General features: G+C 31.1%; 1 protein-coding gene across 1 annotated transcript; it reads right to left on the bottom strand.

Annotated features, from left to right (window-relative positions):
• Nucleotides 1–16,646: 16,646 nt before the first annotated feature.
• On the bottom strand, nucleotides 16,647–44,703 carry LOC122403467 (the record flags this gene model as incomplete). Its single annotated transcript, XM_043406995.1, has 2 exons — nucleotides 43,606–44,703; nucleotides 16,647–17,021 (listed from the first exon to the last, which is right to left on the bottom strand). Coding segments are annotated over exons 1-2 (704 nt in total), but the record flags the coding sequence as incomplete, so codon positions are not given.
• Nucleotides 44,704–72,089: the final 27,386 nt, after the last annotated feature.

Below are 72,089 nucleotides of genomic sequence, written 5' to 3'. Positions count from 1 at the left end.
AAAATCGCTCTAATTGCTAGCAAGAGTAAACAATAGACAATTTCAAATAAAATTTAATCAAGTAGATATGAAATTTAGCATGATTTCTAAAATGTCTCAAAATTATTCGTTTATCACATAATTTGATGAAAATTAGATTTGAAAAATTTTCTACACGTACTCACATAACTGAAAAAGATTAAAACTAGTAGTTGAATGATTCTATTTCGTATAATTTCTCTAAAAATAAATGGAAAAATTGTTTACTGTCTCGTGGACTGTTGATAACTCTCGTGAGTTCGGTTTGCTTTGCAGCTCTGCTTATTGCTAGCAAGAGTAAACAATAGACAATTTCAAATAAAATTTAATCAATTAGATATGAAATTTAGCATGATTTCTAAAATGTCACAAAAATATGCGTTTACGTCATAATTTGATGAAAATTAAGAAAAACTTTTTACACGTACTCACGCAACTGAAAAAGATTAACACTTTACCGACCGGTAGCGGTTGATTAATCGGCTATCGGTCGGTAAGCGTTGGTCGGTAAAAAAGTTGATTAATACGCTATCGGTCGGTAAGTGTTGGCCGGTAAAAAAGTCGATTAATAGGCTATCGGTCGGTAATGTGTTAAAACAAGTAGTTGAATGATTCTATTTCGTGTAATTTCTCTAAAAATGAATGGAAAAAATCGTTTACTGTCTCGTGGACTGTTGATAACTCTCATGGGTTAGGTTTGGGGGTGTTGAAGGGACCATTCAGCCGTGAGTTTTTGGGAACAGGTGCTAGTCGAACGTTCATTCCGTGTAAATGCAAGAGACGACCGCGTTACAGCAGGTATCGCGCTTTATTAGAGCAACTTTAATCATAGAGCGTAACGAAGCTCTGTTATTAGATCGAGGCTAACACGCGAGTTCGAGGAAATTGTCAAGCTCGCCGGATTAAACCGACAGTTTGGTCAGTGATGTGCAACGTTGCTTAGAAATTGAGAACAGAGAACCGTTCACGCAAGCTTTGCCGCGTTGGAGGTTGAATAGGCAGATTAATTAATTTTCCGTTCATCTCGTGATTAAGACGAAGATGCCTGCGAGAAACATCCGATCGAGTAATGAACTTGACTCGATTTTCCAAGCTCTCATAAATCACTATTTTGGAACATCGTTTGTCGAATCCAATTCTTCCATAAGCATTCAACACTTTCGATTTTTGGATGAATTTTAAAAAGGAACACTTTTTAGACATTTCAAGCTTTGAAACTTTAAGTCGAGAAAATTCGAATTGTTGTAATAAAAAATAAATCGAGAAACGTTCTTGGGTTCTTTTTTTCGTTAATCGAGAATGTAATCTTTGTTTTGTAAAGAGGGTACTTAACACGTTCTGCCAAAGTAAGATTTTGATTCTAGACCATTGTAACTAATGTCTGGTACTTAACCTAAAATTTGTTTCAGTACTTATATTTCTAACCTTGTTAAAATTCACAAATTCTATCAAAAATTTATTTCCCTCAGCACTTATGTTTCTAACCTTGTTAAAATTCACAAATTCTAGGCAAATTTATTTCCCTCAATGCCTTAACTTGAGAATTAATATTTTAATATTATATAATAATTTTCACCTATATATGGGTGACGTGGCAGTTAAAGTGTTAAGTCTTGATATTAAATTATAGTGTATGACTAGCGTAGTGGCGGAAGCTAGCGTAGTTTCGGTAGACCAACGTGAGGGCGCTGCGAGCAGACGAGAAATAAAGCAGCTTTTTAGATATTTCAAGCTTTGAAACTTTAACTCGAGAAAATTCGAATTGTTGTAATAAAAAATAAATCGATTAAGGTTCTTGGATTCTGTTTTCGTTAATCGAGAATATAATCTTTGTTTTGTAAACAGGGTTCTTAACACGTTCATTGCCAGACCAAAATCGTATAATATTCTGGAAAAATAAAATTTTGATTCTATAGACCATTGTAAGATACGTAACCTAAAATTTGTTTCAGTATTTATATTTCTAACGTTGTTAAAATTCACAAATTCTAGCCAAATTTATTTCCCTCAATGCCTTAACTTGAGAATTAATTTTTCTAATATCATTATTTTCTCTCAACACTTTCTAAAGTGTTAATTCTTAATATTAAATAGTGTATGACTAGCGTAGTAGCGGAAGCTAGCGTAGTTTCGGTAGATCGAGGTGAGGGCGCTGCGAGCAGACGAGAAATAAAGCAGTTTTAAGGTTAACCACGTGGTACTTAATTTTTCACCGATCTCCTTCATCCCCTACTACAAAATATTAAACATTATCTAATATTAAACGAAGGAAGAACATAGTCTTAAACGTAGGATTGGTGGATCGTTCCTATTTATTTTTTTTTTATTAGCTTTCTACTCTAGAAATTTAAAGAAAGGCAATTGTTTGTAATAGGGTGTTTTATTTAGATTTGATTAAATAAATTAATGTAAAGTCTTACATTCAACCTCTAGGATTTCTTCAACTTTCATTTATTTTATTTAAATTTAATTGAAAACTAAAATTCCATTAAATAAATTAATGTAAATCTTTATTCATTTCTAAGAGAATGTAATCTATCGATGGAGGAAACCTTTGTATCATATAATGTAAACGGTAGTGTGAATTATGTCATGGAGTAAAAAAAATGTATATTTTTCATAAAGAAACATTATACATTATTGACAAAATATGTATTCGATGTTCAATGATGAAAAAAATCAAAATTTGAGAACATCGAGAATTATTATCATGGAGTAATCTACATTAGAAATTGAAACTGCATTAAAATAAAAAAAAAAGACATTTCTTTCTGAATATTTTAGACCAGAATAATTTATAATATTTTAAACTTCGTGTATTTAATTACCCATATTTTTAAAGAAATGTATATTTTTCATAAAGAAACATTACACATTATTGACAAAATATGTATTCGATGTTCAATGATGAAAAAAATCAAAATTTGAGAACATCGAGAAAATCGAGTTATTTGAGAAACTATTTTAAAAAATGTATTGAATAAAATAAAAAATGATTTCATTTAAGAGTCAAATAACGAAGCAAAGTAAAGAATACTTCAAATAGCATCCAAGCACATAAGAATAATATATTGCTTTAACAATACTCAGACCTAAAACTGTATAAATAACAGAAATGACAAGATCCCAGCGAGCCAAGGAATGCACGTTACAAAATTTTTTATTACAGTTGAAATATTCTAACTTTCGTACAAAGGTAAAAAAGACCGCCATTTTATAAGGAAGCAGACATTCTCGAAAGCAAAGCAAAATTAAATTAACATTTTACTTGTAAAACAATATCACATGTTTCCCCACAATCGTTCACATGAAACTATTTCATGTTACATTTTTATTTTAATGAAACTATTCATTCAAAATTGTTTCATCTACTTTGGGACTTTCAAGGTCAACTTTTTTTTTATTTTAATGAAATTATTAATTCAAAGTGGTTTCATCTACTTCAGAATTTTTAAGATTAACTCTTTTTTTTATTTCTTGCAATATTTTTATTTTAATGAAATTATTAATTCAAAATGGTTTCATCTACTTTGAGACTTTCAAGGTCAACTTTTTGTTTTTATTTTAATGAAATTAATAATTCAAAGTGGTTTCATCTACTTTAGGACTTTCAAGGTCAACTATCTCTTTTTATTTCTTCCTATATTTTTATTTTAATGAAACTATATTAATTCAAAGTGGTTTCATCTACTTTGGGACTCTCAAGGTCAACTTTTATTTTTTATTTTAATCAAATTATTAATTCAAAGTGGTTTCATCTACTTTAGGACTTTCAAGGTCAACTTTCTTTTTTTATTTCTTGCTATATTTTTATTTTAATGGAATTATCAATCCAAAATGGTTTCATCTTTTTTAGAATCTTCAGAATTTCTTTTATTGCATTTTTTTTACAATACTATGACATTGCACGATTGGAAAGCCTAAAATAAAGAATAATTTCATTTGAGAGTCAATTAACGAAAAGTCACTTGACTATAATAAAACTAATAACTATAATAAACTAACTAGTAAACTAGTAAACTACTAACTAATAAACTAATTGCTTCGAATAGCATCCAAACAAATAAGAATAATATATTATTTTAACAATGATCTCAATTGTCTAATTTTGTATCGTTTGTAGACCACCATGATAGCAAAAAAAAAAATGGAAATTTAAAAATATCTACGCAAGGGGATGAATTTTCTCAGAAACTAGAAAAGTAGTTTTATTTAGACTTTTGGTAACTTTTGTATTTTTATGGAAGATACACAAATACTTTGCCTTTAATTTTTCATCGTTTTTAGAACACCATAACCTCAAAAAAATATTGAAATTTATGAATATGTACGCAAAGGGGTGAATTTTCTCAGGTACTAGAAAAGTAGTTTTATTTAGACATTTGGCAATTTTTGTAATTTCTTGGAAGATACACAAATATTTTGCCTTCAATTTTTCATCATTTCTGGACCACCATGATCACCCAAAAAATTGAGATTTAGTAAAATATCTATGCAAGGGGATGAATTTTCTCAGAAACTAGAAAAGTAGTTTTATTTAGACTTTTGGCAACTTTTGTAATTTCTTGGAAGGTACACAAATATTTTACCTTTAATTTTTCATCGTTTTCAGAACACTATAACCTCAAAAAAATATTGAAATTTATGAATATGTACGCAAAGGGGTGAATTTTCTCAAGAACTAAAGAAGTAGTTTTATTTAGACTTTTGGCAACTTTTGTAATTTCTTGGAAGATACACAAATATTTTGTCTTCAATTTTTCATCGTTTTTAGAACACCATAACCTCAAAAAAATATTGAAATTTATGAATATGTACGCAAGGGGATGAATTTTCTCAGGAACTAGAAAACTGTGGCTTTATTTAGAAAAGTGGTTTAATTAAAAAAATTTTTTTATAAGTCACTTGACTATAACAAACTAATTGCTTCGAAAAGCATCCAACCAAATAAAAACAATACAAAATTTTAACAATGCTCCAACCCTCTATAAATAAATGACTATGAGCGACCCAAGAAACGAACGTTAAAGAATTGTTTATTTCTGTTGAAATATTCGAAATTCGTGGACGTGGAACTTTTTGACAAATGGCTGAATTAAGTTGTCGCGGAAGATGCACCTTGAATTCTCTATTCTTGAAGACGCGATTACTATGCTGGCCGGGCATTGCCGTGTGTGCCTACGACGAATCGTTATTGCCCGGCCTCGACATTAAAAAGCGGCCACCTTACGATCGCGATGAATCGATCGTTGGTTCGAGGACTTTCTGGGGACATTCCATTACTTGTCGCCCAGCGGTTTCCATCGCTGACGCGTGAGTGGAAACTACGATCGCGAGCTACGCAATTGGTAAACGGAAATGTCATAATGTGGTCCAACTTTTGTCACCGCTGAAAGCATACCATAGCGTACGAAGGTGTGCTACTAGCCTTAATTTGCTGGCGGCGGCAAAACTAACCAGAGACTGTTTACTGAACGACGCTCTTTTCCACGAATTTCACACTTTATTTAGCGACAACTATTAAGGCCACGACACTTTAAATTGCTCTATCGCCGAACACACAGGGCGAGTCTTCCGACACGATTATGTGGAATAAAAAGTAATTAAAAATGGTTTCGTCTACTTTAGGACGTTCAAGATCAACTTTTTCTTTATTTCTTGCTATATCTCTCTATTTTAATGGAATTACTGATTCGAAATGGTTTCATCGTTTTTTGGAATTTTGAGGATCTTCCGACGCGATTATGTGGAATAAAAAGTAATTAAAAATGGTTTCGTCTACTTTAGGACGTTCAAGATCAACTTTTTTTCTTTATTTCTTGCTATGTCTCTCTATTTTAATGGAATTACTGATTCGAAATGGTTTCATCGTTTTTTGGAATTTTGAGGATCTTCCGACGCGATTATGTGGAATAAAAAGTAATTAAAAATGGTTTCGTCTACTTTAGGACGTTCAAGATCAACTTTTTCTTTATTTCTTGCTATATCTCTCTACTTTAATGGAATTACTGATTCGAAATGGTTTCATCGTTTTTTGGAATTTTGAGGATCTTCCGACACGATTATGTGGAATAAAAAGTAATTAAAAATGGTTTCGTCTACTTTAGGACGTTCAAGATCAACTTTTTTCTTTATTTCTTGCTATGTCTCTCTATTTTAGTGGAATTACTGATTCGAAATGGTTTCATCGTTTTTTGGAATTTTGAGGATCTTCCGACGCGATTATGTGGAATAAAAAGAAATTAAAAATGGTTTCGTCTACTTTAGGACGTTCAAGATCAACTTTTTTCTTTATTTCTTGCTATGTCTCTCTATTTTAATGGAATTACTGATTCGAAATGGTTTCATCGTTTTTTGGAATTTTGAGGATCTTCCGACACGATCATGTGGAATAAAAAGTAATTAAAAATGGTTTCGTCTACTTTAGGACGTTCAAGATCAACTTTTTTTCTTTATTTCTTGCTATGTCTCTCTATTTTAGTGGAATTACTGATTCGAAATGGTTTCACCGTTTTTTGGAATTTTGAGGATCAACTATGTTTATATGTTGCACGAAAAAATACAACATCGTTTAATATAGTTATGATATATTGATATAATGATATAATTACTATAGTTACTAGATTTCTGCTCGAAAAATGTTGTAAGTATTCATTTGGAACGAAGACATTTTGAAAATGGCCACACTGATATATTTTTATTTGATACATAATGATTATAAATTAAACGTTTTGTTTAATCCTTAAAAATCGTAAAAATTTGTTTTCTTCGTCCTCCAAAATTGTTGCCCAGAAAATATTACAATTTGATATATAGGGTTTTTGGCCACCTCTGGGAAAAATTTTAATAGGACATTCTGGAAGCCAAAATAAGACGAAAAACAAGAATACCAATTTGTTGATTGAGGCTTCGTTAAAAAGTTATTAACATTTCAAGTTTACTAACAGCTGTTCGCAGATTGCCGTTTCACATGCAGGACTTTAAACGTTAATAACTTTTTAACAAAGCCTCAATCAACAAATTAGTATTCTTGACTATCGTCCTATTTTGGTTTCTAGATTCTCACATTAAAATTTTTCCTAAGAATAATTAAAACGAAACAAGTTTATATTAAAAAATAAAAATTGTTTATCGCTACGAAAATAAAAAAAACTTTGAACAAAATTGTTCTGTATCATTATTATAAAGTTGTTTACGATTACGAAAATAAAAAAAACTTCGAACAAAATTGTTCTGTATCATTTTTATGTGACAGGATTCTCTATACTACTTCGAGTAGAGAAACTTTTAATAATTATCGATGCAAAATCGAGCAAAAACAATACCATATAGTTCTTACGAAAGAAGGATGAAGTACATAAAACAGTGATTTGAAACTTCGACATCGTTTTCACGTGATTTGTCAATCCCAATAAAATGGTTGACGAATGAATATCTCTGTATTATGTCTTATCTCTGAGTACTACGAGTTTGCTACGATACCAGCGACTTTTATATTCAGTTTTCTTCATATTTTTACCCGAGGGTTTGTCCCTTTCCATCCATCAGTTTATCCCATGGATCAATCTTTAACTTCCCCATGAAAATGGTCGTTCGTATGGCCCAACGTTTATCTCCGTCAAAACAAACTTTTATTGTCGAAACTCGATAATAAAACAAATGTAAGGATATCAGAAAAATTAGGCTAACATTATGCAAACGTTTCAGACGAAGTAAATGCCCTCGAGAAATCAGGAGCAAACAATTTCTACTAAAAGAAATACGAAATGAGGAATGGGAAATTAAGATTTGCTTCTTTTTGGGCAAAGTAATGAATTGTTTCGAAGTGTTTAATTTAATTTGAAAATACATTTTCTCTTATATCGTAAAATGCTTGATTTACAGCTTCGAACTTTCCATTCCATTTTCTAAAAAATTTTCGTGCCTGATTTTTTAATATTCGTTCAATGTGGAATATTTTTAATATCTTTTTATTGGGTCATTCCATACGTTCGTGTCGAGTTTTCTACTGCAATTTCAAGTAATATTTTAAATAATATAATGGAATTTTATAAAAATACTAAACCTCTTCTCAAGAAAACTTGCTTGATTTTTTTAAAAAAGTTCAATGTTTTTCGTTAAAACGTTAACATTTTCAAATTGTTTACCAACTGATGAACCTTCTTATAAGATTTGGTTTTATTGTGTGTTAACAAATAATATTCATGCAACCAGGCTCTAGCATGATCAAGAAAATTTTGTTCCATTAGTGGATTCCAAACTTCGAACTTTGACATAATATCTATTTCTTTCAAATTTTTATGAATTGATGATATTATATTTGAAATTTCATAAGTCCCCTCAACTGACAAATTTTCTTTGTTTTATATAAAATTACAAATTTTATCTTCGTCAATTTCTTAATATATTAGAGACAAGACATTGTTGATGTACTATTATTTCTTATACAGATGTAAGGAAGGCATCCTTAGTCTGTTTGAATGTGGCGCGTGAGTAGTATGTCGCGATCTCCGTACGTGGCGCTAGAGTGACGAGTCGAGGGAGATGTGCCACGAGGGTAAATGCGACATTTATTTGAAAGAGTGATTAGTGTACAAGAAGGGTGTGAATAAGAACATTGAATGTTGTTTTATAATGTATTATTTATCGGTAGGTTGGTGGTGTAAAATAAGTAGAAGTGTTTCTCTGTAAAAACAAAGACTTTTATTAAATTCAACGCAATGCAATACGACTACTTAATGAATTGACAATCAATTCTACCTGTAAAAACAAAGAAACAACATTCAATGTTCTTATTCACACCCTTCTTGTATACTAATCACTCTTTCAAATAAATGTCGCATTTACCCTCGAGGTACATCTCCCTCGACTCGTCACTCTAGCGCCACGTATGGAGATCGCGACATACTACTCACGCGCCACATTCAAACAGACTAAGGATGCCTTCCTTACAAACATATAATGAAATTTTATGAAAAATAGTAAACCTCTTCTCGTTCAACAACTCCTTCCCCTTCTTTTGACAAAGCCATTGTATCGTAGCTCCAAAACTTGCTGGATATTTTATTCAAATTTAGTTTAACGCTTTTCATTAAAACGTCGACATTTTCAAATTGTTCATCCACTAATAAGCCTGGAGATTGTTATATATTATATCTTATATGATTCGGTTTTATTATATGCTAACAGAAATATTTACGCAATCAGGCTCTACCACGATTAAGAGAATTTTGTTCCATAAGCTAGTGTGGATTCCAAACTTCGAACTTTGACACAATATCTATTTGTTTCAAATTTCTATGAATTGTTGATGTTACTATGTTTGAAAAGTTCAGAAATCACCTCAACTGACAAATTTTCTTTGTTTTTTATTCGATTACAAATTTTATCCTCATCAATTTCAGAATATTGAACGGCACGAACTTATAGGACGACCTAATATATATAGCAACCGAGGAGTCGGTCGAGCGCTTGTGAGAGCGCGAGCCCTCTAGTGGCGTGCATGGGAGGCGACGCCACACGCCCTACCAAGGTGATGACGTTGAGGATTGGCTTGACCAATCCTCCCACCAGTTAGTTTTCGTCACCTTGGTAGGAAGAGTCGAGGTTAGGTTAAGGGTAGTAGTATTTTATTCAAATTTAGTTTAACGCTTTTCATTAAAACGTTGACATTTTCAAATTGTTCATCCACTAATAAGCCTGGAGATTGTTATATATTATATCTTATATGATTCGGTTTTATCATATGCTAACAGAAATATTTACGCAATCAGGCTCTACCACGATTAAGAGAATTTTGTTCCATAAGCTAGTGTGGATTCCAAACTTCGAACTTTGACACAATATCTATTTGTTTCAAATTTCTATGAATTGTTGATGTTACTATGTTTGAAATTTCAGAAATCACCTAAACTGACAAATTTTCTTTGTTTTTTATTCGATTACAAATTTTATCCTCATCAATTTCAGAATATTGAACGGCACGAACTTATAGGACGACCTAATATATATAGCAACCGAGGAGTCGGTCGAGCGCTTGTGAGAGCGCGAGCCCTCTAGTGGCGTGCATGGGAGGCGACGCCACACGCCCTACCAAGGTGATGACGTTGAGGATTGGCTTGACCAATCCTCCCACCAGTTAGTTTTCGTCACCTTGGTAGGAAGAGTCGAGGTTAGGTTAAGGGTAGTAGTATTTTATTCAAATTTAGTTTAACGCTTTTCATTAAAACGTTGACATTTTCAAATTGTTCATCCACTAATAAGCCTGGAGATTGTTATATATTATATCTTATATGATTCGGTTTTATTATATGCTAACAGAAATATTTACGCAATCAGGCTCTACCACGATTAAGAGAATTTTGTTCCATAAGCTAGTGTGGATTCCAAACTTCGAACTTTGACACAATATCTATTTGTTTCAAATTTCTATGAATTGTTGATGTTACTGTGTTTGAAATTTCAGAAATCACCTAAACTGACAAATTTTCTTTGTTTTTTATTCGATTACAAATTTTATCCTCATCAATTTCAGAATATTGAACGGCACGAACTTATTGGACGACCTAATATATTAGAATCGAAAAATGAATATTAATTCATACTAAAAAATTTAGTAAAGAACTTGTTTATGCACGATAAAACAAAGACAAGGGATACAAGTAGAGAATACGTTTTGTAAAAATATTAAAAATAACGATATTGAAACACGTTGTACGAAGATATATTATGACGAGAATTTTACGTTGTCTGCCATTTTGTTGTCACTTTTCGTTCATCGTTTAGTATTCTATTCTACAGTTGGGAGTCGTTATTATATATATATTAGAATCGAAAAATGAATATTAATCCATACTAAAAAGTTTAGTAAAGAACTTGTTTATGCATAAGCACGATAAAACAAAGACAAGGAGCACAAGTAGAGAATACGTTTTGTAAAAATATTAAAAATAACGATATTGAAACACGTTGTACGAAGATATATTATGACGAGAATTTTACGTTGTCTGCCATTTTGTTGTCACTTTTCGTTCATCGTTTAGTATTCTATTCTACAGTTGGGAGTCGTTTAATACTCCGGTGACGTTTCGAGCCACTCCCGAAACGGAAGCCAAACTAATAATTCGAACCGGCGAAACACACGTGACGATGACAAATAAATACCATCACATGACGCGGAGGAATAAATTTCAATTAGGAAATGATGGAGTTCCATTTACAAATTCAGTCTGAGAAGTAATGTGTGCGTAAGAGCACATGATTTTAATCACGTGTTCAGTTAAGTCTAACTGTAGTCACGCGCAACAGCATAATAATTAACCTTTTAGCTCGCTTGGGTTAACAGTGTCGTTCAACCAAGTAGAGACATTCTGCCTCAATGTCTTACACTTGTAAATTATAACTCATAATGGTACATATAAATTGTATCGTACTCATCGATAATATCGACACGTTCGTGTTGATTTTCAGTCGCATTATTAATAGCGTTCACCGAATATAGAGTAACAGAACCACATCGAAAGTGTATTCCACTGCAGAAATCTAGATATCTCTATTACTAACTGATCAACGAAATATTAAAAGCCATGAAATATAGCTTGAAAGAAAGGAAATTTTTATAGTTGATTATAGATATTTATAATTGAAATAATTTTGTTATTTGTCGTTACACCTAGTCTTTCTTACTTGAATATATTGTTACAAATTTATACATTTTATTCTTGCAAAATAATTTTGAGATTTGTCGTTAGAACTAATCTTTTTTACTTGAATGTGATATTATAATATTAATATGATATTTTATCCTTGCAAAATAATTTTGTGATTTGTCATTAGAACTAATCTTTTTTACTTGAATATATTGTTATCAATTTATACATTTTATCCTTGCAAAATAATTATGTGATTTGTCATTAGAACTAATCTTTTTTACTTGAACATAATGTTATAAAATTAGACATTTTATCCTTGAATAATGATATTAGAACTAATCTTTTTTACTTGAATACAATGTTACAAAATACATTTTATCCTTGCAAAATAATTCTGTGATTTCTCATTAGAACTAATCTTTTTTACTTGAATATATTGTTATAAATTTATACACTTTATCCTTGCACAATAATTTTGTGATTTGTGATTTGTCATTAGAACTAATCTTTTTTACTTGAATGTGATATTATAATATTAATATGATATTTTATCCTTGCAAAATAATTTTGTGATTTGTCATTAGAACTAATCATTTTTACTTGAATATATTGTTATAAATTTATACATTTTATCCTTGCATAATAATTTTCTAATTTATCGCTAGAACTAATCTTTTTTACACGAATATAATGTTATCAATTTATACATTTTATCCTTGCAAAATAATTATGTGATTTGTCGTTAGAACTAATCTTTTTTACTTGAACATAATGTTATAAAATTAGACATTTTATCCTTGAATAATGATATTAGAACTAATCTTTTTTACTTGAATACAATGTTACAAAATACATTTTATCCTTGCAAAATAATTCTGTGATTTCTCATTAGAACTAATCTTTTTTGCTTGAATATATTGTTATAAATTTATACACTTTATCCTTGCACAATAATTTTGTGATTTGTGATTTGTCATTAGAACTAATCTTTTTTACTTGAATGTGATATTATAATATTAATATGATATTTTATCCTTGCAAAATAATTTTGTGATTTGTCATTAGAACTAATCTTTTTTACCTGAATATAATGTTATAAATTTATACATTTTATCCTTGCAAAACAATTTTCTAATTTGTCATTAGAACTAATCTTCTTTACTTAAATATAATGCCATAAAATACATTTTATCCTTTGCAAAATAATTCTGTGATTTGTCATTAGAACTAATCTTGTTTACTTGGATACAATGTCATAGATTTATACATTCTATTTTTGCATGTTTTTCTTTAATCTCTTGGAAAAAGAACGCGGCAATACAGTAATCTATCATGTAACACTTGTAACGTCAGATACGAGAAAGATTTTTTTCAGATTATAGTATTTGTTCATTGAAAGATAAATAACTACTGTCGTCGTATGAACAAGTCCATTGATAAATTAAACATCCATCGAGAGGTTTTGTTTTACGTTTCGCGGTATTTTTGTAGTATCAAATAGTATGAAAATGTTCATGAATATTTTTGGACGCTATAAAAGACTTTTTGCAGAGCAATTCGTCAACTCTACCGCTAAATTTTGGAAAACTAAGTACCAAGATGGCTGAAAAAATCGACGTTGTGGACGTTTGGAGTAATTAGAGCCATTTTGGAGCTATTGTACTCGAAATAGAGTCTCAAACGGGCAAAAAACGTGATGAAAACCTTCTTGAAAAATGATAGTTTGCATTTTCAAGTTATTTATCAAATTTAGCGATCTTGGATAAATTTTACATTAGTAGAATATTTATTTATTGATAAATTTTGCATCAAACTGGAAAAAATATTTGTAAATATTTATAAATTTTACATTAGTAGAATGTTTATTTATTGATAAATTTTGCATCAAACTGGAAAAAATATTTTTTAACATGGTCAAACGCAATATATAGTTCGAAACAGGAAAGATGTGATTTAGACCAATTTCATAATGATTGTGACATTTCATAGTAAAATTTCTACTTTAAAGTTACTTAGAACTCGTTTAAAAAAAAAGAATGTTTCTTTGATAATTCAAAGTGAAAAAAGCATAATTTATATGTAAATTTTCTAATTTCATATAAGTTGGAAAAAAATATTTTTTGACATGGTCAAACGTCATATAGTATATTTCAAAACAGGAAAGATATCATTTGGGCCAGTTTCATAATAACTGATATTTAATCGCAGGATTTATACTTTAGATACTAAAACTGTTTTTGTAAAGAAAATGATGATTCTCTGATAATTAAAAATGAAAAAAGCACCATTAATTTGCAAGTTCTCGAAGAATGAACGGTACATCTATAGAGCAATTTTCAGGATTTACTATGAATATAATGAAAAATCCATCATTTGTTTGCAAGTTCTCACAGAAAATGAACGATGCATCTATCGAGCAATTTTCACGTTCTACAATCGCGAGTTTTTCATTTAAGAAAGGGATGAAACAGTAGATGACAAAAGAACTCAGATTGGATATGACGAATGACAATTCAAAATGAAAAATCCACCATTAATTTGCAAGTTTTCACAGAATGCATCTATCGAGCAATTTTCACGTTCTACAATCGCGAGTGTTTCATTTAACACTAGAAAGACTGAAACGTAGTATATACCTATATTGCCCAAAAGCAGTCAAAATGACTGCATCGTGAAAGAATAAATAATGTGTAAAGAAATTTGTTTAAAATTAATTTTTAATATTATGGTATAATATTATGAATTTAGGGCGCAGAAATAAAATAAACAACTTGTTAGAACAAGTATCACTGCATAAAGATTCGAATAACAAGTACTACTTTAGCTTATTGAGAAACCGTAATTTATCAATAGGTCTGGGTTAGGTCTGGATTAGATCTGAGTTAGGTCTGGGTTAGGTCTGGATTAGATCTGGATTAGATCTGGGTCAGGTCTGGATTAGATCTGGGTTAGGTCTGGGTTAGGTCTGGATTAGATCTCATTTACACTGTTGTTGTATTTTGTAATTTCCAAGTGTATGATTTGGTTTGGACCCGAAAAAATGTCGAATGGGACTTGACGAACAATGCTTTTAAGTGTTTTATTTGAAATTTACCTGTTAAAATAAGTATTTTATTTACACTGTTGTTGTATTTTGTAATTTCCAAGTGTATGATATCTGTTTGGTTTGGACTTTTAAGAATGTCGAGTGAGACTTGACGAAGGTGCTCCTGAGATCAAAATTGATGTCGAATCACATTCGACATAGGAGTGCAAAGGGTTAAGATAATTTGGATTATTAACTAATCCAGACCTAACCCAGACCTAACCCAGACCTAAACCAGACCTAACCCAGATCTAATTCAGATCTAATCCAGACCTAACCCAGATCTAATTCAGATCTAATCCAGACCTAACCCAGAGCTATCTCAGATCTAATCCAGACCTAACCCAGACCTAACCCAGATCTAGGGTCTGGGTTAGGTCTGGGTTAGGTCTGGGTTATGTCTTGGTTAGGTCTGGGTTAGGTCTGGATTAGATCTGAATTAGATCTGAGTTAGGTCTGGGTTAGGTCTGGATTAGATCTAAGTTAGGTCTGGGTTAGGTCTGGATTAGATCTGAGTTAGGTCTGGGTTAGGTCTGGATTAGATGTGGATTAGATCTGGGTTAGGTCTGGATTAGATCTGGGTTAAGTCTGGATTAGATCTGGGTTAGGTCTGGGTTAGGTCTGGGTTAGGTCTCATTTACACTGTTGTTGTATTTTGTAATTTCCAAGTGTATGATTTGGTTTGGACTCGAAAAAATGTCGAATGGGACTTGACGAACAATGCTTTTAAGTGTTTTATTTGAAATTTACCTGTTAAAATAAGTGTTTTATTTACACTGTTGTTGTATTTTGTAATTTCCAAGTGTATGATATCTGTTTGGTTTGGACTTTTAAGAATGTCGAGTGAGACTTGACGAAGGTGCTCCTGAGATCAAAATTGATGTCGAATCGCACGCGACATAGGAGTGCAAAGGGTTAAGATAATTTGGATTATTAACTAATCCAGACCTAACCCAGACCTAACCCAGACCTAAACCAGACCTAACCCAGATCTAATTCAGATCTAATCCAGACCTAACCCAGATCTAATTCAGATCTAATCCAGACCTAACCCAGAGCTATCTCAGATCTAATCCAGACCTAACCCAGACCTAACCCAGATCTAGGGTCTGGGTTAGGTCTGGGTTAGGTCTGGGTTATGTCTTGGTTAGGTCTGGGTTAGGTCTGGATTAGATCTGAATTAGATCTGAGTTAGGTCTGGGTTAGGTCTGGATTAGATCTAAGTTAGGTCTGGGTTAGGTCTGGATTAGATCTGAGTTAGGTCTGGGTTAGGTCTGGATTAGATCTCGATTAGATCTGGGTTAGGTCTGGGTTAGGTCTGGATTAGATCTGGGTTAGGTCTGGGTTAGGTCTGGGTTAGGTAAGCCCAAATCGACAATTTATCATGTACTTGTATGTTATCATGTGTTGGTAATCGAAAAAAAATGAAAACTGTTGTTGAGTCATTTGATTATTTAAAATTCCCCAAGCAGTCAAAATGACTGCTTTTTTGGGCAATATAGGTATAACACATATATACATACCGGAAATGAAGGAGGGGAGAGGTAACTACAATTATTAATAAACGCATTTATATGTTGTACAAAAAGTCACAAAATTCTAAGAAATTGTGTCATTATATACATAATTGTTTTTCTAATTGAAATTAAAAAGCAGTCAAAATGACTTCCTTGGGCAATCTAGTGTTAAGAAGGGGATGAAACAGTAGATGACAAGATGACAAAAGAACTCAGATTGGATACGACGAGTGACAATTCAAAATGAAAAATCCACCATTCATTTGCAAGTTTTCACAGAATGAACGGTACATCTATAGAGCAATTTTCACGTTCTACAATCGCGAGATTTTCATTTAAGATTTAGATGAAAGAGTAGATGAGAAAAGAACTCACCGCAGATTGGATATGACGACGGTGTAGTTGCCCTCAATGCTGACCAGTCCAACGTTCTGAAGTATAATGCCGGTGATGAGCATGCCGATCAGGGCAGGAAGGGTGGTTAAGGAGAAGAGCCATCCCCCGAAATGTGCCACTATTGACAGAGCAGCTAGACCGAAGAGCTGGCCACCAGGGGCTGCGTCGTCGCCGATCACCGAATAGACGATACCCCAGAGCAACAGCCCTAACAGGAAGAGACACAACAGTCTGGCGAATTTTCTGTAGCTGGGGCAAAATGGCTGCGGACAGGCTCTTTTCCAGCCGGGTGGCTCCCACGATGGCGTGTCGTCGCGACCGTGGCATCGCGAGCAAAATACGTACAACCACGACCTGAAAGGGACATTAAGGAAAAGTAGTGTTACAGCTGTCGTTCCTTTTGACCTGTTGCTCGCGTTCTTTCCACCTCGTTTCACCCGTAGTGAGACAGAAGCTTTTGGCAAAAAAATTGGAAGAACTTTCTGCGAGTCTTTTCACCAAAACGAAATTTCAATCAAGCATTCTTAACACTAGATTTACGGAAGTCGTCAATTTGACGGATGTCTGATTCCATATTTAAAATTGAAGAACGCGTAAATATTATTTTTTAACAACTTGTGTTGAATTTGATCGATGCAATGGCACGAATACATATTCTAATTAAAAGAAAAATCGTATTGTAAGGTAATCGTGAACATGAAAGGTATCAATAAATATACGTGCGATCAATGCCCGTAAATCTAGTGTTAAATATATTCAAGTTAGTTGTTATTTTAGAATTTTTTGAGTCATTGTTTACGAATTTGAGGATCACAAAACCACCACTTAAATTTCCATAAAACACCCTTTTGTTGAACATTTTCACCGAAATAAAATTTTCATTTTTAACTTGAAATTTTTAAATTTTATTCCAATATCAACATTTGTCAAATCTTTGTACAAATCCAACGTGTTTATTAAACCTTCATTGCACTATATTTTCCCCCAAATATAATATATTCAAATCATACTTTTTATTCTAGGATTTTAGAGTCGTTGCCATTAATACTTTGACTGCCAATTTAGAACGATAAAATTGTTTACGAGACCAAAACTTTGATTTTAGACAATTGTAAACTACATAACTTAAAACTTATCGTAGTACTTATTTTCATAAACTTCAGTAAAATTTATGAAGCCTATTAAAATTTATTTTCTTTAACATTTAAATTTGAGAATTAATTGTTTTAGTTAAACTGTTAAAAGTTCTGTGACCTATATATGGGTCACGTGGCAGTCAAAGTGTTAAATTTCCATCAAAAAATTAGAAGAATCCTCTTTTGTCGAACATTTTCACCAAAATAAAATTTCAATCGAGCATTCTTAAATATATTCAAGTTACTTGTTATTTTAGAAATTGTTTACGAGACCAAAACTTTGATTTTAGACAATTGTAAACAGCATAACTTAAAACTTATTATAGTACTTATTTTCATAACTTCGAGTAAAATTTATGATGCCTATTAAAATTTATTTTCTATAACATTTAAATTTGAGAATTAATTGTTGTGATTCTACTGTTAAAAGTTCTGTGACCCATATATGGGCCACGTGGCAGTCAAAGTGTTAAATAAAAATATATCAATGTGCTCATTTTCAAAGTGTCTTCGTTCCAAATGAATACTTACAATATTTTTCGATCAAAAATCTAATTATAGCAAAGTACGATTTTAAACGATGTATTTTTTCGTGCAACGTATAAACATAGTTGATCCTGAAGATTCCAAAAAACGATGAAACCATTTCAATGTATTCAAGTTACTTGTAATTTTAGAATTTTTGCGTCATTGTTTACGAATTTGAGGATCACAAAACACCCACTGTCATTAAATTTCCATCAAAAAATTACAAGAACCCTCTTTTGTCGAACATTTGCACCAAAATAAAATTTGAATTCAGTATTCCAATATCAATATTTGTCAAATCTTTGTAAAAATCCAACGTGTTTATTAACCTTTCATTGCACTATATTTTTCCACAAATATAATCAAGTTACTTGTTAGTTTAGAATTTTTGAGTCGTTGTTTACGAATTTTAGCACAAAACACCCATTGTTATTAAATTTCCATAAAAAAAGTACAAGAACCCTCTTTTGTCGAACATTTTCACCAAAATAAAATTTGAATCGAGCATTCTTAAATATATTCAGGTTACTTGTTATTTTAGAAATTGTTTACGAGACCAAAACTTTGATTTTAGACAATTGTAAGCTACATAACTTAAAACTTATCGTAGTACTTATTTTCATAACTTCAGAAATATTTATGAAGCCTATTAAAATTTATTTTCTTTAACATTTCAACTTGAGAATTAATTGTTGTGATTCTACTGTTAAAAGTTCTGTGACCCATATGTGGGTCACGTGGCAGTCAAAGTGTTAAATTTCCATCAAAAAATTAGAAAAATCCTCTTTTGTCGAACATTTTCACCAAAATAAAATTTGAATTAAATATTCCAATATCAATATTTGTCAAATCTTTGTACAAATTCAACGTATTTATTAACCTTTCATTGCACTATATTTTCCTTCAATTTTATTCAAGTTACTTGTAATTTTAGAATTTTGGAGTCATTGTTTACGAATTTGAGAATCACAAAACCCCCAGTGCCATTAAATTTCCATCAAAAAATTACAAAAACCCTCTTTTGTCGAACATTTTCAGAAAAATGAAATTTGAATTAAGAATTTCAATATCAATATTTGTCATATCTTTGTACAAGTTCAATGTATTTATTAATCCTTCATTGCACTATATTTTCCCTCAAATATATTCAAGTTACTTGTTATTTTAGAATTTTTGAGTCATTGTTTACGAATTTGAGGATCACAAAAACCCCACTGTCATTAAATTTCCATAAAAAAATTATAAGAAACCTCTTTTGTCGAACATTTTCACCAAAATAAAATTTGAATTAAGTATTCCAATATCAATATTTGCCAAATCTTTGTAAAAATCCAACGTATTTATTAACCTTTCATTGCACTATATTTTTCCACAAATATAATCAAGTTACTTGTAATTTTAGAATTTTTGAGTCATTGTTTATGAATTTGAGGATCACAAAACCCCCACTGTCATTAAAATTTATTTTCTTTAACATTTCAACTTGAGAATTAATTGTTTTAGTTAAATTGTTAAAAGTTCTGTGACCTATATATGGGTCACGTGGCAGTCAAAGTGTTAAATTTCCATAAAAAAAGTATAAGAACCCTCTTTTGTCGAACATTTGCACCAAAATAAAATTTGAATTAAGTATTCCAATATCAATATTTGTCAAATCTTTGTAAAAATCCAACGTATTTATTAACCTTTCATTGCACTATATTTTTCCACAAATATAATCAAGTTACTTGTAATTTTAGAATTTTTGAGTCATTGTTTATGAATTTGAGGATCACAAAACCCCCACTGTCATTAAAATTTATTTTCTTTAACATTTCAACTTGAGAATTAATTGTTTTAGTTAAATTGTTAAAAGTTCTGTGACCTATATATGGGTCACGTGGCAGTCAAAGTGTTAAATTTCCATAAAAAAAGTATAAGAACCCTCTTTTGTCGAACATTTTCACCAAAATAAAATTTGAATTCAGTATTCCAATATCAATATTTGTCAAATCTTTGTAAAAATCCAACATGTTTATTAATCTTTCATTGCACTATATTTTCCCTCAAATATATTCAAGATACTTGTAATTTTAGAATTTTTGAGTCATTGTTTATGAATTTGAGGATCACAAAACCCCCACTGTCATTAAAATTTATTTTCTTTAACATTTCAACTTGAGAATTAATTGTTTTAGTTAAATTGTTAAAAGTTCTGTGACCTATATATGGGTCACGTGGCAGTCAAAGTGTTAAATTTCCATAAAAAAAGTATAAGAACCCTCTTTTGTCGAACATTTGCACCAAAATAAAATTTGAATTAAGTATTCCAATATCAATATTTGTCAAATCTTTGTAAAAATCCAACGTATTTATTAACCTTTCATTGCACTATATTTTTCCACAAATATAATCAAGTTACTTGTAATTTTAGAATTTTTGAGTCATTGTTTATGAATTTGAGGATCACAAAACCCCCACTGTCATTAAAATTTATTTTCTTTAACATTTCAACTTGAGAATTAATTGTTTTAGTTAAATTGTTAAAAGTTCTGTGACCTATATATGGGTCACGTGGCAGTCAAAGTGTTAAATTTCCATAAAAAAAGTATAAGAACCCTCTTTTGTCGAACATTTTCACCAAAATAAAATTTGAATTCAGTATTCCAATATCAATATTTGTCAAATCTTTGTAAAAATCCAACATGTTTATTAATCTTTCATTGCACTATATTTTCCCTCAAATATATTCAAGATACTTGTAATTTTAGAATTTTTGAGTCATTGTTTATGAATTTGAGGATCACAAAACCCCCACTGTCATTAAAATTTATTTTCTTTAACATTTCAACTTGAGAATTAATTGTTTTAGTTAAATTGTTAAAAGTTCTGTGACCTATATATGGGTCACGTGGCAGTCAAAGTGTTAAATTTCCATAAAAAAAGTACAAGAACCCTCTTTTGTCGAACATTTTCACCAAAATAAAATTTGAATTAAATATTCCAATATCAATATTTGCCAAATCTTTGTACAACTCCAATGTATTTATTAATCTTTCATTGCACTATATTTTCCCTCAAATAAATTCAAGTCATACTTTTTACCCTAGAATTTTAGAGTCGTTGCTTACGAATTTGAGAATCAAAAGAAAATTTGATCCCACTGCCATTAAAATTTTCATTTATACAGTGTTTTTGACTTTTCTCAAATACCCCTCGACAAACTCTAATTTTCCAGTTTAATAAATTTACACCACTTCGATTGGTAAACTCTTTTCCTATTTTGCTCAGCAACCAAACTCGAATCAACACGATCTCAAAGAAAAACCGCGTTTCCATTAAAAATTAATTTTAACACATTACCGACCGATAGCCTATTAATCGACTTTTTTACCGACCAACGCTTACCGACCGATAGCGTATTAATCAACTTTTTTACCGACCGATAGCCGATTAATCAACCGCTACCGGTCGGTAAAGTGTTAAAACAGGTATAATTTTCATCAAGGACTGCTCTTACTCGTAGATGCTCTAATTTTTCAGTTTAATGAATTTCCACCACCTTTCAGAAAGTGTTTCACGCTTAATTTGAATGGTTTCGAACAACCATCAAGTATTTCACTCGTTCAATCCTCGAAAATATTAATATAAGCGTTCCGTGAGAAGCAAAGACAAAAAAGTAAGGCGTGCAAAGAAGGCAAGGTGCAGCTGAAGTGTTTCCAAACCAAACCGCGAATACTTGCTGAAGCACGTTGCAAGAAAAATTTTCTTTCCAGTGTTTTTTCCCCCCGGTTTTCAAGATCACCGATTCGTTTTACGTGTGTAAGAACATATATTTTTTTTGTACGTTACACTTGACACTAATATGCACTCAGCAGTTAAAACGTGACCCGAAAACGACCTAAAACGTCAGAATATAAAATCAAACGTGAAATATTTACGGTTCTCGGACTTTTAGGTTTCAACCACAACGAAAGACAATGTTCTTGAACCTAAACTGACGCGTTTATTGTCTCACTATATATGTAGATATTTATGTAATATTTGCTATTGGATTTCTGTTATCGGTTATTTCAGAGTTTGGGAAAAATTTTACTCGTGTAATGGACGATTATTCGATTTACTATGAAACATCAAGGTGTCCTTTAATTGTCAAGCCTGAAATTTTCACAATGAAAGACAATGTTCGTGAACCTAAACTGACGCGTTTATTGTCTCACTTTATAGATATTTATGTACAGTGACTCAAACAATTGATCAAATGTTCGAACAAACAGAAAACAAGTCACAGTACACCTTTCTCAGAATCTTGCTTAAGACTGTTGATATATACACGAAAAATGTAAACATTGCGTCGTTACTTCACGACAGTTTGAGCCCTGTAATCGTACAAAGCGGACGTGTATTACGAATTATATTCTGTGCATTATTTGATCAATTATTTGTGTTAAGCTTAATTGTGCAAAATTCTTATATTTTTGGCATTCCTTAGCACAAATATAATTACTGGTAAGTCATAACGTTATTTTTAAACATTTGAGAATACGTTTGTATTAAAATAATTAGTAAGAAAAATATTTTTAGTCATATTTCATGAGACCAATAAAAGCAAGTAAAATATCAGAAATTAAAAAACTATTAATATCTGGGCTTTCTCATCGCGAGATTTCTAAGAAGGTACTGTGTCATCAGTACGTAAAACTTTAAAAGAGAACATACTAAAAAATAAAGCAGGACGAAAATCAAAGTTATCCACTACCACAAAGCGATTAATCATACGATCAATCCGTAATGGTAGCGTTGATAATGCTGTACAGATGCAAAAAAATTTAGTCACACACCATAATATTAACGTAAGCGCTGAAACAGTGCTTAATGCACTGCGAGAAGTGAATTTAAGAGGGCGTGCAAAAATAAAGAAACCTCTTCTTACAAAGTGGCATAAGAAGCTTCGACTGCAGTTTGCCGAAAAATATAAAAATTATACAGATCTCGATTGGGCACGAGTAATATGGTCAGACGAGACGAAAATTAATCGTTTTGGGTGCGATTGACGGGAATGGGCATGGCGAGGAAATAAAGAACAAATACGGTCGCATCACGTTCATCCAACACTGAAATTTGGAGGAGGCCATATCATGGTTTGAGGTCGTATGACCAGTGAGGGCGTCGGATGCGTTGAAAAAATTAAAGGTCGAATGACTGCAACATAATACACATCCATCCTGCAGAAAAGTTTAATTGGAAGTTTGGAAAAAATGGAATAAGAACGCAGAAGAAGTCATTTTTCAGCACGATAATGACCCTAAACACACGGCAAAAATCATCAAAGAATGGTTAACAGCTCATGGTTTTACTGTTTTAGACTGGCCCCCACAGTCTCCTGATCTGAACCCAATAGAACACCTATGGGGTTTACTAAAAAGAACAGTTGCCAACTTCGATCACAATTCAAGAAGTATTATTGAATTGTGGTCTGAAGTTAAAACTGCTTGGGATAATATTAAGGCTGAACAGTGTAAAAGTTTAGTAGATAGTATGCCAAGACGCATAGAAGCCGCATTGAAAGCGAAAGGAGGGTATAAGAAGTACTGATATTTCATTTTTTCAAACTCAAAAATTTAATCATTACATCATTTGTTAATGTTATTTAATTTTTTTTTTTAAAAGTGTAACATATTTAAGTTAATCCTGTATTATACGAACTATGAAAACTATGTATGTAATTATAATAAAATATTTTGTTACATATCTTATTAACATGTGTTCAATTAAATAAAAATTTAAACAAAATTAAACATTTCATGAATTGTTTGAGTCACTGTATATTCGCTATTGGATTTCTGTTATCGGTTAATTCAGAGTTTGGACAAAATTTTACTCGTATAATAGACGATTATTCTATTTACTATGAAACATCGAGATGTCCTTTAATTGTCAAGCTTAAAATTTTCGTGTTATTTGAAGCTCAATATACAAATATGATGATTTTAAAAACTTGAAAGAAAGTGATTTGAGAAAGAGAACTTACAACTTATCGTACAAGTTAAAAACTTGAATTTCATCTTAAAAATTTTTATAATGGAGTAGAGTCTTTTATTCTAATTCATAGTAACAAAAACAACATTCATTCGAGTTCTTGTGATTGTGGAGCCCAAAGTACCACGAAATCACAAGACACGAAATGAGAGGCGTGTACGAAGGACTCAGAAATAAGAAATACAAATGAATTGCGCGAAGTGTGCTGATTTAAAAGTTCGAAGCAAGACGCGGCTGAAGAAGAAGAAGAAGAAGATGGAAAGAAAACGAAGCAACAAAGTCAATATGGCGGAACGAGCGAAACGAGAACTTACAGAACGAAGTCCTACACTAAATTATAGTTATACTATTATATTAACTATTTTAAACTGAGCTTATTATAGTTATACCACGTTTTCATTATAAAATTAATCTCCTATATCTCGAAATGTTTTCATTCACAAAAGACAACTGTAACTAATCAATTAACCTATATTTCTCAAAGTGAAATATAAAATTCGTTCGAAAAAAGAAAATTCTTTTTCTAATAGTCGAAACTATTTTAAAATGAGCTTATTATAGTTATACCACGTTTTTATTATAAAATTAATCTCCTATATCTCGAAATGTTTTCATTCACAAAAGACAACTGTAACTAATCAATTAACCTATATTTCTCAAAGTGAAATGTAAAATTCGTTCGAAAAAAGAAAATTCTTTTTCTAATCGTCGAAACTATCTTAAAATGAGCTTATTCCATAAAATAGAGTTTTTTGAAATTTTTTTTCAGAAATACTTTCCTTTCTTGAATGTCACAATTTTCAACGATGGCTACCGTTGATGGTTTCAATTTCAAATGGAGCAAAATAGAAGAATATAATACAAAAATTAGTATATAAGAACCATTATTCGTTTGGATTTACAATTAATTGGATTGGATTTAAAATTAATTAATATTTCTCAAAATGAAATGTAAAATTCGTTCGAAAAAAGAAAATTCTTTTTCTAATCGTCGAAACTATCTTAAAATGAGCTTATTCCATAAAATAGAGTTTTTTGAAATTTTTTTTCAGAAATACTTTCCTTTCTTGAATGTCACAATTTTCAACGATGGCTACCGTTTATGGTTTCAATTTCAAATCGAGCAAAATAGAAGAATATAATACAAAAATTAGTATATAAGAACCATTATTCGTTTGGATTTACAATTAATTGGATTGGATTTAAAATTAATTAATATTTCTCAAAATGAAATGTAAAATTCGTTCGAAAAAAGAAAATTCTTTTTCTAATCGTCGAAACTATCTTAAAATGAGCTTATTCCATAAAATAGTGTTTTTTGAAATTTTTTTTCAGAAATACTTTCCTTTCTTGAATGTCACAATTTTCAACGATGGCTACCGTTTATGGGTTCAATTTCAAATGGAGCAAAATAGAAGAATATAATACAAAAATTAGTATATAAGAACCATTATTCGTTTGGATTTACAATTAATTGGATTGGATTTAAAATTAATTAATATTTCTCAAAATGAAATGTAAAATTCGTTCGAAAAAAGAAAATTCTTTTTCTAATCGTCGAAACTATCTTAAAATGAGCTTATTCCATAAAATAGAGTTTTTTGAAATTTTTTTTCAGAAATACTTTCCTTTCTTGAATGTCACAATTTTCAACGATGGCTACCGTTGATGGTTTCAATTTCAAATGGAGCAAAATAGAAGAATATAATACAAAAATTAGTATATAAGAACCATTATTCGTTTGGATTTACAATTAATTGGATTGGATTTAAAATTAATTAATATTTCTCAAAATGAAATGTAAAATTCGTTCGAAAAAAGAAAATTCTTTTTCTAATCGTCGAAACTATCTTAAAATGAGCTTATTCCATAAAATAGAGTTTTTTGAAATTTTTTTTCAGAAATACTTTCCTTTCTTGAATGTCACAATTTTCAACGATGGCTACCGTTTATGGGTTCAATTTCAAATGGAGCAAAATAGAAGAATATAATACAAAAATTAGTATATAAGAACCATTATTCGTTTGGATTTACAATTAATTGGATTGGATTTAAAATTAATTAATATTTCTCAAAATGAAATATAATATTCGTTCGAAAAAAGAAAATTCTTTTTCTAATCGTCGAAACTATCTTAAAATGAGCTTATTCCATAAAATAGAGTTTTTTGAAATTTTTTTTCAGAAATACTTTCCTTTCTTGAATGTTATAAGCAATTTTCAACGATGGCTACCGTTTATGGGTTCAATTTCAAATGGAGCAAAATAGAAGAATATAATACAAAAATTAGTATATAAGAACCATTATTCGTTTGGATTTACAATTAATTGGATTTTATTTAAAATTAATTAATATTTCTCAAAATGAAATGTAAAATTCGTTCGAAAAAAGAAAATTCTTTTTCTAATCGTCGAAACTATCTTAAAATGAGCTTATTCCATAAAATAGAGTTTTTTGAAATTTTTTTTCAGAAATACTTTCCTTTCTTGAATGTCACAATTTTCAACGATGGCTACCGTTGATGGTTTCAATTTCAAATGGAGCAAAATAGAAGAATATAATACAAAAATTAGTATATAAGAACCATTATTCGTTTGGATTTACAATTAATTGGATTGGATTTAAAATTAATTAATATTTCTCAAAATGAAATGTAAAATTCGTTCGAAAAAAGAAAATTCTTTTTCTAATCGTCGAAACTATCTTAAAATGAGCTTATTCCATAAAATAGAGTTTTTTGAAATTTTTTTTCAGAAATACTTTCCTTTCTTGAATGTCACAATTTTCAACGATGGCTACCGTTGATGGTTTCAATTTCAAATGGAGCAAAATAGAAGAATATAATACAAAAATTAGTATATAAGAACCATTATTCGTTTGGATTTACAATTAATTGGATTGGATTTAAAATTAATTAATATTTCTCAAAATGAAATGTAAAATTCGTTCGAAAAAAGAAAATTCTTTTTCTAATCGTCGAAACTATCTTAAAATGAGCTTATTCCATAAAATAGAGTTTTTTGAAATTTTTTTTCAGAAATACTTTCCTTTCTTGAATGTTATAAGCAATTTTCAACGATGGCTACCGTTTATGGGTTCAATTTCAAATGGAGCAAAATAGAAGAATATAATACAAAAATTAGTATATAAGAACCATTATTCGTTTGGATTTACAATTAATTGGATTGGATTTAAAATTAATTAATATTTCTCAAAATGAAATATAAAATTCGTTCGAAAAAAGAAAATTCTTTTTCTAATCGTCGAAACTATCTTAAAATGAGCTTATTCCATAAAATAGAGTTTTTTGAAATTTTTTTTCAGAAATACTTTCCTTTCTTGAATGTTATAAGCAATTTTCAACGATGGCTACCGTTTATGGTTTCAATTTCAAATGGAGCCAATTAATAAAATAGAACAATATAATACAAAAATTAATATTTGAGAACCATAATTCGTTTGGATTTACAATTAATTGGATTGGATTTAAAATTAATAAAATTACGAGTTATTTTTCAACGATCAGAGGCTTGTAAATAAAGTATTATTCTCGTGCGTGTATTGTAATCAACTTCGTGAAATAAAAGAAACAAGGTTCCTTTGTTTATCAAAATTAAGACGTCTTTAACACCTTCTGCTGTAAGTGTGAACTTCTGGACAAGTATGTACAGTGGTATGCAAACATTTCGGGACAGTTATTGTTGGAAGAAAGAAAGATCAGTTCAGGTTAAAGCGTCTGACCCAATACGACTCAATTTTTTGTCGGGATTTATTAAATTTGTTAAAGTTAATTCCAAAGTGATATATTAGAATTTAATACATAGTGATACATTAGAATTAATACATAGGTAGAATCTTAGATCGCGTTGACGAATACAAAGGGGGGAAAACCGAAGTGGCGCCACAAGCGGCGACGCGATCTTAAACTAACAGAGTGGCCAACACAAAACATGGCGCGCGATTCAAACGCACAATAACAAAATTTATAAAATACTGAGAAGAATTTAGAAAATTTAGTTGGTTTGTCTTTACGAGCAATTAAACGCAAACGTTTTTATGATTGAGTATTTAACTGTAGTAATCACACAATTCCATTAGAATTACTTTGCATTTACAAAGCAACAAAGGAATTTAAAGAGAATTATTAAAATAATTATTCGAAGAAAGTAGAATGTCAGTAGTCAATTTTATATAATTTCTTCGAGTGTTATAATTAATTTCATTTGTTTTTTATATGTTTTTTATATTGTACGATTATGAAGGAGACCTAATCAGTCAAAAATGTTTATGTTTTATTGCTGATAGCGACTAATCAACAAATTATGGAATTTTTAGAGCCGAAAACTTTCGTCGAAACGATCTCTTAAAAATTTTTAGACAAAATGTCGAAGATTTAGAATTCAGAAATACAGTACTCGCTGAAACGAATTAAAGTTCAATTGTTATGAGAGAACAAAGATTTTTGACAATGTGTAATTGTCTGAAAAATCGAGGTAACACGAGTAAGGAAAATTACTAATTTTTTATTAGTCACACGTCTCACAAAGGCTGGCTAAAATGTCTGGTGACTCGCAATTATCTCGAAAATTGACCTTTCTATTTATATTATACTATACTATAGTATGTAAAAAAATTCACCAAATTCACCAAATTCTCTGTATTAAATGATCGTCTTTATAGCGAACAAAATGTACAAAATTATAAACAATTGATGGAAGATCAATTCTCAAAAAAAAAAACAGAGAATTAAATAATTTTTTTCTTTCATTTTTATTTACCGAGAAAAAATTGTAGCAATTGAATGTGAATTTGAACTATTCGTTAAACTTCGACTATAATTATCAATAAACATTTGTTATCACAGGTAAACTTTACTATACACTTTCAAAACATTTTTAAACGCAGATTCACCCCCTTTTCTTTTCTTTTACAAAAGCCTTGCACGAATTTCAGAGAATAAGAAATTTAATTTAAACCAGGAAGAACAACGGAAGTAAGACGAACGAATATTCCTTTTATTTCGAAGCGGCGCTTCTTTTTCAGAGCAACTTTAACAATTTATCGCCTGGAAATACGCCAGTGTGCTTAACGAATTGCACACTATACCAACTGGCAATCAGACCTATTTAAAAACACAATGTGGACGCCTTGAAAATATTATTCGCAGCCTCCTCGAGATGATTTAACAGACCGCATAGATCGACACCTAGGCGGAGTAAATGTTCTTCAATTATCCCGCCATTGTTGCAAATTCTTTAGAAATCTTTTGCTTTGGTATCTTTGTGTGGTAATTACGGTTGTCGATATTCTTGCGTGATATTCTTTCTTCTTACGTGGCCGACAGATTCTGCAGAAAGTTTACGTTGCCACGGAACTTTTAATCTAAGAGATAGGTGGCTGTTCCCAACAGAAGGGTTTGTTGATTGAAAAAGCTGCAACCCTCTCTCGGGTCTTGGTCTTTGTTTTCTTTTTTTTTTTGTAACAAGAACTTTTATATTGCATATACTTCGTTCGTTTAAAAATGATTATACAGTAGCAGCCTTTGACAATCGAGGGGGATATAACTGGAATACGTTGAAATTTGAAAATTTCTTGGAAGAGAAGATTCTACAGGCTTTTTACAACATGAAATTTTTTATGTAAAACGTATGTGCTTCACAATTGGTTGAACTATTTTAAATGAGTTCGACTTACTCTTCAGATACTAATAATAATTCAAATTTTGATTTCGAAGTTTTGTAATTTTTTGGAAGATACAAAAATATTTTCTTCAATTTTTAATCTTTATTTTTACTTCAATTTTAAATCTTTATTTTTTCTTCAATTTTTAATCATTATTTTTTCTTCAATTTTTCATCGTTTGTAGACCACCATGATCGCAAAAAAATTGAAATTTAAAAATATCTACGCAAGAGGATGAATGTTCTCAAGAACCAGAAAAGTAGTTTTATTTAGACTTTTTTTAACTTTTGTATTTTTATGAAAGATACACAAATATTTTGCCTCTAATTTTTCATCGTTTCTAGACCATCATGATCGTAAAAAAAATTGAAATTGAAAATATCAACCCAAGGGGATGAATTTTCTCAGGAACTCTATAGCAAAAGTAGTTTTATTTAGACTTTTGGCAACGATTGTAATTTCTTGAAAGATACAAAAATATTTCGCCTTTAATTTTCCATCGTTTCTAGAACACAATGATCGCCAAAAAATTGAAATTTAAGAATACGTACGCAAAGGGTTGAATTTTCCCAGGAACTCTGTAGAAAAGTAATTTTATTTAGACTTTTGGCAACGTTTGTAATTTCTTGGAAAATGCACAAATATTTTGTGTTTAATTTTTCATCATTTCTGGACCATCATGATCCCCCAAAAAATTGAAATTTAGAAAAATGGATGAAAGAAGGTGAATTTTCTCAGAAAAGTAGTTTTATTTAGACTTTTGATAACTTTTATAATTACTTGGAATATACACAAGTATTTTGTCTTTAATTTTTCATTATTTCTGGACCATCATGATCCCCCCAAAAATTGAAATTTAAAAATATCTAAGCAAGGGGATGAATTTTCTCAAGAACCAAAAAAGTAGTTTTATTTAGACTTTTTTTAACTTTTGTATTTTTATGAAAGATACACAAATATTTTGCCTTTAATTTTTCATCGTTTCTAGACCATCAAGATCGCAAAAAAAATTGAAATTGAAAAATATCAACCCAAGGGGATGAATTTTCTCAGGAACTCTATAGCAAAAGTAGTTTTATTTAGACTTTTGGCAACGATTGTAATTTCTTGAAAGATACAAAAATATTTCGCCTTTAATTTTCCATCGTTTCTAGAACACAATGATCGCCAAAAAATTGAAATTTAAGAATATGTACGCAAAGGGTTGAATTTTCCCAGGAACTCTGTAGAAAAGTAATTTTATTTAGACTTTTGGCAACGTTTGTAATTTCTTGGAAAATACACAAATATTTTGTCTTTAATTTTTCATCATTTCTGAACCATCATGATCCCCCAAAAAATTGAAATTTAGAAAAATGGATGAAAGAAGGTGAATTTTCTCAGAAAAGTAGTTTTATTTGGACTTTTGGTAACTTTTATAATTACTTGGAATATACACAAGTATTTTGTCTTTAATTTTTCATTATTTCTGGACCATCATGATCCCCCCAAAAATTGAAATTTAAAAATATCTAAGCAAGTGGATGAATGTTCTCAAGAACCAAAAAAGTAGTTTTATTTAGACTTTTTTTAACTTTTGTATTTTTATGAAAGATACACAAATATTTTGCCTTTAATTTTTCATCGTTTCTAGACCATCATGATCGTAAAAAAAATTGAAATTGAAAATATCAACCCAAGGGGATGAATTTTCTCAGGAACTCTATAGCAAAAGTAGTTTTATTTAGACTTTTGGCAACGATTGTAATTTCTTGAAAGATACAAAAATATTTCGCCTTTAATTTTCCATCGTTTCTAGAACACAATGATCGCCAAAAAATTGAAATTTAAGAATACGTACGCAAAGGGTTGAATTTTCCCAGGAACTCTGTAGAAAAGTAATTTTATTTAGACTTTTGGCAACGTTTGTAATTTCTTGGAAAATACACAAATATTTTGTCTTTAATTTTTCATCATTTCTGAACCATCATGATCCCCCAAAAAATTGAAATTTAGAAAAATGGATGAAAGAAGGTGAATTTTCTCAGAAAAGTAGTTTTATTTGGACTTTTGGTAACTTTTATAATTACTTGGAATATACACAAGTATTTTGTCTTTAATTTTTCATTATTTCTGGACCATCATGATCCCCCCAAAAATTGAAATTTAAAAATATCTAAGCAAGTGGATGAATGTTCTCAAGAACCAAAAAAGTAGTTTTATTTAGACTTTTTTTAACTTTTGTATTTTTATGAAAGATACACAAATATTTTGCCTTTAATTTTTCATCGTTTCTAGACCATCATGATCGTAAAAAAAATTGAAATTGAAAATATCAACCCAAGGGGATGAATTTTCTCAGGAACTCTATAGCAAAAGTAGTTTTATTTAGACTTTTGGCAACGATTGTAATTTCTTGAAAGATACAAAAATATTTCGCCTTTAATTTTCCATCGTTTCTAGAACACAATGATCGCCAAAAAATTGAAATTTAAGAATATGTACGCAAAGGGTTGAATTTTCCCAGGAACTCTGTAGAAAAGTAATTTTATTTAGACTTTTGGCAACGTTTGTAATTTCTTGGAAAATACACAAATATTTTGTCTTTAATTTTTCATCATTTCTGAACCATCATGATCCCCCAAAAAATTGAAATTTAGAAAAATGGATGCAAGATGGTGAATTTTCTCAGAAAAGTAGTTTTATTTAGACTTTTGATAACTTTTATAATTACTTGGAATATACACAAGTATTTTGTCTTTAATTTTTCATTATTTCTGGACCATCATGATCCCCCCAAAAATTGAAATTTAAAAATATCTAAGCAAGGGGATGAATTTTCTCAAGAACCAAAAAAGTAGTTTTATTTAGACTTTTGGTAATTTTTGTAATTTCTAGGCAGATACACAAGTATTTTGCCTTCAATTTTTCATCTTTTTTAAAACACCGTGACCACAAAAAAAATTGAAATTTAAGTATATATATTCGCGAAGGAGTGAATTTTCTCAGGAACTCCATAGCAAAAGTAGTTTTATTTAAACTTTTGGTAACTTTTGCATTTCTTTGGAAGAAACAAAAATATTTTGTCTTGAATTTTTCATTGTTTTTAGAGTACCATGATTCCCTAAAATATTGAAATTTATAAAAATGTAAGCAAGTAGTTGAATTTTTCTCAGAAAAGTAGTTTTATTTAGACTTTTGGTAACTTTTGTAATTTCTTGGAAGATATACAAATATTTTGTCTTTAATTTTTCATCATTTCTCGACCACCACGATCGCCACAAAAATTGAAATTTGAAAATATCTACGCAAGGGGATGAATTTTCTCAGGAACTAGAAAAGTAGTTTTATTTAGACTTTTGGTAATTTTTGTAATTTCTTGGCAGATACACAAGTATTTTGCCTTCAATTTTTCATCTTTTTTAAAACACCGTGACCACAAAAAAAATTGAAATTTATGTATATGTTCGCGAAGGAGAAAATTTTCTCAGAAACTCCATAGCAAAAGTAGTTTTATTTAAACTTTTGGTAACTTTTGCATTTCTTTGGAAGATACAAAAATATTTTGTCTTGAATTTTTCATCGTTTTTAGAATACCATGATTCCCTACAAAATTGAAATTTATAAAAATGTAAGCAAGTAGATGAATTTTTCTCAGAAAAGTAGTTTTATTTAGACTTTTGGTAACTTTTGTAATTTCTTGGAAGATATACAAATATTTTGTCTTTAATTTTTCATCATTTCTCGACCACCACGATCGCCCAAAAAATTGAAATTTGAAAATATCTACGCAAGGGGATGAATTTTCTCAGGAACTAGAAAAGTAGTTTTATTTAGGCTTTTGGTAATTTTTGTAATTTCTTGGCAGATACACAAGTATTTTGCCTTCAATTTTTCATCTTTTTTAAAACACCGTGACCACAAAAAAAATTGAAATTTAAGTATATGTTCGCGAAGGAGTGAATTTTCTCAGGAACTCCATAGCAAAAGTAGTTTTATTTAAACTTTTGGTAACTTTTGCATTTCTTTGGAAGATACAAAAATATTTTGTCTTGAATTTTTCATCGTTTTTAGAATACCATGATTCCCTACAAAATTGAAATTTATAAAAATGTAAGCAAGTAGATGAATTTTTCTCAGAAAAGTAGTTTTATTTAGACTTTTGGTAACTTTTGTAATTTCTTGGAAGATATACAAATATTTTGTCTTTAATTTTTCATCATTTCTCGACCACCACGATCGCCCAAAAAATTGAAATTTGAAAATATCTACGCAAGGGGATGAATTTTCTCAGGAACTAGAAAAGTAGTTTTATTTAGACTTTTGGTAATTTTTGTAATTTCTTGGCAGATACACAAGTATTTTGCCTTCAATTTTTCATCTTTTTTAAAACACCGTGACCACAAAAAAAATTGAAATTTAAGTATATGTTCGCGAAGGAGAAAATTTTCTCAGAAACTCCATAGCAAAAGTAGTTTTATTTAGAGTTTTAGTAACTTTTGCATTTTTTATGGAATTTACACAAATATTTTGCCTTTAATTTTGTCATCATGTCTAGACTACCATGATCACCCAAAAAATTGAAATTTAGTAAAATATCTATCAAGGGGATGAATTTTTCAGAAACTCTACATCAAAAGTAGTTTTATTTAGTCTTTTGGTCGAAGAATCGATCCGTTTTCAGTAACCTTTTGCGTTACGCTATATTTCCAAAGTTCCGCGAGGCAACGGATTCACGAAACTACGAAGAAATCGTCAAGATCGTCGTATTTTCCAGGATTTCGGTTCACGCTTGCCGTCTTTTTCAGTCGCGTGATTTACGTCAGTTGAATGAGTTTTCCATGCACGGGCAAGCTTCTCGGGCCCCAGCGAGCGTAAGAAAAACATCGTCGAAGATTCAGAAAGTCGTACAACGCATACTTTCTGAAATGCGGACATAATGAAATCCATAGGAAACTCTGCACCGCGGTTGATTTAATCTCATTAGACTTTATGATCTTATCAAGGCGATTCGAAATGACAGGCTTTGTAACTGCCACTGTTACATCACAATCCCTGCAACGCTTCCTAGATCCGTTACAATCAATTTTATTTGAATCGCCTGCCTCGAATAGTTTCTACTCGTTGTCATCGAATCGATCCGGAAAAACTAATTCCCATACGTCTTAATTTGTGTTTCCAGAAATCAGCAATTCAGGAAACTCGGCAAAATCATTTTCCATATGCGTTTTTCATCATAATGTTCATTCGTGTCAGACACTACACTATAGTGAGAGGAAGTGTACGAATTATAGATTCTTTCGATAATTAATTATTAATTTAGTGGAAATATTGCAATTTTTCGCGTTGTAATAACAAATGTTTTCTCAGAAGTCAACGAAGATTTATTTTGTTTTAATCAAATAGTTAAATTTTCGAGTGCAACAAATTATTTCGAAATAACTGAACGATTTAAAAAATTGGACAATATTCAATCATAAATAAAATTAGAAAAAAGAGAGGTAAGATGATATAGTGTTTTGAGTATACTGTTTCTTAGTGTACTGAATAGTTGCTAGTAGTCTTTGGAGTGTGCAACAAATTATTTTGAAATAACTGAACGATTTGAAAAATTGGACAATATTCAATCATAAATAAAATTAGAAAAAAGAGAGGTAAGATGATATAGTGTTTTGAGTATACTGTTTCTTAGTGCACTGAATAGTTGCTAATAGTCTTTGGAGTGTGCAACAAATTATTTTGAAATAACTGAACGATTTAAAAAATTGGACAATATTCAATCATAAATAAAATTAGAAAAAAGAGAGGTAAGATGATATAGTGTTTTGAGTATACTGTTTCTTAGTGTACTGAATAGTTGCTAATAGTCTTTGGAGTGTGCAACAAATTATTTTGAAATAACTGAACGATTTGAAAAATTGGACAATATTCAATCATAAATAAAATTAGAAAAAAGAGAGGTTAGATGATATAGTGTTTTGAGTATACTGTTTCTTAGTGTACTGAATAGTTGCTAATAGTCTTTGGAGTGTGCAACAAATTATTTTGAAATAACTGAACGATTTGAAGAATTGGACAATATTCAATCATAAATAAAATTAGAAAAAGGAGAGGTTAGATGATATAGTGTTTTGAGTATACTGTTTCTTAGTGTACTGAATAGTTGCTAATAGTCTTTGGAGTGTGCAACAAATTATTTTGAAATAACTGAACGATTTAAAAAATTGGACAATATTCAATCATAAATAAAATTAGAAAAAAGAGAGGTAAGATGATATTGTGTTTTGAGTATACTGTTTCTTAGTGTACTGAATAGTTGCTAGTAGTCTTTGGAGTGTGCAACAAATTATTTTGAAATAACTGAACGATTTAAAAAATTAGACAATATTCAATAATAAATAAAATTAGAAAAGGGAGAGGTAAGATGATATAGTGTTTTGAGTATACTGTTTCTTAGTGTACTGAATAGTTGCTAATAGTCTTTGGAGTGTGCAACAAATTATTTTGAAATAACTGAACGATTTAAAAAATTGGACAATATTCAATCATAAATAAAATTAGAAAAAAGAGAGGTAAGATGATATAGTGTTTTGAGTATACTGTTCCTTAGTGTACTGAATAGTTGCTAGTAGTCTTTGGAGTGTGCAACAAATTATTTTGAAATAACTGAACGATTTAAAAAATTAGACAATATTCAATAATAAATAAAATTAGAAAAGGGAGAGGTAAGATGATATAGTGTTTTGAGTATACTGTTTCTTAGTGTACTGAATAGTTGCTAATAGTCTTTGGAGTGTGCAACAAATTATTTTGAAATAACTGAACGATTTAAAAAATTGGACAATATTCAATCATAAATAAAATTAGAAAAAAGAGAGGTAAGATGATATAGTGTTTTGAGTATACTGTTTCTTAGTGTACTGAATAGTTGCTAGTAGTCTTTGGAGTGTGCAACAAATTATTTTGAAATAACTGAACGATTTAAAAAATTAGACAATATTCAATAATAAATAAAATTAGAAAAAAGAGAGGTAAGATGATATAGTGTTTTGAGTATACTGTTTCTTAGTGTACTGAATAGTTGCTAATAGTCTTTGGAGTGTGCAACAAATTATTTTGAAATAACTGAACGATTTAAAAAATTGGACAATATTCAATAATAAATAAAATTAGAAAAAAGAGAGGTAAGATGATATAGTGTTTTGAGTATACTGTTTCTTAGTGTACTGAATAGTTGCTAATAGTCTTTGGAGTGTGCAACAAATTATTTTGAAATAACTGAACGATTTAAAAAATTGGACAATATTCAATAATAAATAAAATTAGAAAAAAGAATGATAAGATGATATAGTGTTTTGTATAGTGTTTTGAGTATATTTCTTATTATACTGAATAGTTGTTAATAGTCTTTGGAGTCGATTTGACTTTAAAACGCTAGGTAAGAATAATACATAATACATAGATCAATCAAGGAAAATGAAAAAACTCGAGTTTGGTATGTCGATTCTAAGCGATCATCGTGATTAAGTAATAATTGTCGGTACTTAGACTTCAGTATCAAAAAATCCAGTTCTTTTATGACGAGGCAAAAGTGATTTGAAATAGAATTGAGTCGAAGCTAAATAAGATATTTAATTATTGATAAATTCATAAAATCTCTTCATTTTTGGATTATATATATATGAAAATATTATTTAAAATTTTTGTTGGAAAGCTTGACCCTTGAACACGATAAACAATGGTGTTCTAAATTCTAAACAATTGTAGCTTTTGATTTTAGTATAATTTTCCACTGGCTAAAATAATCTAACACACTTGTATTAGGTAAATAGACCTAATTTAAACACTAAACCCAGAAATTAATGCTTTTAATTCATTTTATTAATACGATTAGAAACAGTGAGGTAAAAATATTATGTTTTTATTTTTGGTAAATGCACCTAATTTCAACATTAATCCCAGAAATTAATGCTTTTAATTCATTTTATTAATACGATTAGAAACAGTGAGGTAAAAGTATTGTTTATTTTTGGTAAATTGTGTATTTTAAATTGATTTTAGATTGAAAGTTACCAACAAATTATAGCAAGAGTTTATGACAAAAGTGACTTAATTTGGACGTGATATAAGTATAGTGATCTTTGTGTTTGATTTTTAGAAAAATTATAAGCAATTTTGTTTGTGTATAAATTGTTAACAAAATGGTTATCATGTTTTTTGTTACATTGTCAGGCAATTTTATATACGTACGAGAAAAGTATGGTCCTTAAAGATTAAATAATATGAACTGTTATTTTTACAAAGAAATTAATATTTTTCGAGCTCTAAAAACTTTTCCATGTTATTATATTATGATGGAATACTGTTTGTGATTTAAGAAATTTTCCACTCTTCTATTTTTCGTCGCCATTCGAAGTAACGGTTGTTAAAAAAATGTGTCGAGAATTAGCATATTTACCTTACTGGTTCGAAGAACGATCTTCATCGTTTCGAACAAAAATGTCAACAAAAATACTTATTCGTTCTAATAGTTAGACGCGATAAAAGTATAATATAAAAATTATAGCATAGACGTTCTAAATGGGGTCAAAATTATACACGCTAAAACTGAAATTTCCTCTCATAAGAAGGCCACGGACATGAATCATATTTGGAATGCCTGTGAGCTTCTAAAAGACAATGTCACTAATTACAACGACGAAAAAATTGAAAAGTTACGTTAAAATATATGTTTAGAACATGTCAATTCGGGATGCAAATTGCGAATCACAACCAAAGAAAGTTCTTGTAAATGTACACTGATAAATTGTTTTAAAAATATTTACCATCTATGATTTCGATTTTTTCTCAAATAAATTATGTTCTCTACAATCCATATAATATTTTACTATTCTAAACTGTAGTTCTTCTAAACATATAAAGTTTTTGTAAATATATAGTGATAAATTCTTCTAAAAATATTTAACGTGTATCTTTTCTCAAATAAAATATGTTCTAGAAAATGCATATATTTTATTTTACTACTCTAAACTGAAGTTTTTCTAAATATTTAAAGTTTGTGTAAAGATTCACTCATAAATTTTTCTAAACATATTTAACATAAATCTTTTCTCAAATAAATTATGTTCAGTAAAATCCATATATTTTACTATTCTAAACTGAAGCTTTTCTAAATATTTAAAATGTTAGTAAAGATATACTAATAAATTCTTCTAAAAATATTTAAAATCTATCTTTCCTCAAATAAATTATGTTTAGTAAAACCCATATATTCAATATTCTAAACTGTAGCTCTAAATATATACTAATAAAATCTTTTAAAAATATTCAACATCTATCTTTCCTCAAATAAATTATGTTTAGTAAAATCCATATATTGACTATTCTAAACTGTAGTTCTAAACATATACTAATCAATTCTTTTAAAAATATGCAACATCTATCATTTCTCAAATAAATTATGTTCACTAAAATCCATATATTCACTATTCTAAACTACAGGTCTTCTAAATATATACTAATAGATTCTTCTAAATATATTTAACATCTATCTTTTCTCAAATAAAATTTGTTCTGATAAATGCATGTATTTTACTATTCTAAACTGAAGTTTTTCTAAATATTTAAAGTTTGTGTAAAGATATACTAATAAATTCTTCTAAAAATATTGAAATCTATCATTCCCCAAATAAATTATGTTCTGCGAAATGCATATATTTTACTATTCTAAACTGAAGCTTTTCTAAATATTTAAAATGTTAGTAAAGATATACTAATAAATTCTTCTAAAAATATTTAAAATCTATCTTTCCTCAAATAAATTATGTTTAGTAAAATCCATATACTCAATATTCTAAACTGTAGTTCTAAATATATACTAATAAAATCTTTTAAAAATATTCAACATCTATCTTTCCTCAAATAAATTATGTTTAGTAAAATCCATATATTGACTATTCTAAACTGTAGTTCTAAACATATACAAATCAATTCTTTTAAAAATATGCAACATCTATCATTTCTCAAATAAATTATGTTCACTAAAATCCATATATTCACTATTCTAAACTACAGTTCTTCTAAATATATACTAATAGATTCTTCTAAATATATTTAACATCTATCTTTACTCAAATAAAATTTGTTCTGATAAATGCATGTATTTTACTATTCTAAACTGAAGTTTTTCTAAATATTTAAAGTTTGTGTAAAGATATACTAATAAATTCTTCTAAAAATATTGAAATCTATCTTTCCTCAAATAAATTATGTCCAGTAAAATCCACATATTTTAATATTCTAAACTAAAGTGTTTCTAAATATTTAAAGTTTATGTAAAGATATACTAATAAATTCTTCTTAAAATATTGAAATCTATCTTTCCTCAAATAAATTATGTTTAGTAAAACCCATATATTCAATATTCTAAACTGTAGTTCTAAATATATACTAATAAAATCTTTTAAAAATATTCAACATCTATCTTTCCTCAAATAAATTATGTTTAGTAGAATCCATATATTGACTATTCTAAACTGTAGTTCTAAACATATACAAATCAATTCTTTTAAAAATATGCAACATCTATCATTTCTCAAATAAATTATGTTCACTAAAATCCATATATTCACTATTCTAAACTACAGTTCTTCTAAATATATACTAATAGATTCTTCTAAATATATTTAACATCTATCTTTTCTCAAATAAAATTTGTTCTGATAAATGCATGTATTTTACTATTCTAAACTGAAGTTTTTCTAAATATTTAAAGTTTGTGTAAAGATATACTAATAAATTCTTCTAAAAATATTGAAATCTATCTTTCCTCAAATAAATTATGTCCAGTAAAATCCACATATTTTAATATTCTAAACTAAAGTGTTTCTAAATATTTAAAGTTTATGTAAAGATATACTAATAAATTCTTCTTAAAATATTGAAATCTATCTTTCCTCAAATAAATTATGTTTAGTAAAACCCATATATTCAATATTCTAAACTGTAGTTCTAAATATATACTAATAAAATCTTTTAAAAATATTCAACATCTATCTTTCCTCAAATAAATTATGTTTAGTAGAATCCATATATTGACTATTCTAAACTGTAGTTCTAAACATATACAAATCAATTCTTTTAAAAATATGCAACATCTATCATTTCTCAAATAAATTATGTTCACTAAAATCCATATATTCACTATTCTAAACTACAGTTCTTCTAAATATATACTAATAGATTCTTCTAAATATATTTAACATCTATCTTTACTCAAATAAAATTTGTTCTGATAAATGCATGTATTTTACTATTCTAAACTGAAGTTTTTCTAAATATTTAAAGTTTGTGTAAAGATATACTAATAAATTCTTCTAAAAATATTGAAATCTATCTTTCCTCAAATAAATTATGTCCAGTAAAATCCACATATTTTAATATTCTAAACTAAAGTGTTTCTAAATATTTAAAGTTTGTGTAAAGATATACTAATAAATTCTTCTTAAAATATTGAAATCTATCTTTCCTCAAATAAATTATGTTTAGTAAAACCCATATATTCAATATTCTAAACTGTAGCTCTAAATATATACTAATAAAATCTTTTAAAAATATTCAACATCTATCTTTCCTCAAATAAATTATGTTTAGTAAAATCCATATATTGACTATTCTAAACTGTAGTTCTAAACATATACTAATCAATTCTTTTAAAAATATGCAACATCTATCATTTCTCAAATAAATTATGTTCACTAAAATCCATATATTCACTATTCTAAACTACAGGTCTTCTAAATATATACTAATAGATTCTTCTAAATATATTTAACATCTATCTTTTCTCAAATAAAATTTGTTCTGATAAATGCATGTATTTTACTATTCTAAACTGAAGTTTTTCTAAATATTTAAAGTTTGTGTAAAGATATACTAATAAATTCTTCTAAAAATATTGAAATCTATCTTTCCTCAAATAAATTATGTCCAGTAAAATCCACATATTTTAATATTCTAAACTAAAGTGTTTCTAAATATTTAAAGTTTATGTAAAGATATACTAATAAATTCTTCTTAAAATATTGAAATCTATCTTTCCTCAAATAAATTATGTTTAGTAAAACCCATATATTCAATATTCTAAACTGTAGTTCTAAATATATACTAATAAAATCTTTTAAAAATATTCAACATCTATCTTTCCTCAAATAAATTATGTTTAGTAGAATCCATATATTGACTATTCTAAACTGTAGTTCTAAACATATACAAATCAATTCTTTTAAAAATATGCAACATCTATCATTTCTCAAATAAATTATGTTCACTAAAATCCATATATTCACTATTCTAAACTACAGTTCTTCTAAATATATACTAATAGATTCTTCTAAATATATTTAACATCTATCTTTTCTCAAATAAAATTTGTTCTGATAAATGCATGTATTTTACTATTCTAAACTGAAGTTTTTCTAAATATTTAAAGTTTGTGTAAAGATATACTAATAAATTCTTCTAAAAATATTGAAATCTATCTTTCCTCAAATAAATTATGTCCAGTAAAATCCACATATTTTAATATTCTAAACTAAAGTGTTTCTAAATATTTAAAGTTTATGTAAAGATATACTAATAAATTCTTCTTAAAATATTGAAATCTATCTTTCCTCAAATAAATTATGTTTAGTAAAACCCATATATTCAATATTCTAAACTGTAGCTCTAAATATATACTAATAAAATCTTTTAAAAATATTCAACATCTATCTTTCCTCAAATAAATTATGTTTAGTAGAATCCATATATTGACTATTCTAAACTGTAGTTCTAAACATATACAAATCAATTCTTTTAAAAATATGCAACATCTATCATTTCTCAAATAAATTATGTTCACTAAAATCCATATATTCACTATTCTAAACTACAGTTCTTCTAAATATATACTAATAGATTCTTCTAAATATATTTAACATCTATCTTTACTCAAATAAAATTTGTTCTGATAAATGCATGTATTTTACTATTCTAAACTGAAGTTTTTCTAAATATTTAAAGTTTGTGTAAAGATATACTAATAAATTCTTCTAAAAATATTGAAAATTTATCTTCCCTCCAATAAGTTAAATTCACTAAAAATCCATCAATTTACTATTTAAAAATACATTTCTTCCAATTATATAAAATCCTTCTAAACATATACTAATAAATTCTTCCAAAAAAGCATTTAACACATATATTTTTCGAAATAAATCTCGTTCGGTACGATCCACATTAACCATTTTAATATGCAAGTTAGCTTCAAAAACATTCTTCAAGCTCGTCTATCTAATAATCCGATATGGTAACCAGTAATCTAGCCATCCGTTCTACCATGCGTCAACCATGAAATTGAATCTCCCAAGATTGGGTCAGAAGAGGTCTAGTTACAGTCACGCGGGGATCAAACAGTTATTGCACGCACAGTTTTAATTATTTCCCCGGTTCGATCGATCCCCAACCAATCCCTAACCCCATGACGTGCTTCCAAAACTCGATCACGTTTCACTTTACCGTCCAAGCGAAAATTAAGAAGCCCGTAGGATTCTCACCGTTCCAGTTCCTCCGAGAATTCGATCTTGTCCCTGATGGAGCTCGTCAGGCTGTAAGCCGACTTCTTCCTGTTCCCATTGATCCTCCCATTCTCGAGATCGAACTTGTGCTGCGGTATATTCTCCGCGCTTCCGTGGTTGCTGCCCCCGTGGGCCAGTATCGATTTACCACGACCCTGATCGGAGTTATGCTCCGAGCTGGCGCTTATGCGACGATGATGATCAAAGGTCGGATTATCCGTACCGAGAATCTGATCGCTGATGGAGACGCGTCTTTTAGTTAATTCCTCCGTGGATTTGTTTGTCCTCCCGCCCATGTCGATCTCCATATCGAGCCACACGGAAACGATGTTCGAGAACACACGAATCAACGAAACGCAAAGTATCAAAACGTTAAGTAACACAGGACACGCGTAATCGCGCGTTCGAACGTGTCCCTCGTTCACCAAAACAGAAAATCACAAGGTTTCAAACCACTGTAGCGGTACGAGAAGTTAAATTTCGAAACTGGAGAACTTAGGAAAAAAGCGCAGAGAAGCACAGTGGGACGCGAGTGTAGCGCGAAGTGATCGAGGCACCAGGTCGTGTAGCGATCGGTTTCCGCGATTGACTGTCGATGGGATCGAGGCGGTTCGCGATCGTAGCCACGGACGGGTCCCTGTTGATCGTTGACAGCAGAGTCGCGTGACGATGACTCCGAGAAAGTCCAAACACGATGATCCCCGATCGTTGATTAACGATCACGAGGCTGATAGGGGCCCGTCGATCGTTAACAGTGTCGCGTGACGGTTTGTTTTCCTACGGGAATCGGTGCGCTAACACCTTGTGCCGATATCTTGACGGCTGCCTTAACGTCTATTGACACCTTGACCCGCTTTTCCCGCGACGCTCGCCGAGAGCTTTGTTCACCTCGTTAGCGCGCGAATCAAGGTTGACTCTACCCGGTTCCAACTCACTTCCCTCTGACGGGATCCGCTCGCTTTCCGTAGCGATTTTCGCGATCATCGATCGTCGCGACTGCCGCGGATCCGTCGCGTTCATCTCGGTTCACCGGCGGTTCGCAAACACCGTCGAAAGCCTTCGTCCGTCGACGCCTGGCGAACGAGCACGGTTAACTAGCGACTAAACGCCCGCAAACTGTGCACCGCTCTCAGCTGTGTTTATGCGGAATGGTGGGGCTGGCAAAAAGTGCTGGAAACACGGACACGAGGAGGGACTGTTACGGGACCGCGGTAATAATTGTTATCGCGTTGCACAGGATGGGCACAGCTGGAAACCTCATTGACAGTCCATTCGGGCCTAACCCACCGACCTGTCGTGCCCCTGATCGTCTCCGTGCTCTAGGTCGACACGTTCGTTTAGCAAGATCCGCGTGAAACGCCAAGGAACGCATGATCCTCCTCGGAATAACAGAACACGATTATGTCATTCCCTTCTATTGGTGATTTTCTGTAATTCGTAGGTACCATTGCTTGGAATTAAATTTGGACAATCTTTTGGGAATCTTATACTGAATTTGACGATTATATTCGCCGAGAAATGGCGGAAAGTATGAAGGAACGCTGGAGTGATGAAGCTGATTGGATGTGTATAGTCACAGGAGAAAAAAGACAGGTGTTCAGTATGTTTTGTAGACGGAGGATATTTATGGAGTTATAGGAAATTTAAGTCATCGAAAAACTACAGAATGCGCTTAATATACAAAACTATAAAAAATAGTATATCCAATAATGACAATATTAGTCAATATTAATAATGATTTATAAATAATAATTCAAAAATAATTTTTTTATTAAGTAGTGTACTCTTCTGGACAATAATGACAAAATTAGTAATATGATAATGACAAAATAATTAATTGCTAGTCTTTGTCTGGATAATAATGACAAAATTAGTCAGTGAATACGACAATATAAATTATTATTATTATTGGTTAGGTCTGGGTTAGGTTAGGTCTGAGTTAAGTTAGGTCTGGGTTAAGTTAGGTCTGGCTTAGGTTAGGTCTGGGTTAGGTCTGGGTTAGGTTAGGTCTGGGTTAGGTCTGGGTTAGGTTAGGTCTGGGTTAGGTCTGGGTTAGGTTAGGTCTGGGTTAGGTCTGGGTTAGGTTAGGTCTGAGTTAAGTTAGGTCTGGGTTAAGTTAGGTCTGGCTTAGGTTAGGTCTGGGTTAGGTCTGGGTTAGGTCTGGGTTAGGTTAGGTCTGGATTAAGTTAGGTCTGGGTTAGGTTAGGTCTGGGTTAGGTTAGGTCTGGGTTAGGTGTTCCTTAACAGCGTCAATATTTATTTATTATTAAACGCTGGTCTTCTTTTGGGCAATAATGATAAAATTAGTTAATATAAATTACTACTTATATAATAATGATAATAATTTATATTGTCGTACTCACTGACTAATTTTGTCATTATTATACAGGGTGTTCGGCCACCTCTAGCAAAAATTTTAATGAGCGATAGTAGAGGCCAAAATAAGACGAAAATCAAGAATACTAATTTATTGATGGAAGCTTCGTTAAAAAGTTATTAACAATTAAATTCAAAAATTTCAAATCGTTCTGGAAAAATTATTTTCGGTTGCGGGGGTCAACTACAATCATTTTTGGTGAGTACACATACCTCCGAAATCCTATCTACTATCGAGAAAAAAAATCGAGTAGATGCTGAAATTTTTCGGCGAAAAAAAATTTTTCAAATCGTTTTAAAAAAATTATTTTCGGTTGCGGGGATCAATTACAATCATTTTTTATCATTACACTTACCTCCGAAATCGTACGCACTTTCGAGAAAAAAATTCCTTACTGAAAATCCAATTAGGTGCCTAAATTTTTCAACGGAGAAAAAAAATTGCAAATCGTTGTGGAAAAATTATTTTCGGTTGCGGGGGTCAATTACAATCAGTTTTTGTCATTAGACATACCCACGAAATCCTGCCCACTTTCGAGAAAAAAAATAGAGAAGGTGTGAAATTATTCGAGAAAATTAAAAAATTGCAAATCGTTGTGGAAAAATTATTTTTGGTTGTAGGGTTCAATTACAGTCATTTTTGGTGAATAGACATACCCCCGAAATCTTGCGCATTTTCGAGAAAAAAATTCAGTAAGAGCGGCACTTTAAACGTTAATAACTTTTTAACGAAGCTTCCACCAACAAATTAGTATTGTTGATTTTTGTCTTATTTTGGCCTCTACTATCGCTCATTAAAATTTTTGCTAGAGGTGGCCGAACACCCTGTATAAATAATAATTTATATTGTCGTATTCACTAACTAATTTTATCATTATTGTCTAGAAAAAGACTGATTTGGTGTGTATAGATGAACAGTAGTATGTTTTGTAAGAACGTTAACTTGATATCTAAGAAAGTAATAAGTAGACGGCGGATATTTATGCAGTTATGTTGTAAATAATAATATAATATTCAATTATTTAAATAATAATAATTTATATTGTCGTATTTACTGACTAATTTTGTCATTACTGCCCAGAAGAAGACCAGCAGTTAAAAATAAATAAATATTGACGCTGTTAAGGAACACTTAACCCAGAGCTAACCTAACGCAGACCTAACCTAACGCAGACCTAACTTAACGCAGACCTAACTTAACGCAGACCTAACCTAACCCAGACCTAACCTAACCCAGACCTAACTTAACGCAGACCTAACCTAACCCAGACCTAACCAATAATAATAATAATTTATATTGTCGTATTCACTGACTAATTTTGTCATTATTGGACAATATAAATAATACTTTACATTGTCTTATTCACTGACTAATTTTGTCATTATTCTCTAGAAAAAGACTGATTGTGTGTGTATAGTCACGGGAGAAGAAATACAGGTGTACTAGATGTACAGTATGTTTTATAAAAACGTTAGCTTGATATCTAAGAAAGTAATAAGTAGATGACGGATATTTATGCAATTATAGGAAATTTAAATCATAAAAAAACTAGAAAATGCACTTAATATACAAAAATATAAGAAATACTTAAAGTAAGATACGAATTATTATATTTAGAGGTTAAGACAACCCTCCACGAAGCTCCCATTTCATTAATTCTATAATTTGCATAAAGATCCACAGTCTAATGATTACTTTCTTAAATATCAAGCTTCTGTAAACCACACTGCATCACAGAGCGCCAAGATTGTTTACATTTTCCTCGATCTTTGCTCGTAGGCGCCATCTTTTCATTCCAACCGATTAATCATCCTTTTTACACTTGAATCTGCGTACAATGCCCACAATTAAATTGTACACACCTTTTCCGGGAATCGTATACTGGATTTGACGATTAGCGATGAAGCTGATTGGATGTGTATAGTCACAGGAGAAGAAAGACAGGTGTACAGTATGTTTTGTACGAAAGTAATAAGTAAACAGCGGATATTTATACAGTTATGGGAAATTGAAATCGTCAAAAAACTACAGAATGCACTCAATATACAAAAATGTGGTCCGTTAGTAACATCATATATAATTTATTATATAAATAAAACATTCAATAAACGTGATACACCTCATTTATCTCGCACGCACGGAAAACTTCCAGCGACCACGCGGCCAGCGTCACTCTCCGGGGTTCCCCTACGAACGCCACGGCCTCCGCCGTAAAACGCCATCGTGCGGCCACATGCACGCCACAAAAAACACTTATAGTAAGATACGAATTATTATATTTAGGGGTTAAGACAACCCTCCACGAAGCTCCCATTTCATTAATTCTATAATTTACATAAAGATCCGCAGTCTAATGATTACTTCCTCAAATATCAAGCTTCTGTGACTCACACTGCATCATAGAGCTCCAAGATTTTCCTCGATCTTTGTTCGTAGGCGCCATCCTTTCATTCCAACCGATTAATCATCCTTTTTACACTTGAATCTGCGTACAATGCCCACAATTAAATTGTACACACCTCTTCTTGGAATCATATACTGGATTTGACTTTTATATTCTATTCAGCAAGAACTGGTAGCAAACATAAACAAACGTCCAAGCAATGACGAAGATCGAGCATCTATAGTCGACGAATGAAGACGAATGATGCTTGTTCGAGGATTTTCTGTCTTTTTCTTCGATAATCCGATCTTTGTTCCTATTTAGCGTCTCTTCGTTGCAGTCGATTAATTATTCTTTTCAGTGATTTAACTCTACGATGCTCGCTATTAAATCGTACACTTCTGTTGTGAGAATTGTGCATGCACTGGACATGAAAGGGGGACGACGATTATGCGATTCCGGAGCGCCGGGGATTTTCTGTCGTTCATTTTCCTCGATAATCCGATCTCCCACTCGTGGGGTTACCCATCTCTTCGTTGTAATCGCTTGATCATTGTTTCTGGAGCTTAACTGGGCAATGTTTGCTATTGAATCGTGCTGTTCAAGTTTGTGTACTGTGTGGAAGTTGTGTGTTTTAGGTAATCATTGCTTAAACCATGACTGCAACGTTACCAGAATTCGAATTACATGATCGGTGCCCAATAGGCTACGTGATTAGTATCAGGATGACTATATTGCCTAATCACGGACGATGTAAGTATTTAGAGGGACAGTCACCAGGATTAGTAACAGAATATTAAAAAGTGATGTTCGAAAGAAAATTAATAAACTGACTCCAGGAGAATTTTTTTTTTTTTGAATCTCAAGAAAGAGATTATTTTGCAGTGCTGTACAAACGTTTCAATACATTAGAACACTTCACCTAATACAATAAAACACAAACATACAATAAACATACAATACAAACAAAACAATAAACATACGTATACTTGCTAAACAAACAGTTTACAGATGAAATCTTTTCTTAAATCCTTAATCCACAGTAATTCAGAAACGAGTAGGTCAATATACATATTTTAGACGTAGGGTCTGGAGAGTAGAATGTTACATGAAAGCGGAAGATACATATGTAGTTTTTGCAACTGTTTAACACTAGATTTACATATTTAAAATTGCAGAACACGTAAATATTATTTTTTAACAACTTATGTTGGGTTTGATTGATCTAATGGCATGAATACATATTCCAATTAAAAGAAAAATCGTATTTTAAGGTAATCGTCAACATGAAAGGTATCAATAAACATACGTGCGATCAATGCCCGTAAATTTAGTGTTAATAAGCTTTAATCTATGTTCATCAAATCTGGGACATTGCCATAGTACATGGTCAATGTCCTGAAACATTTAATACTTTCTTTTTATTTTGTTCTATATAAAAAAACAAAGCTCAGAGCCTCTTGAGTTTCGCGAAAAAAAATATATAATTTCGAGCAATAAAAATAAGTAATTTTTTTGACGAATATAAAAACAAGTTTATTTTAATATTGCAAAGCTTTGTGCAATAGCATTTTTTTAACAATTTCTATGAGATATTGTAATCGTTATATAGTATCATTATCATTATCAAAGAAATTACAACACCATGTTTTTAGTTATGAATAGTATTAATGGTTTCATGAGAGCACTATTCGTATCAATATCTTATCACATTTCTAGTTGTACAGTCCCTCTTAAAAGATTCTTCTCAACACAAATAATAAAAAATCTAGTTCCTCAACACGAACGAAGAATGATCAATAATTTTGATGCCACGTATAAATTAAATTTTTTATATAAAAAAATTCTAAAAATGAATCGAACCAGTCGATACTATCAACGAGAATAATCGAACGAAATGTAATGAAATTTCCAATTTTACTTGAAATAAAGCTATTAAAATATGAGAGATAATAAATAATAGATCGAATCATTCGTTTTAACACGAAATAATTCTGGTAATAATGATTTTAGGTAATTTTTTCCATTGATCTGAACGTTATAAAAATAGTAATATTAGAATATTTAGAAATATTTTCAATTGAATTTCTATTTTGAGAAATTGACTTATAAATTGCTTTTATATCGAAACATCGTTTCACAGATAAAATTATAAATTTTTTAATTCAATCGATTCGAAATTTTATTAAATTTGATTTAATTGTTTTTATCGATCTTCTGAAATCCGAGCACCTTGATTAACACTAGAACTATTGACAATTATAGTGTGTTTATTTCTACCAAAGAAATTAAATGTAAAATATGTAAATTAAAGAAATATATAATGCAATGGAAATAATTGTTTATTCGTTCCTTTGTAGAAAATTACGATAAATTTTCAAAAAATTTTCAAATTTCAAAAAATTCAGAGTAAATTTTGTACAAATTTTATTGAAAATTATGTCTGCTTTGGTAGTTCTAGCGTTTCACTCATTTGAGTTTCACTCTGTTTCGGTCATTTTAACTGCTTTACAGAGAAGCAAAACATCGTCTCTTTGTGCTGTTCGATAAAGTGGGCATGTACTTTGAGAGGATTAAACAACACAATCGTTATCGCGTTAATCTTTGAGTCAAAGCTATTCAATCGCGCTACCTCGCTTCCGATACTTGAAGGTACTCTGTAAACAGATCGTTCACAAAATACTCTCTAATGATAGCACGATTCGAGCAACTCCAGCGTTACAAGAAAATTAATACTGTTCGTTGCTACACGGAATAATATTTCCACATTTATGGCAATCAAAACGTGCATGACAATAAAAGACAGACTTCAAAATAATTTATAAATATACACGAATTTTATACAGCATTTATAAATTATATTTAGAGGAACTAATAAATTTTTTAAACAGTTTCTGTAGTTTATAAATCTACATTGTTATAAAACTGTTTATTTAGAGAAAATTGAAAGACCAAGATTAGGTATTATACACTCGAAACTACGATAAACATTTAATAGCTTTGATAGAAATTTATTCCTTGTGCAAAGGCAATTTATGACCAGACGATCGTCCTGACATATATATCCGCGATAATGCAATTCTCTCGCGAGAAAGCGCTCGAGAAGCTTCGCCACCTGGCGGTAACATCGCGGTACTGCTACGGGCGAGGTATCGCGCGGGCCGAATACGCGTATGCGCGCGCAAGTAGACTGTCGTATACAGGGGTCACGTGGTCTGCCAAACGGTCGTACACATGAAATCTTTGCATATAAATTACATGTTAATAACGCGCTTCTGAGTCATGCTACATAGCCTATGTCCGTCCTAGAGTATGCAGAAATAACGTGTCAAAATTTGAGGAAGATCGGTTCAATATGTCTTGAGTTTTGCGCGAACATAAAAATCGGCTCTCTCTTTATATAATAGTATAGATCTGGATTAAAATGTAATGGTTTAGAAAAATCAAATAAATTATTTTGAGTTTAATTCTAACAGTTCTAAAATAATTGCACCTTTTATATTCAACGGTGAAGCCAAATAAAAGTATTCTGTATTGAATACAGCGAGGAATATAAATTAGAAAGGAATTTCTAATTCATATACTTTCTAAAATTAATTTTGTCCATCCTCGACGCATTAACGCTTTTATCACGAGTTTTGCATGCGTGGGAGTGTCCTCGACGATTGTTCGAATTATGAAAAATAGAATCGTTGTTTAAATATTCACAGCACGTGAATCGAGATGTGTAAATGGTCTTTTAATATGTTTAACAATGCGTCCAATACAAATTACAGCATCGTTTAATATTCCACGGCATGAATGAGTACATAATACGTAAATATCGATGTTCGAACGCCGCGGAACACGATATACGAGTTTTAAACGAATCTAAGAATTATATCCTACAATGGTCAATGAAATCCGTGGCTAATGCAATAATAATTCTGTAATTCGCTGTAAACGCTGAATATTAAATCATCTGACAACTCTCGAATCTGAAAAGCTTAGTGTAATTGAATAATAATAGTTACAGGACAAACATAAAAATTTTTCAAGTTATAAAAAATAGTAAAAAAACACACTTTTCTAGTGTTTAAATTTTAACAAAATACTGACGATTAATCACATGATGGAGAAGCGTCTAGTGTAGAAAAAAATGATCAGGATTTTGAATTTACCTGCACGTTACTTATCTTCACATGAAAATAAATAATTTTATATTGTATTTTATATCATAGATTTTAAGCCTGATTTTTGCTAGTGAAATGTAATAAAATAAAAATAAAAATGGTTCAAAAATAAATTGTGTTCCTTAACAGCGTTAATATTTATTTATTTTTAATTGCTAGTCTTCTTATGGGCGATAATGACAAAATTAGTCAGTGAATGCGACAATATAAATTATTATTATTATTGGTTAGGTCTGGGTTAAGTTAGGTCTGCGTTAGGTTAGGTCTGGGTTAGGTTAGGTCTGGGTTAAGTTAGGTCTGGGTTAGGTTAGGTCTGGGTTAAGTTAGGTCTGGGTTAGGTTAGGTCTGGGTTAGGTCTGGGTTAGGTCTGGATTAGGTTGGGTCTGGGTTAGGTTAGGTCTGGGTTAGGTTAGGTCTGGGTTAGGTTAGGTCTGGATTAAGTTAGGTCTGGGTTAGGTTAGGTCTGGGTTAGGTCTGGATTAGGTTGGGTCTGGGTTAGGTCTGGATTAGGTTGGGTCTGGGTTAGGTTAGGTCTGGATTAGGTTAGGTTTGGGTTAGGTTAGGTCTGGATTAGGTTAGGTCTGGGTTAAGTTAGGTCTGGGTTAGGTGTTCCTTAACAGCGTCAATATTTATTTATTTTTAAACGTTGGTGTTCTTTTGGGCAATAATGACAAAATTAGTTAGTGAATTCGACAATATACATTATTATTTATATAATAATGATAAAATTAGTTAGTGAATACGACAATATAAGTTACTATTTATATAATAATGATAATAATTTATATTGTCGTATTCACTGACTAATTTTGTCATTATTGGACAATAAAAAATAATACTTTACATTTTCTTATTCACTGACTAATTTTGTCATTATTGTCGAGAAAAAGACTAGGAATTAATTATTAGTCAGTGAATGCGACAATATTAGTAATGATTTATAAATAATAATTTATAAACAATTTTTTGATTAAATATCGTCTTCTACTGGACAATAATGATAAAATTAGTCACTGAATAAGGCAATATAAATAATTATTTATAAATTGTTATTTATATTGTCGTATTCACTCACTAATTATTTATACAATAATAATACAACAATAATTATATATAAATTATTATTTATATTGTCGTATTCACTGACTAATTTTGTCATTATTGTCCAGAAAAAGACTAGGAATTAATTATTAGTCAGTGAATGCGACAATATTAGTAATGATGTATAAATAATAATTTATAAACAATTTTTTGATTAAATATTGTCTTCTACTGGACAATAATGATAAAATTAGTCACTGAATAAGGCAATATAAATAATTATTTATAAATTGTTATTTATATTGTCGTATTCACTCACTAATTATTTATACAATAATAATACAACAATAATTAATAATACAACAATAATTATTTATAAATTATTATTTATATTGTCGTATTCACTCACTAATTATTTATACAATAATAATACAACAATAATTATTTATAAATTATTATATATATTGTCGTATTCACTGACTAATTTTGTCATTATTGTCCAGAAAAAGACTAGGAATTAATTATTAGTCAGTGAATGCGACAATATTAGTAATGATTTATAAATAATAATTTATAAACAATTTTTTGATTAAATATCGTCTTCTACTGGACAATAATGATAAAATTAGTCACTGAATAAGGCAATATAAATAATTATTTATAAATTGTTATTTATATTGTCGTATTCACTCACTAATTATTTATACAATAATAATACAACAATAATTAATAATACAACAATAATTATTTATAAATTATTATTTATATTGTCGTATTCACTCACTAATTATTTATACAATAATAATACAACAATAATTATTTATAAATTATTATATATATTGTCGTATTCACTGACTAATTTTGTCATTATTGTCCAGAAAAAGACTAGGAATTAATTATTAATCAGTGAATGCGACAATATTAGTAATGATGTATAAATAATAATTTATAAACAATTTTTTGATTAAATATTGTCTTCTACTGGACAATAATGATAAAATTAGTCACTGAATAAGGCAATATAAATAATTATTTATAAATTGTTATTTATATTGTCGTATTCACTCACTAATTATTTATACAATAATAATACAACAATAATTAATAATACAACAATAATTATTTATAAATTATTATTTATATTGTCGTATTCACTCACTAATTATTTATACAATAATAATACAACAATAATTATTTATAAATTATTATATATATTGTCGTATTCACTGACTAATTTTGTCATTATTGTCCAGAAATGGACTAGCAATTAATTATTAGTTAGTGAATGCAACAAAATTAATAATGATTAATTTATAAAGAATTGTTTTATTAAATATTGTCTTCTTCTGGGCAATAATTGCAAAATTAATCAGTGAATAAGACAATATAAATTATTATTTATATTGTCGTATTCCCTGACTAATTTTGTCATTATTATCCAGAAGAAGACTAGCAATTAATTATTAGTCAGTGAATGCGATAATATTAATAATGATTTATAAACAATAATTTATAAATAATTTTTTGATTAAATAGTGTCATTATTATCCAGTAGAAGACTAGCAATTAATTATTAGTCAGTGAATGCGACAATATTAATAATGATTTATAAATAATAATTTATAAATTATTGTTTTATTAAATATTGTCTCTTTCTGGACAATAATGACAAAATTAGTCAGTGAATAGGGCAATATAAATTATTATTTATAATGACAGAATTAGTCAGTGGATAAGGCAATATAAATTATTATTTATATTGTCGTATTCAGTATAATAGTATAATGACAAAATTAGTCAGTGGATAAGGCAATGTAAATAATTATTTATATTGTAGTATTCACTGATTAATTTTGTCATTATTATCCAGAAAAAGACCAGCAATTAATTATTAATAATAATATCAGTCAATAATATTAGAATAATATTATAATAGTCAGTGTATGCGACAATATTAATAGTGATTTATAAATAATTTTTTTATCAAATATTGTCTTCTTCCGGACAATAATGACAAAATTAGTCAGTGAATACGACGATATAAATAATAATTTAGAAGAAGACCAAGAGTTAAAAATAAATAAATATTGACACTGATAAGGAACGCAATTTTTTCTAGTTTCATTTTTATTTTAATAAAAAAATATTTCGATTTCTTAAAATCGAAACTAATATCGTCTTTTGAATTGGGACGTCCTTGTCTTTAATTCCAGTGAAATTTTGGGTATCGTTTCAATTCTCAGTTTATTTTTACACGGCGGGCAAAGAGAACATGATTTATCGGGAAACAAGCTGACGCGGCTTCGAAGCGTGTCACACGCTCGTTATTTCGATCGCATTCGGATATCACGGATGTCGTAATAACTTAACGATAACCTATCTTCGGAGTGTACCGCGGCCAACGTGTCTTTGATAGATTAATCACGCTGATTACGATGGGATAATTATTGAAGCGCGGAATCTTACGCGTGCTGAAGCGCGCGAATTAGCCACGACATTCTACTTGCCCGTCATGCGCTCGAGCAAGCATAATTGAGTAACCAAATACTGCTCGAACGGTGTAAATACACGGCTGCTGAGAAAAAGTACAGCCTCGGAGATGAGATATTAGCTTAAACGTCCTTAGAGATGCGAATAATTGCACGATAATTGTTGCTTGATTAACTTGTAAGTATCTTTGGTTCGCTTAGTGTATCAAATTGCTGCTTCAATTTCTCATTTGCGCGGTAGTTTCAGTGGAAAATGATGCAAGAATGTACTTTTATTTACTTCTGGAATGTGTACCAAGAATTTTGAAGAGAACCGGAAAATGAAGAAATATTTTCAATAATAATTACAATTTGCAAGTTTTGTAGCAATCAATTATTTATTTTGCGGTTTGTTAGACGCAATTCCATTATTTACTGTATTTTGTAAATTTTGCAGAGAACAATATACCTAAATAACTCGTTTATTTGGAATTACAAGGAAACTAGTATCCAGGAAAAATTGCTCTGTGAAGATATAAAGATCAAACATGTTTTTTTAATTGGTACAAAGCTTTTACGTATATTCTGGTAGAGATTTTCAAAACGAATACAAATGAAGGTTACTCAAGGTTACTCAAGGTCAACTGTAATAGAAAGTATATTGTTTCACTTCTATGTTTAAATTATATGTCTTCTCTGCTTATTGGTGTCTTGTTGCTATCGCTCTTGTAATTGTTCGAGCGTATCACTGAATGTAAATAAACATTGAATCACACATAGCATTATCTGTGCGTTACTAATTAATTTGAATTTATCGATTGATCGAAGTACGTTGATATGAAAATAGTATTTTGGATGGATTTTATGGGGAAATTTGTAGCAACAAATGTTAATAACCAGAGAAGATATGATGGAGCGTATGAGAAGATCGTCAGCCATTTTGAACAGTTGTTCTAGCAGTAAGTAAATTAGTAAGACATCACAGTTGACCTTGAATGACCTTCATTTATAAGTCATTGTATTTGTCTTGAAAAGCTCTACCAAAACATACATACAAGCTTATATTGTTTAAAAAAACAAGTTTGACCTTTGTATGTCCTCTACGCGTTCACCTAAACAAAAATTGTTGACAACTAGAGAAGATACGTTGGAGCGTATGAGAAGTTCGTCAGCCATTTTGAACAGTTGTTCTAGCAGTAAGTAAATTAGTAAGACATTACAGTTGACCTTGAATGACCTTCATTTATAAGTCATTGTATTCGTCTTGAAAAGCTCTACCAGAACATACATACAAGCTTATATTGTTTAAAAAAACAAGTTTGACCTTTGTATGTCCTCTACGCGTCCACCTAAACTAAAATTGTTGACAACTTTTCCCTGATACTATATTTTTTCTATAATTACAAGCAACCGAGTTGTTCAGGTGGTCTGTTTTTTAAAAAAAATCCTAAAATTTATTTAAACTAGATTTCTTTAAATGTAATCAAATAACAATCACTATTACTATGTTTATATAATAAAATATTCAAATAATGTTGAAGCATTCGGGTAACAAGAAATTCCAATAAAGGGGCTCAAATGTGCCCTTGAACCAAATGTTACATACGATGGATCCATCGATAGAGCATCAAGAAAAAACGTGCTGTGCCTAATTTTAACCCTCTATCTTGTTTAGAAGGGTAGTTATTGAGAAAATTCGGATTAACGAATTTGTGCCTATTTTCCCTATTTAATCGAGTACAAAAATTATGAAAAAAATCTGGTGCATTGTGGTTATGGAGATACGTGTTTGAGAATTTTTTCCGATTTTTCGATTCGAAATCCTAGGTGTGAAAAATTGAAAACGCAAAAAAACACAGAAAAATACGGATTTCGTATTGAAGCTTTCGAGACACTAGATTTATATAATTACTGTAAGTGTGTATTGCCATTGGTTATCTCCCTGAATTTTTTTCGATTTTTCGATTCCAAATCCTAGGTGTGAAAAATTGAAAACGCAAAAAAACACAGAAAAATACGGATTTCGTATTGAAGCTTTCGAGACACTGGATTTATATAATTACTGTAAGTGCGTATTGTCATTGGTTATCTCCCTGAATTTTTTCCGATTTTTCGATTCCAAATCCTAGGTGTGAAAAATTGAAAACGCAAAAAAACACAGAAAAATACGGATTTCGTATTGAAGCTTTCGAGACACTAGATTTATATAATTACAGTAAATGCGTATTGTCATTGGTTATCTCCCTGAATTTTTTCAGATTTTTCGATTCCAAATCCTAGGTGTGAAAAATTGAAAACGCAAAAAAACACAGAAAAATACGGATTTCGTATTGAAGCTTTCGAGACTCTAGATTTATATAATTACTGTAAGTGCGTATTGTCATTGGTTATCTCCCTGAATTTTTTCAGATTTTTTGGTAGGGTGCGTCGTAGTAGCAAAAATCAAAAACCGATTTTTTCGACGTTTTTCATGTGAAAAAGCATCTTATACTTTGATTTTTTTTATTCTCTTTAATAGATAACTATATCGATGGATCCATCGTATGTCACATTTGGTTCAAGGGCACATTTGACCCCCTTATTCGGCTATACCCTTTGTCATTTTTCTGTTTCATTGTGGGGGAATAAAATTGTTAAATAAATACTATTTCAATAATATACCCAATTTGACTATATCGACGAGGGTTTGGCGATACGTTTAAATATGGCGTAATTGTAAAACACTTGGCCGCGATTCATTTGTCATAGAAGTTTGCGCGAAACAGTTTCGAGATCCCCAATTCCTCTTTCGGCGGCTAGAAAGTCACGTATCGTGTTCCGTTAGCGAAAAGGAATATCACGCGAAACGCTGAAGGGGCGCAAGAGTTCGTAAAGCGATTATGAGAAAGTTCAGCGCAAATTACATTCCGCCGCATCACCTGAGCTTTGCAGTTAATTGCTTGTTTCCGCAGATATTTCAAACGAAATGATGCGGCATAAACGGAATCGCTGGAAGAAACTTGGCAAACTGGAAACGTTTGTCTTTTCGCATAATTAATCTTCTTTCCGTTTTCTTTTTTTTTGCGCCGAGGGAAACGATTGTGAATTGAATCGACGTTCTCTTGATTACAATGCGATGAAACGGTACCGGATTAAAAGCCGGAGCAACTTCGACAGCTGTACAGAAAGTTGGGAGTTAAATGAATTTTAAGAAGGCAGTATTGCACGGGCGATTTGATAGATCTTATATCGCTAGAGGGCCAAAATAAATCCTTTTACCAAAAGAAAAGAAGAGAAAACGTAGAATTGTGTTAAACGTATTCCATCTTCTTTGTAAGATTCTTTTTATTGTATAATCTATAGTTTAATGATTGGTAATATTGGTGTAGAGCTGAAAAGTTGACACTGGAATCGTTATAGAATTGTGTTAAACGTATTCCATCTTAATACTTTTTAGGCTTTCGCGGCCATAGTGATTACTACTAGAATTGGCTTCCGGGTTGGAGCCGCGTTCAGAAGACGAGAGAGTCCGATGTTTCGCCAGCATTGCAGCTAGCTTCATCAGGGAATCAAATAATAATAATAATAATAATAATAATAATAATAACGTCGGGATCTCTCGTCTTCTGAACGCGACTCCAACCCGGAAGCCAATTCTAGTAGTATTCCATCTTCTTCGTAAGATTCGTTTTATTGTACAATCATGTTCAGGGTCGGTATAGCGAGCGGATTTATGATACGTACGTGACTTTACGCTATTTTTGAGGATTAGGCCTTCAAGACATTTTTACTTGATGAATTAGGATATGGTCGTTAAGGAATCTCCAAACTCTACACGGGACTTGGAATCCTTGGAGCTCTTCCTTGCCTCAATAGCGATTGACGTATCGTAAACCCGCGTTGGCGCACAGCTGCGGACCACCGGGGTCTCGCGGTCGTCGGGTATTTCCCAAAAATTAATAACAACGCAGCGTTCTCGCTCACTCCTGCATGGTCTACCTGGACACTGGACGGCAGGGTGGGCGGGAATGTTGCTAATTGTTAGGAACCGCCCTGCCAAGGTGACGACGATGAGGATTGGTTTGACCAATCCTCCCTCCGGTAGGCAATGTTCGTCGTTGTCACCTTGGCAGGGGAAACCGAGGCTTCCTTATGGGAAAATTCAGGACTTTTCGTCCGATTACTCTTGGACAAGTAACTTGATCACTAGTTAGTCTCCGTACGAAGACATTCTGCGTATCAGAAGCACCAGCTTATGAGGGTTCAACTAAGGGTTAGGAGCACAGAGTGGCTGTGCGATAAGCACGACCACGAACAACGACTGTTCTACCAGAAGAATTGTTCGTGGCCGAAACAATCATCTATAGTTTACTGATTGGTAATATTGGTGTAGAGCTGAAAAGTTAACACTGGAACCGTTATAGAAGCAAGATGAGTATAGCAATTGCTCTAGTTGAGATCCAAGTTTGTCACGTTGATCGATCGATAAGAACCACGTGTGCTAGAAGTAAGTCCATAGAGAATAGTTTGTATCAGATCCAATCGTGTTGTCAACTTTTCAGGTTTACACTGTAGTACGCTTTATTTGAATAATTCTAGTTGGTTCTGCAACCATTTTGTTACGTGTGCTCTATCATACGTCGTCGATTAGGTACAAACGACTTTATTTGGAAAATATGTGAAATCCACCCATTTGTACTAACAAGGAACCATCGCGAACGGTCCGGCTTCGATTTTGATGAAACTTTGTATACTTATAAAGCAGCCAAAAATAATCGACACGTATTTTTTTTTAGCTGCGGTAACACGAGTTTAAGGGGTGAAACCACCCCTTGAAGTTTTGGCTCGAAACGGCTATCTCGAAAACGGAAAGACATACAAAAAAATTGTTAATAGGCGAGGTTGATGGTTTCTTATGTACAATAACATGTTGTTAAAAAATTTAAAAAAATACAATTTGTTTATAACAAAAAAAAATTTATTAACTTAATTTTTCATTTTATTGAAATTTTCATAATGACAAAACATGACGAGCATTTTATTCCAAATCCATTGGTATGCGATTTTTGAAAATTCCCTCCTACAGTTTTGCAGATTTTGATGATTTACATCTTGCGCGCACATCCATTATGGTAGTAGCCGTTCTAACTTTGATTTTAATGAAGCACTGTATGCTTGCACTACTTCTAGAGGACAAAATCGGGAAAAATACAAGAATACCAATTTGTTGATGGAGGCTTCGTTAAGAAATTATTAACGTTTAAAGTTCCGCCCGTACTGAATTTTTTTCTCCGAAATGCCCAAGATTTCGGGGGAATGTGTAATGACCAAAACTGATTGTAATCGACCCCTGCAACCGAAAATAATTTTTTCAGAATGGTTTGAAATTTTTTAATTTTGTTGAAAAATTTCACACTTTCTCGAATTTTTTTCTCAAAAGTGCGTAGGATTTCGGGGGTATATATATTGACCAAAAATGATTGAAATTGACTCCCGCAACTGAAAATAATTTTTTTAGAACGGTTTGAAATTTTTTTTTTTCGCTGGAAAATTTAGGCACCTACGCCCTGCCGATTTTTCTTAAAAATTCGTTTTTCATTTTTAATAATTTTGTTTGACGCCCTACAAAAAAGTTGGCCAATACTTTTTTGTAGGTACCTATGAGCTCTACTTCAGAAAAAAGTTTCATTGAAATATATTCACTATTGTAGGAATTATGGCTGTTTGAAGATTAGACCATTTTTATGGGGTTTTTCTCATTTTGCGGGGTCAAGGATCAACTTTTTGCATATTCTTGCGATTTCTACGTATTCTTGATTAAAATACGCGTCGTTTGCATTTTTGAAAATTAAAATCCTTCAATCCGTTCAGAAGTTATGACATTTTAAAGATCCGCATGAAATTTTCGGACAACATTTCTGGCCATAAATTACATTTTCGATTAGGAATTTTTTTCTCGAAAGTGCGTAGGATTTCGTGGGTATATGTATTGACCAAAAATGATTATAATTGGCCCCCGTAACCGAAAATAATTTTTTCCTGGAGGATTTGAAATTTTTTAATTTAATTTTTTAATAACTTTTTAACGAAGGCTCAATCAACAAATTGGTATTCTTGTATTTTTCCCGATTTTGTCCTCTAGAAGTAGTGCAAGCCTACAGTGCTTCATTAAAATCAAAGTTAGAACGGCTACTACCATAATGGATGTGCGCGCAAGATGTAAATCATCAAAATCTGCAAAACTGTAGGAGGGAATTTTCAAAAATCGCATACCAATGGATTTGGAATAAAATGCTCGTCATTTTTTGTCATTATGAAAATTTCAATAAAATGAAAAATTAAGTTAATAAATTTTTTTTTGTTATAAACAAATTGTATTTTTTTAAATTTTTTAACACCATGATATTGTACATAAGAAACCATCAACCTCGCCCATTAACAATTTTTTTGTATGTCTTTCCGTTTTCGAGATAGCCGTTTCGAGCCAAAACTTCAAGGGGTGGTTTCACCCCTTAAACTCGAGTTACCGCAGCTAAAAAAAAATACGTGTCGATTATTTTTGGCTGCTTTATAAGTGTACAAAGTTTCATCAAAATCGAAGCCGGACCGTTCGCGATGGTTCCTTGTAAGTATTTATTGCTGTAGATGCTTTCTTTGATTATAGTGTGCTTGACCAACAAGTTGACAGTAGGGATCTTTTCAGAACATAACTTAAATATAGTCTTTGCTATCCACTGTAAAATTTTTAATTTAAATGTTCAATTTTAGGAATCCTGATCTACCATCATGTCGCATTTCAACGTATAAATGAAACAAATGAAATATAAGTAGTGTAGCCAATGTTTGTGCCCCCTTTGTACAATACTTAAAAGTCAAGGACTCGTAAGACAGAATACAAGGCAAGGTTAAAAAATTACCTCTCCAAGGTATTAATTTAAAAAAAAATGGTTGCAAAAAATTTGAAATTAACTTCTTTTTGTAAAAATTTCAAACTTTATTGATAAATGAGGCGTTGGTCCGCGACTTACCCTTGGAACTGTACTGAGACGAGAAGAATAAATCGCTACAGTCCAGGATTAGTAGATCTATGTCGTTTAATAGCCGAATATATCGACGGATAAGGCCCCTTCTACACGCTCTGGCTGACAGAGCAAGACTGCGTGGATCGCGTCTCGTAGAGGGAGACAACTGCGCATGTGACGCGCGCATACTAACGGGATGGGAGTGGGGGAAACCTCGTACGAGGTCCTGAAACTCGCAGGCCCCAGTTTGAACACTCTTGTCGTGATAGGGGAACTTGTGACGAGGATCAACTTCTGACAGGTATAGTAGACGTAAAATAGCAAAAATGGCTAACCTATTTATCCTTAATTCTTATGTCTCATGTCCTCAAAGTCAAAATGGAAAAACGAGTCCTTGATTCTACGAAATTTGTTATTCAATCGCAGTGTAAGCTTCCTGTTGGTCGTCACAATGGGCCACTCGCAATTATTTTTCTGATTTTGAGTGGCAAGTGACAACAGGGGGCACGGGAGCTTTGGTTCAACAGCTCAGGATTAGTAGATCTATGTCGTTTAATAGCTGGATATATCGACAGATGAGGCCCCGTCTACACGCTCTGGCTGACAGAGCAAGACTGCGTGGATCGCGTCTCGTAGAGGGAGACAACTGCGCATGTGACGTGCGCATACTAACGGGATGGGAGTGGGGGAAACCTCGTACGAGGGCCTGAAACTCACAGGTCCCTGTTTGGACACTCTTGTCGCGATAGGAGAACTTGTGACGAGGATCTTCAACTTCTGACAGGTATAGTAGACGTAAAATAGCAAAAATGGCTAACCTATTTATCCTTAATTCTTATGTCTCATGTCCCCAAAGTCAAAATGGAAAAACGAGTCAGTGGGTATAAAAAATATTCGTGCAGTGATTAATTACGACTAAAATACTGAATAATAATGTTTATTAAACAATATTTTGCATATCCATTTGAAACTCTCACAATGGGAATTACGCCACTTCCAAAATAAACTTTTTCATCACTTCAATAACCAACAAATTTTCGTGTTACAAAATCTTAATGATTTTAAATAACAACAAACCGCTTCAAACTCTTTCAAACCGTTTCAAACCACTTCAAACTTCATAAATGGTAATTTCTTATAATTCAGAAATCACATTATTGTTAATATAGAATATTTAACAATATTTGAAGCGACGATGGTCGCTAAAACTAAATCTATGCCGTTTCAAACCGTTTCAAACTGCTTCAAATCGTTTCAAACTGCATAAATGGTAATTTCCCATAATTCAGAAATCACATCATTGTTAATATAGAATATTTAACAATATTTGAAGCGACAATGGTCGCTAAAACTAAATCTATGCCGTTTCAAACCGTTTCAAACTGCTTCAAACCGGTTCAAATTTCGTAAATGATAATTCCTCATAATATAGAAATGACATCATTGTTAATATAGAATATTTAACAATATTTGAAACTACGTTGGTCACTAACATTAAATCTGTACCGTTTCAAACCGTTTCAAACTGTTTCAAATCGTTTCAAACTGCATAAATGGTAATTTCCCATAATTCAGAAATCACATCATTGTTAATATAGAATATTTGACAATATTTGAAGCGTCGGTGGCTGCTAACTTTAAATCTATACCGTTTCAAACCGTTTCAAACGGCTTCAAACCGGTTCAAACTTCGTACATGACAATTCCTCATAATATAGAAATCACGTCATTGTTAATATAGAATATTTAACAATATTTGAAACTACGTTGGTCACTAATATTAAATCTGTACCGTTTCAAACCATTTCAAACTGCTTCAAACCGGTTCAAACTTCGTACATGATAATTCCTCATAATATAGAAATCACGTCATTGTTAATATAGAATATTTAACAATATTTGAAACTACGTTGGTCACTAACATTAAATCTGTACCGTTTCAAACCGTTTCAAACTGCTTCAAATCGTTTCAAACTGCATAAATTGTAATTTCCCATAATTCAGAAATCACATCATTGTTAATATAGAATATTTGACAATATTTGAAGCGTCGGTGGCTGCTAACTTTAAATCTATACCGTTTCAAACCGTTTCAAACTGCTTCAAACCGGTTCAAACTTCGTACATGACAATTCCTCATAATATAGAAATCACGTCATTGTTAATATAGAATATTTAACAATATTTGAAACTACGTTGGTCACTAACATTAAATCTGTACCGTTTCAAACCGTTTCAAACTGCTTCAAACCGTTTCAAACTCCGTACATGATAATTCCTCATAATATAGAAATCACGTCATTGTTAATATAGAATATTTAACAATATTTGAAACTACGTTGGTCACTAACATTAAATCTGTACCGTTTCAAACCGTTTCAAACTGCTTCAAATCGTTTCAAACTGCATAAATTGTAATTTCCCATAATTCAGAAATCACATCATTGTTAATATAGAATATTTGACAATATTTGAAGCGTCGGTGGCTGCTAACTTTAAATCTATACCGTTTCAAACCGTTTCAAACTGCTTCAAACCGGTTCAAACTTCGTACATGACAATTCCTCATAATATAGAAATCACGTCATTGTTAATATAGAATATTTAACAATATTTGAAGCGACGATGGTTGCTAAAACCAAATCTATGCCGTTTCAAACTGCTTCAAACCGTTTCAAACTCCGTAAATGATAATTCCTCATAATATAGAAATCAGATCAACGTTAATATAAAATACTAAACATTATTCTACATACATTGGGTATAACAAATATTCGTGCAGTGATTAATTACGACTAAAATGCCAAATAATAATATTTATTAAACAATATTTTGCATATCCATTGTAAACTCTCACAATGGGAATTACGCCACTTCCAAAATAAACTTTTTCATCACTTTATTAACCAGCAAATTTTCGTGTTACAAAATTTTAATAATTTTAAATATATTAGTAACAATTAGTGCTTTGGAATGAAAAGATCATGTAAAAATGTAACTAACTCGATTTTTCTTGAAAAATGGACTTACGCCTCTTTCAAAATAAACGCCTCATACCACATTTTAGTCTTTTGTTAGTTTTACTTGTAGAACACACTGCTGAAGCGTGTACGGAAAAACATGGAACACTAAATAGTGATAATAGTGATAAATAGTGCTGTGTGACTTTCACAAGATTTCGTGAGAAAAATCGTAACAAACAGCAACCTGTTTAGCGTCTAACGTTGAACGTGTTCATTCGAAAGAGAAACTCCATGGCGATTTAAAGAGGTACGGTTGCCTAAATTCCGTATCTAATTGCTTTTGGCCGATACCCGCGGCTCGCGGCTAGGCGACACGAAACGATACCGGAACTACTGAAAGTGGTCGTAGGCGGTCGTCGGCTCTAATCCGGTGACGCGATTCATCTTCCTGCCACGCTGGAACGCGATGCATGTTCGCGGCTCGATTGCACGGTATTACGGTCAGTGTTGAGAATTAATTACTCGTCTGCCGCTGCACCGAGTGTCTGCAACGAGTCGCGAAAGTATTTGCGAACGTTTGCAATTAAAACTTTATACCCATTTCTACGTTTAATTTCGCCCTATAGAGAACCACGCGCCGGGTCAAGAAGCTGTATTTATCCTTTCGCTTATATCGAATCCTTAACACATTACCGACCGATATTAATCGACTGTTTTACCGACCAATGCTTACCGGCTGAGAGCCTATCAATCAACTGTTTTACCGGCCAACGCTTACCGACCGATAGCCGATTTATCAACCGTTACCGGTCGGTAAAAATTCATTAAATCCCATCAAACTCGACCGGCTAAAGAATCAAACAGAAGAAATACAAATGTTTCTTTTTTTTTAGCCACGAGGAGGAACTTTGGTCAATCTTTGCTTATTAATAATGTCAGAACGAAGCTCAAATACTAATCTTGATACCAAATCTCACATTCATCTACAAGTTTCAATGATTCAATTGGTAAAACTCATCGCTAAAAGTGTTTCTTCTTTTATAGTTGAGAACCAGCGACATTCAGAGCCAAGTGTACGGTTTACGTTTCTTTTGTCGAGTGTAACAATTGCTCCAAGTTTGCTTCGTGAAATTAATTCTGAAAACTCTGTGAATAATTTGTACTGGGGGGACACATCCCCATCCATTAGTGTCCCGCGAAAGTTTCGAGCTATATCTTTCAAAAAAGTCTTCCGTGGCTCTAGCAGGTAGCATAGAAAAATATTTGAAATTCAAAGGGCCCTCAAAAGAATTAAATGGCGACGAGAAACATCTTTTAGAGTGAAATAGTCTCCAAGAGAATTCGATTTGAAGGTGCAAAAGTGGAATGTTCATCCTTTGAAGTGACCACAAGAAGATTATAGGGTTCTCTTCTTGGAGTTATAATAACCCAAAGATTAACAACGTTTAGACGGTGATATATCGCTGAAATCAAATAGAACTAACTGAGACAAAAATTAGAAACCCACGCGGAGTTTTTGGTAAATAGAGTCAAAGCTTTAAAACACACTATTCGTGCACGAAGTTCTACCGAAATTTGTATGAACATGGTCGAGGCAGTTATAGGGCTGAGCCGGTAACTCAAATATTGGAATTCAGCAAATATCGTGGTACATGAGTAACGAAGTTATTCGCCGACACCTATGGACATTTAAAATCGTTAAATCGAGCAACAACGGTTACGTGTACTCTTCCGTGAGTAACTACAAACTCAAACTTCTGTTCTGAATCTAGCAAAAAAATATCAGGCAAAGTGCCATGAATGTAAAGAAGAAAATTGAATGATATACAGGGTGTTCGGCCATCTCTAGCAAAAATTTTAATGAGCGATAGTAGAGGCCAAAATAAGACGAAAATCAAGAATACTAATTTGTTGATGGAAGCTTCGTTAAAAAGTTATTAACAATTAAATTCAAAAATTTCAAATCGTTCTGGAAAAATTATTTTCGGTCGCGGGGGTCAACTACAATCATTTTTGGTGAGTACACATACCTCCGAAATCCTATCTACTTTCGAGAAAAAAAATCGAGTAGGTGCTGAAATTTTTCGGCGAAAAAAATTTTTTCAAATCGTTCTAAAAAAATTATTTTCGGTTGCGGGGATCAATTACAATCATTTTTTATCATTACACATACCTCCGAAATTGTACGCACTTTCGAGAAAAAAATTCCTTACTGAAAATCCAATTAGGTGCCTAAATTTTTCAACGGAGAAAAAAAATTGCAAATCGTTGTGGAAAAATTATTTTCGGTTGCGGGGGTCAATTACAATCAGTTTTTGTCATTAGACATACCCACGAAATCCTGCCCACTTTCGAGAAAAAAAATAGAGAAGGTGTGAAATTATTCGAGAAAATTAAAAAATTGCAAATCTTTGTGGAAAAATTATTTTCGGTTGTAGGGTTCAATTACAGTCATTTTTGGTGAATAGACATACCCCCGAAATCTTGCGCATTTTCGAGAAAAAAAATTCAGTAAGGGCGGCACTTTAAACGTTAATAACTTTTTAACGAAGCTTCCATCAACAAATTGGTATTCTTGATTTTCGTCTTATTTTGGCCTCTACTATCGCTCATTAAAATTTTTGCTAGAGGTGGCCGAACACCCTGTATATTAACACCAATTTTGTGCACTTTTTTGCGAATAAATTCAATATTTATATTTAATCCTTACTTTATAAATAATGGTTAACTACAGTAAGGAGCATAAGTTTTGCATAAATCATTATTCATTACTAGGAATACAAAAGAATAACAAAAAATAAACATTATAATTATTTTTATCACAGTTAGAAGTAACATGAGAAAGTCTTTCAGTAATTAACATGTTGTTTATAAATGATACGAACAATAGATTGACTCAGTTTTGCACCACGTCCAATATTTGACAATGTTTAATATGTTATTTATTTTAAATATTACTTTCTTACGTTACTTCTAAATATGATAAAAATTACTGTAATATTTATTTCTTAACACTTTACCGACCGGTAGCGGTTGATTAATCGGCTATCGGTCGGTAAGCGTTGGTCGGTAAAACAGTTGATTGGTAGGCTCTCAGCCGGTAAGCATTGGTCGGTAAAACAGTCGATTAATAGGCTATCGGTCGGTAATGTGTTTATAAACATTTGAATTTTAACTATTTTGCTCTGATCAGCGAGAGCGGAATTTAAATTGAATTTTAAATATCGTGTGATTAAAATATGATGAGAAGGAGACTTCTTTTTGAAATTAAAAGGAAAAGTCAGCTCAATGTTCGATAAAGTAAAACCAACAACGCTTGGAAGCATTCATAGAAATCAGGTTAAAAAAGCAGAATCGTGTATTCGTTACAATTTGTAATATTTTCATTAATTTTTAACCTAAGAAAATTTATAGTGCATGATTATTTCTCTATTTTGTCGTTGCAATATATTTTTCTCGTTCCTCGATACTCGAAGGATTAATGTACCTCCCATGCTCGCCGCCAGAGGGAGTCGCGCTCTCACAAGCGCTCGACCGACTCCTCGGTTGCTATACAGAGTGGTGATCGTTTCGAGTCATAACTCCGTTATTATTGCATTCACGAGAAAATGCCAAAGGAGAAAGATAAATGGCTCGAAGAGCACTACACCCGTAGGCTTTTAAATTTTTTTTAGATGCAACAGTGCGTGTGCAATTAACAATTGCATCATTTCTTTAAATAGAAACGCATATGTTTTTTTACACAGATCGATTCTTCTGTTCATTCTACGTAAAAAATGATTAGGGTGTCATGGCAAAAAAATTGTTAGATCTCGAGATATTTCCACACGTTAATATAAATTTTACGATTTCTTGAAAGGTGACACAGAAAAAAACATTATGATATGTCGTTAGATTAAATATTGATGACAGTCGATGAATGTTCTTTACCAAAAAATATTAACACTTTACCGACCGGTAGTGGTTGATTAATCGGCTATCGGTCGGTAAGCGTTGGTCGGTAAAGAAGTTGATTAATACGCTATCGGTCGGCAAGCGTTGGTCGGTAAAACAGTCGATTAATAGGCTATCGGTCGGTAATGTGTTAATATTCTTCCACATTCTTAACGATAAATAAAATTGTATACAAAACTTGTGGTCATTGGTTCATTTATGCTCCTTACTGTATATATATAACGATACCAGTGTTTTTTTAAAAAACTTTGCTCTCTTTTTAGCATCGAATAAAAAATGACCCTGCCTTGCGCTAAACTGTCGAGAAGGTAATTCGATGGTTCAAAATGGCGGCGCGGAAGCATCGAAACTAACGCGGAACATTTTTAGAGCCCGTAATTTCACACCCCGAGCGTAACAATACGAATATTCCAGAAATTTCCAACACCTTGAAAGTCTCGAAACTCCCGAGCGTATTACTCTGGACAATTTTATTCTCCGACACGGTGAAAGACACTTACATTTGCCTTGGATACTCTGAAACATTAAAGTAGAACAAACGCTGCATCGCGAGAAGAAATTATCCATGGAATTCAGCAATGAAACAAACTCCGTGGAGACATTTTTCTTCCTAAACAAAATGGAGGAGTGCACGAAGAAATTCTCGATAACAAAAACGGAACTAATAATTGGAAATTATTGCACGATTTCAACGAATCTTCAATTTTTGATAAGAAAGGAACAACAGAAGTTTAAAGACCACCTGATGATGCTTCAAATTTGTTTTTAATATGAATTTTGATGAAACTTTATATTCATGATCCGTGTAATAACTGTTTTAAATAAATAAGAATAATGTTGAATATAAATATAAATATTGTTTTGTTAGCATAAGTAATATTTTAAAATAGCATCAAAGTATTAATTATAAATATTGTATATAACAATAAGAGATAAAATGATAAAAATATGAATCGAATTGAATTGTATAAAATTAACACACGTTTTGCACCAGTAATTCATGTTACAATGCAAAAAAAAAAGAAAAATATAGAAAATTCAAAGCTTTCTCAAAACATATCTAAAATTTCTGTTATTATACAGTTTGTATAGTGACTCAACCCAATTTCTCGAGCTTTTTAATAATACTTAAACTGTATATTCTTGGTAAATAGGAATAATGTTGGATATAAATATAAATATTGTTATGTTAGTATAAGTAATATTTTAAAATAGCATCAAAGTATTAATTATAAATATTGTATATAACAATAAGAGATAAAATGATAAAAATATGAATCGAATTGAATTGTATAAAAATAACACCAGTAATTCATGTTACAATGCAAAAAAAAAGAAAAATATAGAAAATTCAAAGCTTTCTCAAAACATATCTAAAATTTCTATTATTATACAGTTTGTACAGTGACTCTACCCAATTTCTCGAGTTTTTTAATAACATTTAAACTGTATATTATTGGCAGTACATCGTTTAAAAAGAAATTCGATATTTTGAATACACAACAATAATAATTTTAATAAACAACCTGTTGTGGTAGATGTAATTTTAATTTTTTATCAAAATAATTGAATAAAGTGTTATCCGTAGAAACTATTTTAATGATATACAGAAAACATTCTGGAACGTGTTGTGTCTGATTTCGAGAAGAGATACAGAAAGGAGATAACTTGAATCATATGACCGCATTAATCATTCATTTATCGGTCAGAATGCTTCTTAAGATATCCAACGATACTCTTGGAATCTCAAATAGATTTTTAATCGTGTAGATTGTAAATCGTGTTGATTTAAAAGTCGCAAATTGTAATTTAGCGTTTCCTCATACTAATCATATTATTTTCGTTTAATCTATATTTTTAAAGGTAACTCTGACAAATCTTTCGACATACGTTATCGCTAGATTAAGTTCAATTTAGATTTTTAGTTGGACACTACGCCCTCTGGAACGGTAATTGAATGAATTTTCGACCTTTATATTTTATTTTGAGTATCGTGATATAGAAACATTTATACAAATTTGCATAAATACATTTTATAGGAATTGCAAATAAATCTGCAACATAAAATAGTAAAATTTCACGTGAACATCGATGCTTGAAATAT

The sequence above is a fragment of the Colletes gigas genome, unplaced genomic scaffold, assembly GCF_013123115.1.
Source record: "Colletes gigas isolate AHSC1104 unplaced genomic scaffold, ASM1312311v1 Colletes_gigas_Sc00054, whole genome shotgun sequence".
Lineage (NCBI taxonomy): Eukaryota > Metazoa > Arthropoda > Insecta > Hymenoptera > Colletidae > Colletes > Colletes gigas.
The sequence above is the reverse complement of the archived record's forward strand: the minus strand, read 5'-3'. Positions and strand labels throughout refer to the sequence as shown.